The 72,089-nt window shown below is 37.9% G+C and overlaps 1 protein-coding gene across 3 annotated transcripts; it reads right to left on the reverse strand.

Annotated features, from left to right (window-relative positions):
* Positions 1 to 12,477: 12,477 nt before the first annotated feature.
* On the reverse strand, positions 12,478 to 39,970 carry HDAC2 (histone deacetylase 2). Of its 3 annotated transcripts, XM_086876853.1 has the most exons (15): positions 29,937 to 29,996; positions 29,779 to 29,833; positions 28,755 to 28,867; positions 28,315 to 28,432; positions 27,371 to 27,445; positions 26,939 to 27,077; positions 25,065 to 25,206; positions 20,734 to 20,826; positions 20,527 to 20,635; positions 18,982 to 19,122; positions 17,010 to 17,118; positions 14,839 to 14,969; positions 13,823 to 13,978; positions 13,069 to 13,126; positions 12,478 to 12,860 (listed from the first exon to the last, which is right to left on the reverse strand). In XM_086876853.1, the coding sequence occupies exons 3-15, from the start codon at positions 28,827 to 28,829 to the stop codon at positions 12,830 to 12,832; spliced, it is 1,377 nt and encodes a 458-aa protein (XP_086732979.1). In that variant the 5' UTR covers positions 28,830 to 28,867; positions 29,779 to 29,833; positions 29,937 to 29,996; the 3' UTR covers positions 12,478 to 12,829. The 3 variants fall into 3 exon arrangements, with proteins under 3 accessions (XP_086732979.1, XP_023779735.2, XP_086732978.1); XM_023923967.2 differs by lacking the exons at positions 29,779 to 29,833; positions 29,937 to 29,996 and adding an exon at positions 39,904 to 39,970; XM_086876852.1 differs by lacking the exons at positions 29,779 to 29,833; positions 29,937 to 29,996 and adding an exon at positions 36,147 to 36,766.
* Positions 39,971 to 72,089: the final 32,119 nt, after the last annotated feature.

Genomic DNA, 72,089 nt, shown 5'->3' on the forward strand with positions numbered 1-72,089 from the left:
AGAATGGTTTCAGTTGATACTAAGTGACATATTTTGGGAATAAGATCTGAAAAACTTAATCTTTTTCTAACTCTGAATGACCTATTTTACAGCTGGAACCAGGATAAAAAAAAAAAAAAAAAGTTAAAAATCTGGAAACAGTTGACAAGTTTAAGAGCTTAAGCAAGGACTATGAGAATGGATATGTTGAGCATGTCATGGTATCAGCAATGAGAAATGGGGAGCAGCTTTGCTGTGTGCAGAGGACTGAAATCTGTAACTTGTTGCATGTCTAAACCGTCCACTTGAAAAAGCAAGTGAAAGGTTGCTGAGATAGCAGAAAGCCTGAGAATAATTGGCTTCAAAGCAGGAAGAAACTGCAAAGCATTTTTAATTTTACAAAGAAAAATGAAAGAGAACAGAAAACTTTTCAAAACACAGAATTCTGGGCTCTGTTCTTTAACTGAGAATTACTGGAAAGCTGCATTTGCAACATGTGGCGTGTTCTGCAAATTATTATCAGGCAGAAATCACATAAAGAACACATGCATTCATAGGTTAAACAGTTTCACAGCAGTAATACTTTTCCCCTGGAGAACAAACACTGCAATGACAAAAAGATATAAAATTGTGAAGATCATCAGTTGGCCTAAAAAGTAAGGCTCACATTTTATGGCTCACATTTTATTTCAAAAAAGAAAACTTCCTCCTGCTAATACAGATTAATTAGTAGAGAACAGTGTAACTTCTCCACTAAGTCTCTTATTCCAAGCTCAATAAATGAGCTTGATCAAGGATGTACTACTGCTTCAGTAGTGCCACAGCGTGATTTTCAGAATTTGTGTGTGTAGATATACAGAACTATATGAAACTACAGAAAACTGGGTGTCTTCCAAAAATGTACAAATCCTCATTTCTCCTGCAAGGCTGTAGAAGGTAATATACACCATGTGCTAAATTGTCAGGCTATAAAAAAAGCATATTGTGGGCTTTTGGCACAGAACAGAGGGCCTCAGGTAGATTGGTAAAGCATTGAGTGCCAAAGGTTTAGAAAACCACAACCTCCAGCCAAAAGAGAAAAAAAATGAAGAAGGAAAGGGGTGTTTTTCAAGATTGTGCCAGGACCTTAGAATTTGCTAACGTAAATTGGTTTTGAAGAAGGAGAAGCACATTTTCCAAATAAAGGGAAAAGTTAGATGTAGGACTTTGGTATTTTCAAAGCTCTCAGTTATTTGCAAAGCCTGGAATGAGAAGGGAAGTCACCAATAATGGAAAGAATTATGTTGCCCATAGCTATGGTGAGTTCCACGTGAAACACCAGCATAAAATCATACATGGATTGTTCCTTCTTAAAGCAGAGAGTATGTGTATTCCCTAGGCTGAGGAGTACTTCTTCAGTATCTACCTAGATCAAGCTTGTGTGTAAAACAGACAAAAGATGGGCACGAGGTGTTCTTCACAACCAACATGCATTTGCACCCTTACAGCCTTGTTTCAGTACAACATGAAAATATTGTCTGTACATACAAGCTGTTGCAGGCACTGAGTGTTTCTTGGAAAAAAACAGTCCCACGAGAGCATCTCAAAATATGTTTGCATCCAAATGCACTCTTGTGTTAAGAAAAATCTTTCAAACTAGGAAAAAATGCAGGTTATTGCACATTCTGCTAAACAGGACCATTGATGATGGATTGATAATTAAAGCCTTTATCCAGGCCTTTAAAACCCTGACCTACTGTAGCCTACAAAGAAACAGTGAGCACAAAGATTCTCACTGAATCAAATATCAAGCAGTCTCAGACACCCACACAGTTTTCACATGGAAGAAAAAGTCTTTATAAAACAATCCTGAGCTAATACACAGAGACCAGAACCAACATCTAGAACGAAATGCAGCTGCTGACTGATGGACCTGAGTTAGTGCCAATGCCTGGGAGGAGGGAAGCAAAGACTCAACCCGTGTATGTAACAGGGTATTCTTTGCCCCTTGACAGTTCAGAACAGTGCAGCTTCACTGCCTCCTGTGGAAAACAACACACCCATGCTCTGCACCCAAAGACCTGTGTATTCGAGGGTAGTAAACAGCTACTTAGTGAACAAATGTATCAATATATCTGCTTGTTTACTGAACACTCTATAACAATAGCAAGGTTTCAACAGGCCTGATGTCAGTATGGCTGGGTTTATAGGCATCAGCTGAGAACTTTCCACAATGACTATTATTCAGTGCACTTTTAATACAACTTCCCAAATGAGGTATTTCCTCATCCTCTCTGTTTGACCTTTAAAAAGATGTTTCTCTGTCGTTACTGTATTACATAGACACTTAGTTTTGAATTATTTGTCCCTTTTTTATGGATAGTTACTTAGAAATAGTGTGATCAGTTAATGCAGAACATCCTGTACATTAAAATAATACATATGCCCTTAGGGTGAATTCATCCTGAGCACCAAATTTGTATGATCGGCAGATGATTTAATTAAATTGTATTTTAGCAGATGATTTAATTAAATTGTTCCTCTGTCTTAATCCTACATGAGGTTTATAATTCTATTTTTTTTTTTTTTTCCAAAAAGGTGTTTTCTTCAGCATGGCCATTCCTGGGATGGAAGGGGTATTATTGAGTTTATCAACAGAGCTTCTACAATGATTTTCAGAAAATTATTTTTAAAAGAGTCTGTTTAAGCTTGTTAAGACTTTCTGTTTTCAAAGATGAGCAGAAAGATGGTACCAGCTGTGCAATGGGGAGCCAACAGAGACATGCAGCTACAGCACTGCACAGGCACAGTGTTTTTTCTGCTAGATACAGGTCAGCCATGCCCACACAGTTCTGCATCAAACAAGTCCTGTCCTTCAGCAGAACTTAATTCATGGGAACATTATCCAATATGATTATGCTGCACCTAGCTCCAAAGACAGCTCAGGAATCACTCACTCTATCCTCACTCTAGATGAGATGCTGACATACCCTAAATTTTTATCTTGAACTTGACTCTTCAAGAATTCCAGGTTTCCAGTCCTATCCCTTTTCAACATCTATTTTTTTCATTGTTTTAAAATTCAAAACTTGAGTACGTACTTTCAGAAGGTCCAAAGTAAAGAAACTGAAGGGAAATAAAGCATCTCTTTGTTTCTCCCAAGGGGAGCTTGAGAGATATTTTAAAAACAAACATCAGCTTTTATTAATGCATCCTTTAAGAAGCTATGTGTTCAGTAGGCTTCCAGTGGAATTGACTCGCTTGTATCACAGAGAAGTTGGGAACAACACTTCAGAATCTGCATTCCTCTGGGCAATCAAAATTGAGGTACAGGCATGCTAAAATTCACAATACTTAGATCCACTTTAGCCCTGTAACTCTCAGCTACCTTATGCAGAGCACAGTTTCTTGGCTGCTGAGCAGAAAGGAAAAGTTACTTCATATTTCTTCTGAAAGAAATACACATAGTTAAAAAAGAAAAGTCTTAATTTTATTTTATTTTTGTAGATTTTCATAGGGAATTATTGCACTAGAGCATTCCAAAGGATGTATCCAAACCACACAAATAGATTGTCATTCCACTTTAGCTTATTTCGTCTGCTATTTCATTATAAGTTTTCCAGAAGACTTTGGGTCTCGGAGAGAAGGGTTCAGTTTGCCTGCACCAAGCCTTTTAAAATCTTGAAAATGCATTCCTTCTCATGTGTATAATGTGTGTTTCCATTTCAAGACAATGACAGTGGGAGAGTGGGCTAGGGCTAGAAGTGCTTGTTTGGTTGGTTGGTTGTTTTTTTGTTTTGTTTTTTTTTTTTGTTTGGTTGGGTTTTTTTGTTTGGTTGTTTTTTGGGTTTGTTTGTTTGGTTTTTGATGATGATGGGGTTAACAAGAATTGATTTATTTCTCAGTATGTTTTCTCAACTTTTGAGCATGCTGGTATTAAAGGAAAAGGTCAACATGAATGTATGTCTTGCTAGTATTTTTTACCCTGTGCTACACATGTTCTTTCAATGTCTATCATGTCATGTCTGCAGCTATTTTCACTGGATTTTTATCTATTTTCTGCTTCAGATCAGGAAAAGGACATTCAGTGGTGGTATGAAAACTTAAGAGCTATGATGGAAGGGAAAATAAAATAGTAAAAGGATGTCTTCAGTTTGCATCAGCTTAGTGCTTGTTAGCTGTTTACTCTGTTTTTATCAAGAAGAGGAAGCAATAGAGGTCAGCTCAGAGGGATTCATTCAGACATACACAAAGTGACAGCTCATCTCAAAAAGTTTTGTAAAGCAACAATTTAAGAAGGGACTTTACATTGGCAAGTAAATAATTTGACATAGTCTCCATGACTATTAAAATTGTATTTTATGATGAATCAGGAAAAACTGAGCAGTAAAAGTAGGGATAGAAAAAAAAAAAAGCCATAAAAGCAGCTGCAAGAAGCCTAAGATAACAAACATTTGAAGGATGTGTCCAAGTATCTTTGGCAATTACACACTGAACACCCCACCCCTTACAGAACTCACCAAGCTGAGAAACTCTGAAAGAATTTACAAACAAACCCTCCATCCACAACAAAACTTCAGGCAGAAGTGAAACGATAAATAGGACTACATATAGTACCAGGACCTCAACAGTTTGTGTTTGTTTTAGCTCTTCAATTTCTTCACAGGTAACATGCAGCAGCATTTCCCTGACTTACCACCTGGGGCTGGAGAACTGACAAAAAGAAAAAGAGCTGAAATAGTGAAAAGATCAAAAAAGACACATTATTTTGCAGTTAGACCTCTTGTTTTCTGATGAAGTAGGTAAGGTTTTATCCTGATAAAGAAGTCATGGTTTCATCACAGATTTGACAAGATGTCCTTGCTAGAGCAGCAGCCTAGGAACTCAATGGGAGTTAAACAATAAATGTTCAAGTCTGCTTTAAAATGGAAGCATTAAATTGGAAAGGAGAAATCCTTTTAAAAATCAGGTAGTATTTTCCAGCAGTATTATTGAGAAGGACTCATTTACTCCCTATTTGAACATTAATACTGAAATACTGGCCATCTTCAGTCACTTCCATAACACTGCTTTTAAACTGATGTAATTTGTTCCCTTGTACTTTTCTTTCAGTACTGGTACCACATTAGGCAACCTCTGCCTCTCCCCATTTACCATCCACACTACAGTGGTGGCAGCCTTTAAGAGAATGAGTGCACAGAACCTTTTTGCTGGGTCATTCCAAGTCTCAGAACAATTCTCCAAAGCTGATGATTATGTCTGTGATTGTATGATGATTATATCTTTGACTGTGTTACTGGCACAGAGGAAGTATAAGGGCAAGAAAAAGGACAGAAATAAAGAAAACAGTGGTTGAGCTGACACTACGGAGGCAAATGCTCATCCAGTGCTCTCAGTCCCTGGAACTGGAGTCCTATGCCAGCAGGGTGAGATGGGGATACTCTGAACCCCTTTTAGCCTTGAGAAACACACTTCAAATTCCTTAAACAGGGCAACAGTGATTTTAATAACCATTCAGGGGTTCAGAAAAAGGGCTGCAGGATTTCACCACATGTTTTCTGAGCTTCTTTTCAAAGAAATCATAAGCATGTTAGTTAAGTGCTTGGTAATGAGGCTTTCGGCTCTGTTTTGCTGAACAGTTTCTCTAGGGCCTTGCACATCTTTTGTATTAGCTGTGTTTAGATTAACAAAGAACTATCACATGGAAGCAGCCCTTGTTTACGGCATTTCATTGCAAAGGAGCAGAGCTGACTGAGGTCATACCTCCTCTGTTTGTCCTGGAGGGCAGTGTCCCCACCAGGGTGAGAGCCTCCCATAAAACTTCCTGCACAGGGAGGAGGGAAGAGGTGGAGCCCCTGATTCCTCTTTTGCTGGCTCCCACACACTCAGAGGCTCATAAGGTTTATGCTTCTCACAAATGACTCCAGGTTGTGGTCGGGCACAAAACCCGCTTATGTCCACAAGCTCGATCAGCACAAGAACCAGCACAGAACTAAGCTGCTCTCTGCCCCATAAAGAGAAGTGATCTGCCAAAAGAAAGGGAGAGGAGTGCACCCTCCCAGATCTCCAACATCTGAAACTCTGTAAATATCTTTACCCAAAGGCCCTTCTTGAAGGGTTCCATACTCCTGGTAGCCAGGAAATCCCATGCTTGGGCCTGCACAGGCAGGACCTGCTTGTTTTTAAGCAAGAGATGAGATTGCTGCAGGGGAGAAGGAGGCAACCCTGGTGAAGCGAGGTCTCCACAACTAAAAGTGAAAGTCCCGTCGTTGAGCGCTCTGATAAGACCAGCAGCAGCAAGATTTCCTATTTCCTTTCTATCATGTATAACTCAGCCTTAACTGAATTAACTCTTTCAGTCTTAATATTGGAGTTCAATGCCCTGCTGTGGAATGCGTTCTGCCAGCATTGTTTCACTTATACACAAGCCCATCCTACCTGATTTTAAATTAAACCTGAGCTGCACTCTGTCCTGGCAAGACTCTCTGAAAGCCGAGCGAGGTCGTTTCGAGCCAGCGTGTTAGAAGAGACGCGCCTTTATTTGCGGTCTGCCTCAGCGCTTGTCCCTGCAGGAGCTACACCAACCATTCATCAAGGTTTGTATCACTCTGGGCTTCAAAGAGCCAAGCCAGCCATGCTATCATGCCCTGCTGCTCCTTTGTAGCGTGCCCAGGCATGCTCAGCACACTCTGACAATGAGCCCAGTGGGGACATGCCAAGGCCTGCGTTGCAATTCTCCTCGCCTGCCTTCAGGAGACAGCTTGGCAGTCTGAGGGAAAAAAAAACAGACAACAAACTCACACCGAAGTGGATTTGTAACAGTACTGGAAATACTTTCAATATTAGAAATGGAAATTCGTGGAGGGATTTTTCATGTCATCGTGCAGAGGAACCTTGATAGGCATGTATGTACTAAGTAATCATTGCTGCTGTCACATAAAGGCTTAACTCATGCTCCAAAATTTCAGTTCATCAATTTAGAAACTGCAAGATGTCAGGCTCTCCATAGTAACTTTCATTTAGAGGTATTGATTTGCAGAAATCCTGTTCATTTGCCTCTCAACATCAAATCCCAAACAGCTCTTTCCCTTTAGGAACTCAAAATAACTCATAATTTGAATTTACCTCATGTTTTAAGCCTTGAGGCATCATCCATCTGAGAACAGGAAATACTTGTAAGGTAAACAGAACAGAAAACACTTTTGTCAGACTTAGCAGATACCAGGGGTTGGATTTTTTCCTTTCTGCAAGCCTATTTCCCTCTAATACAACAAACATAGCTTCAGGCAGAGGCATGTAGAATGCTTTCCAAACTAAATAAGTTTCAGAGGTTATGTGAGCCTTAGAAATGTCTGTCGAATGCAGTCCAGGCTAAGCAACACCTGCCTCTGAAAAGTAAACAAGAGAAAGTCTAAATTAGGCTGGACAGAGACCTGGATTACCCCCCTTGGACTGTTGCTGAGAGCTGAGCAAGTGCTTTTAAAGGTACCACACACACTTCCCTTGGGGCTGCAGAGCAGCACGGCCTTGCTGGAGTGCTCTTCTTCAACCCAAAAGTCAAGCACAAGCCCTTACTTCTGCAGAACACCCAGCTCTGACTGCTTTGTTTTTCCTTTGTGTTTGCACGGTGTCACGGACTCCTGCCGCTCGTGGATAGAGAGATTGAGCATTTATGTATTATACCCATGTTGCTGATGGTTTAGACCAACACCTGGTTTGAGGAAAATGTACCATCTTTACTGGTTTTAATGTTTCTCTCTAGGTGGAAGAAGCATTTTAAATCCTGCAAGGCAATTCTAGAAACAGTCTGCTTTATCCTCTAGGAAAAAAAAAAAAAAAAGAAAAAAAAGGAGAGTGTCTAGCTTCTTGATGTTCAGGTACATAGCATGATTTTTTGGACTGGTAACATGTATCTGCAGTTACAGGATAGCCAGTTACTGGCTATTCATGGATTCCTTTCGTGTTATCACTCACTGAACAGCGATTGAAAAAACACTGCCAAAAATAGCAGGGGAAGGGGACGGAAAGGGAAACAACATAAAAACCCTGCACAGTAAGTAGGGAGGCATGGCCCTTTCTCTCTCATAATGAAAAGGTTAACACGAAGACTGTTAGCACAGAAAGGTTCCATTTAAAAATCCATGGTGTTTAAGTGTTGTTCTTCCAATCTGATCTGTCAGAAATCTCCCTCATAATTTCATTCTCCACAGAAAGGTACTAAGTAGAAACTTTAGAAGTATGTTGCTATTGTGTTTGAAAACCTTCCTGACCAAATGAGGTCTCAGTCAGCCACATAACAGCATGGCTTTCTGACTCATAACCCTTCTCTGATCATAACTAACTCTGATCTTCCCTCCACTTCAAGCCCAAATGCCATTTTGTCTTTCCTCAATTGCTCACTAGCCTGAAAAAGACTTCTTTTAAAATACTGAGTCAATTTTGTTCTAGGCTTAATACAGCAGCATGATCCAATCTGCAATGATATAGATTTTTTTCCTTCACCAGCTAAGTCTCTGAGGCATTTTATGGAATCAAATATTGCTAAAAGAGCATCACATAAAGAAAGTTTTAAAATTAGATTTAAAATGCAAAGAGCAATTCAGCATATGCATTACCCATGTGGAGCTGATTTGGCAAATGCAACATGGAATTACTTAAAGCTTGCCTACAGCTTTTTTCTTTTCTTTCCTTTCTTGGTGTGGTTTTTTTTTTTTTTTTTCTTCTTTTTTGGTGGGGTTTTATTTTGTTTTTTGGGTTCTTTTGTTTTTTTGGATGGTTGACTGGTTAGGTTTTTTGGTTATTTCTACTTACGGCAACATGACCATAGAAAACATTAGACCTAGGCTGTTATTAATACAAGTTTGTAATCTAGGAAGTTATTCTTTATTTCTGCCTGCTGGTGTCTAGCTTAAATAGCTTGTTTTGTCAGGTCATCTGTCTAAAATGAATGCCATTTCAAAGATATGGCAATTTCTAGGGTAAGATGAAAAAAATTGAATGCTTCACTAAATTTACTGTTGAGTGTGGTATATAACCTTTTCTTAAAATAAACTCATATTAATTCCTTGTCGTGTGTACTCTCACAAAGATGATATGACTAAACAAAATGACACAAGTGAGGCAGAAAAAGAGATAAAGATTTTTAAGGGTTCTTTCTTCTAGGAAAAAAGTAGCAAACCTATCACTTAGAAGACAACATTTTCTAATGGCTGCATCCATTCATATTTTTAGTTAGATAAAGAAACATTTTCAAAAGTTCAATATTATCTCACTTAAAAAATTATTAACAGGGAACTGGTTAAATCAAGACACAGCCATAAAGAGGGAAAAGATTGCAGCTACCCTCTTGCCATGGGATGGAGAACAAAGAACATATTTGAGGGTGCTGAGGAAACAAGGGTAATGGCTGCAGTTCACCAAATTCCCCTCCTCTGCAAATACATCATTCATGCCAGTGCTTCAACCATACCCAAGAACAGATGTTTACATTTGCATTTACAGTTCTACTTGTTGAAGTCAACTTTCGAACATTTGGAGTGAATTATAATGTGACCAAATATGGTCACACATTAGTCTCCATGTTCTATGCCTTCACCTCACAAATAGATAATTATTACAAATTACTCTTAAAAAAAAACAAGCAAGAAAAAAACCAAAAAGCAAAACCAAAACAAAAATACCCAAAACAAACAAACAAAAACAAAAAAACCCCAAAAAACTTCCCATAGTTGGTAACTATATTGATAATAGGTACTATTTCTGCTGCTATGTTTTAGATATTATCTTACAGGCTGCATGTTTGCAACATCTATTAACCATAAATAATAATCCTTTCTAATACAGTTCTATTTACAGATTTCTAAATCACACTGAAAACCTGGCCAAGTGCAGCCTTATCAGCCATCTTCAACCACTACCATATATATCTCAGAAGTAAGCAAATCTATGCTCTGAGCAAAAGAAATTCTGAGTTCCCTTCCAGATTTTTTTCCTCCCCACACACAAACTCATGGTCCCAAAATGCTACTCATTGAAAGAATGGGAAGCTGCAAATGTTCAAAAATATTAAGTAAAACACCTTTCTTCTTGGAGTAGGTTGGATTTTTTTGGTTGGTTGCATTTTGAGGGGGAGCAGCATGTTTGGTTTTGTTTGGTTTGTGTGTATGTTTTGGGTTTTTTGGTCTGCTTCTTTGGGTTCTTTTTTGGAAAAAGTGAGCTGAGGAGTAACATAAGCCAAGAGGAAGGCAAACAGATCATTTGGTCAGAGCATGGTCCTACAGCATTTGTACCTTACCTATCTCCATTCAAGTGGAAGAAAGAAGCAATACTTCATCTCATGAGTATCACTGAAGAGGTTCTCAGTCTAGCAGAAACATGTCATACTCCACTGCCAGCAGCAGTCCGATTTATTTAATTAATGTATTTAATAAAATTCATATAAAACCCCCCACTATTTTTATCTCTTAAATACTGTATTTCAGTCCACTAATTCTACCCTCAGTCTTAATTTCCAACATAACCAGCAATTAATCCACAAATTATTTAAAACTAACAGCATCTTAAATGACAGAGAATTGCCATCCTTTCTAAATTTCAGACAAAAAGGTAACAAACACTTAAAGCAGGCAATTAAGAGTTCATACTATTTTTGTAGAACTGAATTCTTCTCTGTACTCTCTATTCTCTGTAGTCCTATATAGGAACAAACTAGCATAATACTTAAATCACTGGGAAAATGTACTTTTAAAATATCATGCAAATAGCAGGGAATCACCTGTCAGCTACACCAAACTGCAGTAAAAATTTAAATGTGATTTTCCAATGCAGAGTCAGACAAACCCTAATGGCAATTTGATAGGTACTTCCCTGAAAGAAAGAACATAGCACAAGTATATGGGTGTTGAAAAAAACTTTTATATCTCTCTACGTTTAAGAATCTAACCCTTATTAAGTTCACCCAAGCATTCAAATTAAATGTTCATAAAGATTAAAGCCTAAAAAAAACAACAGAAACCAAAGCATATACTAAAAAGGCATTAAGAAAATAAAACTTTTCTCCTCACATAATATTGAAAAACATCTGAAAGACAACTCATAGCCAACTCACATTGGTCACAGTCAGTATGGCTTCATGGCAGGAAAGTGTTTGCTTATCAAACCTGATTCCTTTTCATAACAAGGTAACCCATCTGCCTGACCAAGGGAATCCAGTTGGTGTAATCCTTCTGGATTTCAGTAAAGCTTTTGATATTCTCTCACAGTATCCTTCTGGACAAAAGGTCGGGCACACAGCTGGATAAACACATCATGCCATGGATGAACCACTCAGGCACAAAGGGTTATAGGGAATGGTGACATCGGACTGGTGACCTGTCACCAGTGGAGTTCCACAGGGCTCAATCTTCAGCCCTGTGCTCTTCAACATCTTCATAAATTACTTGGGTGCAGGACTGGGATACTGAGCAAAGTCACAGATAATACAGAACTGGGAGGAGCTGTTGACACCCTCTAGGGCAGGGAGGCCCAGCAGAGACCTTGACAAATCAGAGGACTGAGCAGTCACCAACCATATGAAGTTCAATGAGGGAAAGTGCTGGATTCTGCATCTGGGATGGGGCAACCCTGGATGCACGGACAGACTGAGGAATGAGAGGCTAGAAAGCAGTGCTGTGGAAAGAGACCTGGTTGATGGCAAGTGGAACATGAGTCAGCAGTGCTCTGGCAGCCAGGAAGGTGAGCTGTGTCCTGGGGTGCATCAGGCAAAATATTGACATATACCACAACCACAGAGAGAAAACAGGTTAAAAAGGTAGCAAGAAAAATTTGTATTTGAAAGAAAAGAAAGAAGACTGAGCAGCAGTGGAGTTCTGGTAACTTCTGTGTTCACTGCTCTTAAATCTTGATTTCAAAGCTTATATATTTTATTATCAACCTGTAAGACAATTGTAGGTTGAGAAAAAACAGAAAGGGGAATGGGGGCACTGAGGTCTCTCCAATTCAGGCACCAGAACTAACTCATGAATCAATGGATGCAGGCAGTAAAATCTGTCCTCTGTAAGGGTGAGAAAGTTTCATGTTGCTCATAGTTGTAAAAAAAACCAAACTGGAATGGGTTTTAAGTTAAATCCAAAAATTCACTTGCTCTCTTGCAAGTTTATCATATACTGATTTAATGAACAGCAAATAAATAACTTTTTAGGTAGATTCTGATGGTGGGAAAGGTTCTTGGACTGTACAAGGCACGCAACTGCAGTTTTAAATATCCACATTAAAATGTGAGTTCATACAAAGCCATTATTCCAGCATCTCTTCATCTGTTTATTCAGCCTGTTCAAATCTCACTTGTATACACATACATGTATTTGAACCTCAGGTAGGAACCTCTGGAAAGTGTGGAGTCAATGAAAACAGCACAGTTCAACTTGCCTGTTGCCAACTGTCTATTTCAACTCACTAGGTCTGCCTAATTTATATACTTTTTCCTTTGTAGTTCAATGATAGACAAAAGACAACCACGTGTGCAATTTTTTTTTTTTTTTTAATAAAGATAAAATTACAAAAAAGGTAAAATCAGCTCAGGAAAGGCAAATTACTTTAATAGATCAGTTTAGACATTTAACATAATAACTCACATCCATTTTTAAATACTATTACATAAAGCATGGTGAAGAAAGGAATTTCTGCCTCATAATTAGAAAACTCACAATACAACTTGCCAAAAAACAGAACAAAGCCGTTTGAAAATAAATACAGTCCATGCCAAATAGTACAAAATGAAATCAGCAGTCTCTCTCCATACGAAAACTTTTCTCCTTTTAGGTATTCTCAGACTAGTATTATGTTCTGCAACTGATGAGAGGCTATCTTTTGTTCAAGGGTTGCTGAGCTGTTCTGATTTTGCTCTGTACAAAAGCAAAAAAAAGGTGTTAAGTTGCTTAATTTTTTTATTAACTGATTTAGAAATGCAATTCTGAATTACTAGTCATGATTCTAAAATATTCAGTATTATGAGGAACTGAAAGTGATCTACACAGAACTGAAAAATATTATACAGTACTGACTTAACAAACACACTCCAAAAAATTGCATTATTAATTAATTAGTGTTTACCCTTTGGCGTCTGTCTTTTCACCACTGCTGTCCTTGGCTTTATCCTCCTCCTTAACATCTGAAAAATGACAAGATTTTAAATATACCAAAAGATGCAAGAAAGCCTTAAAATACTTTAGAAGTAAAGAGCATGACCAAAAGTTTATATTTTTGTATATAATTCTAGCCAGAGGAAGCTGGATTTTAAAAGAAGTCACTAGTTACATATTAAAGTACACTGTTAAATGCATCCATCCAAAGGAGAGGTCTGGGCACAATGCCAAGTGATTCAGAATGTCTCAAGGCAAGGTCCCTCTTGACTGGCCATAATGATGACATGCAGTAATGAGACCTGGAGTTCTCCCCTGAGCTCAAGATGTATCCAGTTCTTAGAAAAATCAAGAGTCCTTGGAATTACACTGTCCCCAGAACCCTATCTGGTTTCTATTTCAGAGAAAACTAGTTGGCTTACCCCAGAAAAGCAAACAGGAACAAATGTTTTGCCCAACGTATATTTTTTCATCTCTATTTTCATTAAGTCATACAAATCCCTGGCTCTAAGACTTCAAGCTTGTGGGGAAGAAACAATAACCCTTGCCTCAAAATATTGTACTAGTCTGAATAGCTGTATCTTGAAACTGATTAATTTAAAAGAGATGATTTTAAAATGATCATCTCAACAGTTAATTAACTGTTAACAGATAAAATACCTGTCTCCTGCCAGACCGACATTTGCAGTTCTAAAACACAGGATGAAATCACAATGCAGTCCTACCTGCTTTTTTGTCCTCAGTCTCTTTTTTGTCTTCTTCTATTCTGGCTTTCTTTGCTCCTTTCTTATGATCTGCAACATTTCGTCGTCCACCTTCCCCTTCATCTTCAGAATCTGAAAATTCTTCATCACAGGCTATGCGCTTATCAGAGGCTCGAACTAGGGTTCAGATTTATGATATTAATTAATCAAAAAGTCCAACTACAACAGGCCCAATAAAAAAGAACTATCAAATTAAGAATGAGTAGTAATATCCTACAATCATTTAATGCTGATAAACTTAATTACAGTCAAAATCACTTATTTTTTTAAGATATTTTGGGACTTGCACAATAGCTTCCAAAAAATAGCTTTGCAGAAACAACCATGTATCAAATAAAACTTCAAATACTGAAAACTAAATCACAGGAGGAAAAAAAAAATATTTCAACAGTTCAGAAAATGTACAGTGCACTAATAAGACATTACAGAATTATTCTAATCACCATCAAATAAGACTAAAGGTAGCAGGAAACTCTTGCCTATAGCTCAAGAACAACTCAAAGCTCATGGACAGGTTGTGGTAATAAAGTCAAGGATAGTGTCGCAAATATGGAAAATCTCTGTCTCACAACAAAGCAAATAAAAGGCATTTTTTTCCCCTTAAACACTGTAGCTCACATTACCTCAAAGGGAAACATAGCTTCTGTTCTTTGTCAGACATAAAAAAGTAAAGTACTGTTTCTTTAGTTAAAATTCACTGAGTCTTCTGAAGTATCTATTATAGATTAGAAACAGCCAGGCTGTTCCATAGATGCGAAAACACAGGGCTTTTCCAGCACTTCATTAGATCCTTTAAGAGGTTCAAATAGCATGGATGCCACCTTAAAAACATTGAAAGGGGCAGGCCAGAGGCAAAATCTTTTATTCAGGAAACAAAAGTGCCAGTCTTCCAATACTGCACACTACTACAACTTAGGTTCTGAGAAATTAAATCCAAAACAACTGGATATGTTCTATCATGAAAAGATATTTCTTACTAGAAATGCGTTTGTCTGGATCTTCTCCATCCTCATCTCCACTGTCTTCATGAACAGCATCTTCAGGAATGGCCTGCATCTGTACACCAGGTGCGTGAGGTAACATGCGCAAGTTCTCAAATAAGCGTTGCCTGCAAGTAACGGACAAGAAAATTTTTACTACACAGAAGTAGCATTTCCTTGGATTTCTATGAAATTCTGAACTCTGCATTCAAAGTTTATCTGGCTTTGCTTTAGAGTCAGTTTCATTTTTCAATTAAAAAATTAGCATGCCAAGTTCAGGAAGTTTTCCATCCTTATGAGATTATTAGTATCCACAGTGTACTTGAAAATCATTTTCTTTGCACTTTACAAATACTTATTTCAATCAACTTTAATTGTTAATTCCCCACAGGGTCAGCACAAGTACTGATGTCAGTACTACTCTGTTTATAATAAGCTAGAGAAGTTGGATAGTACACTATTCTCTAGCTTCTTAGAAAGAAAGTCAGACACTTAAAAGCATGAAGAGTTCCCAACTGTGATCAGCAATGACAAAATCAATTCATCTGGATATGTTTCCTTATTGGCTGCTTCAAGAAGAACAGAGACAAGTCCTGTCCTGTCTAAGCAATCTGATGTGATAGATGATATACTCTAAAGCACCATATCCAGGAAAAGGATACAGGGCTTTCTTTTGGGACTCAAAACTATCCTTCCAAAGTGCAAGTAGAAAGGAAGGCTTGCAGAGCATCAAATATCAGCATTTGCAACAATTATCTTAGCATCCTTCTGCACAATTTGAAGGGCTACAGAGCAACTGGTGCTTTTTTTGGAATCTTTAGAGTTTAAATCACATGACCTGGAGCAAAGTAGTTTTGCCATGCATGGGAGCTCCCTAAAGCCAGGTGTCTGTGAAAGCACACAATGAAACTGAGGGAGGAATCTCCAAAATGATGTGTCATTGATCTTGTGGGAGCTAATACAAGCATGTGAGATTGCATGTTTTCTATTGACAGAGAGCAATCTCTGCATGGGGTTGCAGCAGTAAGTTTTGCAGCTTATAAACTTTGTAACACATACAGCAAGCAGCCTGGCAGATCATCAGCTGGAGAACTATATTACTGCTGAGAATTTTTGTACAATTAGATTAACAAAAAGTAAGTGGGCTTTTTCTCCCATCACACATTATAAGCACCTTTCACTTGACTGTGATTGATATAGTTGTGCTATGAACTCCCATCACAGTTTATATACCAATCACTTAAAAATTAGTATTTTAACAGCTTTGGTGAACTTTGCAATTGGACAGTTTTAAAAGTTATAGCAGTATTGGTAAACTTATACATGCAATTTCACACCTTTATTCAGCTATTTTTAGTAACCAAAATAATTTGTACCATTAGCAGCCTGTTAGAACTCAGGGCAGGGGTGGTAATTTATTCTTTTAAACCCAGAACAAGGACAAACCAAGAGTACTTCAGGCTAACCAATTGCCTCCTTCCAGTTCAGCACAGAAATGATTGTACCTATGCATTACTTCACCCCTGAAGTAAAATACTTGTTTCCAATGAAAATGTCAAGATGTGAGGAGGAATAAACTAAGTATCAAAAGTGGCACAGCCTAAAACCACACAACCACCATAGCTGGTCAATGATCTCTGCTCAAACGTTGTGGATTTGTCAAATCACAGCCACTCAATTGCCTGCACACATATCACTGTCTTTCCAGAGTTTTGGATGTTCGAACTCACATATGACTTTTCATTTTTGCAGCCAACAACTACGAAGAATAATAATCTCAGTCCATGTTTAGACATGGAGTTGAGAATTAAAAATCCTAGTCATCATGGCACACCAGCTTCTCTCCTGGCAGGATAAACTTTCTACAAAATTAGAATGGGAATCCAAGTAAAACAGTTATCTTTTCAGATGCTGGAAAAAGGAAAAAATCCAAGCTGGGTCATAAAACTTCGTTTTTATGGTTCATAAGATTTCATAAGCAGGCATTCTGTTGGAGGAAGAGACTTCCAAAAAACCCCTGACAGAAATGAAGAACATCAAATCTATTCTAGTACTTATTTTTAGAGAACAGAGAAAGGCATACAGTTTTCAAAATTGCCTCACAGTTAAAGCTCTGGAGAAACATGATCCACATGACCTATTTGATAGATAAGGTAATCACTACTTACTTGATCTTCTCCATATATTCTGGTGTATTCTGATTAGTCATATTTGAAGGACTAATGTGAAGCTTGAAGTCTGGTCCAAAATACTCAAAGTAGTCATTGTATGGCAACTCTATAAACCAAACACCATGACAACTTTGTTACCCAAAAAATATTTTAAACATTTTAAATACAACAGTAGATTTGACGGTATTTTACCGAGAGAACCATCAAACTCTAAGCATTCTAACAAGCAATACTTATCTGGATTCCTCAGTGATTTTCCTCTAAATTATTCAATAAATGAACTTAAATTCACTGACAAAATACAAAGAGAAAGATCTACTGAAATTACACACTGCAGAACTCAATAACAAATTTGAACAATTTGTACTTCTGCAGGAAAGAGAATATCAACTGTCAGTTTCTTGTAGGAGTTTTCAAAGTTAGTCCAGTTTGAAAGGTTTAAGTGAGCCATTCAAAATATTCCTTCAGGACAAGTTTTAATATTTTTTACTAGGCTGAAGATCACAGCTAGTTCAAGATCCTTGCTCAGTGCTGGACATTAGTTCAGTCTGCCTGTTGTTTCCCTCCTTACCCCTCTTTTTGCGTTTTCACAGGAAATGGTCCTCTGACTTGAACACTGAACCACCAAAATGAAGTTGATAAAGAACACGTAGCCAGGACAACAGCTATTTTACATTGTTGTATTTTGCAGATTTTATATTAAATACGACTGTATCTTTCTAAAAAGACAAATATTAAAAAAAAAAAATCCATAGAACATTTAAGAAATAAGACACTTAAATCCATTTTTAACTGTGCCCTTTGTTCTTCATTCATGATTATTTCAGGATGAGTGACCTTTGTTAGGTGGATAGAAAGCAGACAGGAAGATTAAGTTGCTACTAAGTTGTATTGCAGCATTTAGAAATGCACTGTAATTTCTCAGAACAGGTTAAAGATGACAGGGACCCAAAAAGTAGAGAGGAATGTTAAAAAAATCCAAAAAATTAAATATATATATATATATACACACACACATGTATATATATAATCCATTGAAAGGGGGATGCTAGTAGATAAAAAAATTCCCAAGATAAGGAACTGCTACTGTGTCTTCAAAAGCTTTGGCTGACAAAAAATATATTTTGACATAAAAATGGGAAATACATATCTTCAAAGGCTCATTCCAAATAGTCTTTTCTCACTTACAGCAGCATTCTGCTGAAGTCAGATGGAAACACTGAATCCACAAAGAGATACATGAATAGCAAAAGCTTATCAGCAAAAGCTGCAGTTCAACATGTAAACTCTGCCAGTGTCTCGTTTGCAACAAATCAATTCAAACAGCAATTTTATATAAATGGCATACCAAAAGCCTGTCCAGGAGCACATTTGGCCAGAAGTAAAAGGAGTCCAGGATCTTTAGGGATCTTCCTCAGAGAAATTACTTCAGTATTCAACTATTCTAAAGCAGTCTACTATTGTTTTCTGCGGTTTTAAACTTTAAGATAGCTTGTATACCCAAAATTGGTTGAAATGGAAGAGTGGAAGTCAATATACTTTCACAGCTACTTTTGTCAGATAAAATGAAGAAACAGTATTTTTGCTATGTAAAGTGGATACATGTCTGTGTTGTACAACTTACAGGTTGACACCAGTACAATCAGAATGCAGTATATATTCTTCCATAATGGTGATATCCATTTTTTACATGTTGAATTTTCAACATTTTCAATTGAAGTTTCAAAAAGTAATTCAGTCATTTAAAGCTTTTGCTAAGGTATAAAAAAAAAAAAAAAAAGCCCTAAAAACTTAGGTTTATTTAGTGCATAAGATACTGAAAAATTATTGGCTAAATCCTACCAATAATTTTCTACCTAGTTTATTCTGAGCTCATGCATTACAGCTAGCTATACAAATATCTGCTATTTACCTAAAATCTCCTATGATTATTTTTTAACAAAATATTAATTTGAATATTAATACTTACCATTAGGAATTTCACAATCTAAGGCAACAGCAGTTTCATATGTCCAGCACCGAGCCACATTACGAATTGTGTAGCCTCCTCCTCCTAACATCAGCAATGGCAAGTTAAAAGTCTTTACAACTTCCACACATTTAGCATGACCTGTAAAACAAAAAAGAGAGTTGACAATATATGCAAAATACCTATTAAGCAGAAAAGTGTATAGCAAACTATTTAATCAGACCTATGCAGTCACATTCAACAAGAACTGAATTGATTCAAACAGAACTGTCTCCCCCTAGAGCTAAGCACAATGTCTCAAGAAGTCAAGACCTACAGATTAGAAATGTACAAAACACAATGAACACCATCCACCCCAGTCTTCAGAGACTTCGCATGATGGTCTATGGCTGTTGTTCTGAATTGATCTTACAATAAGTGTTTTGCCTTTTCATAACTGACATCATACACAGTGACAAATTTAGGGACAATTTTTCAGCCAAATGCAATGGGGGAAGAACGGAAAACAAAATCAGTACTCGGTCCTTTCTACTTCTAAATTTGAACCTGTATTAGAGGTTGCTAATTCTTGCTTACAGAGTGAACTGGTGCCAAGACAGTACACACTCCAGGGAGATACAGCATACTGAAAGGCATCTGTAGGAGGCAGCAGCTCTCTTGGTTTCCAAGATATGTAAGATGGAAAAAAATCTGAGCTGTATGGGCAACTGAAGTAGCTTTGCCACCTGGTGCAAATCAAGAAAAGAACCCTGAAACACTGCAGACCCAACAGATACTATACTGCATTTTTTTGCCTACAAAACTCTAATTGTCGCATTAAAAAATAACCCACAAAACCAAGAAAACCCATGATTTAAACAGGCTGGACTGAAGCCTTAGGAAAAGTCTGCTATACATTTAATGTAATTTAAATAAAAAATAATAAAATAAAAACAGTAATAGTTATGCTACTTGATAAATTAACATCCCAATTTAGAGAATCACAATTGCAGGTAGCGACTTAAGTAATACTAAAATAAATTAATTCTATGATAATTAATTAAAATGTTTGTTAACATATGGCTCAGTATAACAAACACCACTATAAATTTAGCAATGCAGTGAGTATTCTCATTTCAGTAATACCCATTTTACACTCAACAAGGTGCTTGATGTTTAGCATCTGTAGTCCTACTAAGCTGACTACTAACTAGGCTTATTTGCCCATTAGAGTAGGTGCTGCAGACACCTGTTGTCCTGTCATTTCAGGACAGCTTTAAAGCTACAGAAAGCCTATGCATAGAAGAAAGGGAATCACTTGAGTGGCTAGGAAGCACATGGAAAACCAATCTTAACTTTTTTAGATGGACAGAAAGAAAGAGGCAACTTCTGGGTTTCTTTTGGCCATCCCTGTATAGCAAAGAGGTGATTGATTAATCATAGTAATGAACAAAATCTTTGTGACTCCAGTCCTCATCATGCAAGTGTCTTGAAAACCAGTATGAAGGACAGAGGTTTCTAATAAGTAAAAAACTACAGACAACAAACAGATACTTTTCTGTTTACCTTTAACAGTAAGATTAAAGCATCCCAGTCTGTCCCCAGACAGCGAATCTGCTCCACACTGCAATACCACAGCACTGGGCTGGTACATCTCCATTACTTTAGATATAATCTGTAATCAATATAAAACAGTGAGTCATTAATCGACATAATGAAAATGCAAGTGTAGTAGTTTTCAGAGAGCTTAAAAACAAAAAACAAAGCACTCACTGGTTTGAATATCTGTCCATATGATTCATCATCTATACCATCCCTCATTGGAAAGTTGACAGCATAGTATTTGCCTTTTCCAGCACCAATGTCCTACAAGCCAAGGTGACAAATGTTTTAATACAAACACAAAAGCACATAGAATGGTATAATGAAAAAGAAAAAAAATCTACACAAGTTTGCTGAGCTATTCTGTACCATTATAAATATCTGTGAGGGATAAGAGGCAGATTTTACTTGACTCCTGTTCTCCCATAAAATAATTTTAGAGTGTAGGAGTTAGACATCAAGATTAAAATAGCAATCAGTACATTCAATTTTTTAATTCAAAGATTTAAGACAAAAGGACAAACCAGAACCAATCAATTTAGTCTGGCAATAATAGCTAAGCAAACAAACATATGAAAACCAAGAAGAGCAAGGTGATATGCATGTTTTCAGTGTTTCAGAGAAGATTTAGACTTGAAGAGGTTTTTAAAACCACATTATTGCCCTAAACATAGGATGAGGAAGTAGCAAAAGGGAGAAAAGTCCAGCAGGGGCCACTTATAGGTGCTCTTGAAGAAACTGAAACTTCTTAAATGAACAACAACAACAAAAAAAGAACAAACTTGCAAATTATTCTCAGTTCCATGTAGTTGTCTGTCTTACCAGCTCTCCTTGACAACCTATCTATTAAGAGAAAAGGTTTGTTGCCAAAAAAAATAAGGTGAATACGCCCTGAATCCAACCATTCCTATTTTGAAGATCACCTTAAAAGCTAAAAATCTCTGCTTGACACACATTCCTATTTCTTCCATTTATTTCATCACCAACACAGATAGAAAGCAATGCAGAGCAGTTAAGTGGAGCAGACAGTGAGAATTAGCCTGTTCAGTCTGGCTGTAAACTATTACCAAACAGCAGCTCTGCAGAAATATCACAGAAAAAACACAAGTCATGTGTAGCATAACCCAGCAATACAAATACTGAACTTCTCAATGCTACCTATTCAAAGTCATTGACTTTTCCCTATTCCTGAACAAAGCCTCCTTAGCAGGGAACGCACACTAGGGGTGTGAGGGGAATGGACGGAGATGAGGAGGGGGTAAGTGGCCCAGTGAAGCACAGACACAATGTTAACAGTTGACTTTTTTTGCCCACAACACATTACTAACATTATTCATATTCATATATATTCATATTATTGCAAGATGAGTGATACTGAAGACCCCTGCTGAACTCAACTCTGGCTGATTTGAAGTACAAGTTATCCAGAATTTCCCAGAGTGAATCATCTAGACTTTCACATGCTGAATTTTCTGAGGTGATCAGAAAATCATGGAATGGTCAGTACTGGAAAAAGGAATCTCTGGAGATCATCCAGTCCAACACCCTGATAAAGCAGATTGCACAGGATCACATTCAGATGGGCACTCAGTATATGAAGAGGAGACTTGACAACCTTGCTGGACTACTCGAGTGCTCTTGTCACCCTCAAAGTAGTTTTTCCTCACATTCAGATGGAACTTCTTGTGTTTCAGTTTGTGTCCATTGCCCCTTCAGATTCATCAGATCCCATTCCTTTGACACCCACCCCTGAGATATTTGTAAGTATTAATGGGGTCCATTCTCAATGTATTTTCTTCAGAATAAACCGGGCCAACTTCTTTAACCTTTCCTCTTAAGAGAGATGCTCTAGTTCCCTCATCATATCCACGGGACTCACTCCAGGAGCTCCATGTCTCTCTTGTATGGAGAAGCCCAGAACTGGACACAGCACACCAGATTTGGCTTTACCAGGGCTGAGCAGAGGGGCATGATCACTTCCCTAAACCTGCTGGCAACAATGCTATTCCTAATGCACCCCAATACTATTGGCCTTCTTGGCCACAAAGACACAGATGGCTCATGGTTGTCTACCAGGAGCCCTATGTCCTTCTCACAAAGCTCCTTTCTATCAGGTCAACACCTAATCTATATTGCTTCATGAGGTCATGTCTCTCCTTGTCTTGCTTTACAGATAAAAAAAATAAAAAATAAAAATTAAATTGATTATATCCTAAAACACAGTAAAGTCAAATGTTCACACAATTTCCACTTAAACAGAGTAATTGTTTGAGCTGCTCAATGGACCTTTGCTGTAACTGATGCTTGCATTAGTTTAAAAACCTAAAGAAACAATATAGCATTCTGGTAGTCTCCTATTCTCCAGCAGAACACACTGCCTCACAGAACCCGGGCCACTATGGAGAACTATGGTCTCAAATGATCTACTTTTGTGTATAAATGGCAAAATTTGTGCTATCATCTAAGATATGCAGAAGGTCAAATAACTTACTGAGTACACTGGAAGTTTAGATTGAATAATACATTTGGTAGAAAATGGCAGAAGGCTGCTGAACTAGAAAAACCTCAGATTCATCCACACTGATGGAGCTGCAACCACAGTATCATCATTTGACACGTGATTTGTTCCTGCATCAAATAAATGTAACCTGATCAGTAAACTAGATCAACTAACTAAAGAATTACAGAAACAAGTTGTAATACAGCCCATCAGAAAAACCAAAGAGATCTGTCTGGTAAAGTTGACAAAAATAACCAGGAATGGCAGATCAAGTTAGGTAGAAGGAAGCAACACAATAGGCCTCCAGAAGGAACACTGACTTTTCAGAGAATTAGTTCTGCCTTCAGTTCAATTAGCTTTGCAATCTCTGGAGATAGGAGAAGTCCCTAAGGGGATGCAATAATTGCAATAAAACCTGCTACAGCCTGCAGGCAGACAATGCTCATTCCAAAATTCTAACTAGCAGCTCAGAAAAAAAGTTGCCATGCCTGAGATACTGTTTTTCACTGACACTGCTAAAAAAATAAATCCCAAAACACATAAAATGTTCTTCTATTTATTTCAACTATGCTATCTTTTAATTCTTTGTTCTGGGTGTGGTGAAGAGTCCACAAACTTCTCTGTCAACGGGAAGTGCTGCTTCTAAAAAGCCAAGATATCTAACCCTTAAAAAAAAAAAAAAATAATTCTAGCCAAACTCAGCAGCAACAGCTTGTCATGATAAACAAACTGGTCTGAGCTCAATGTTTGAAGCACCACTACCACCTTGTGGCCAGTCAAGTTAAACAACACAGCTAAAAGTGTTAAACAACACAGCTAAAAGTAATCTAATTTCTTCCTAAATCAACTTAGAACACAGATTAACAGAATCTAACAACCACAATAATATTCAGCTCCAACAACCACACTGAACTGAATGCTTTGCATCCCACTACTCAACTTTCATTTACTCCTGTGCCTTCTGGGTATCATCAACAGGCTGGGAAACACATTTTCAGGAGTATTAGCTGAAACACAAATATTTGTATCTCATTAATCAGTTTAAATATATTGGGAAAACGGTGATTTCTTTCCTAGCACAGCATTTTTGTATGCCAAGATGTTAGAAGTGTTTACAATTTTTTAAGAAATTTCTAACTGTATGCACAAACTGATGTGCAAAATTGTTAGCACCAGAGGAATCCCAGAAGTATCTCTGATAAGAGAGGTTTAATTTATGAGTTTGAAGCTAGGACTATATTAATCCTAATACTTGTAATACTCTTTCAAGCTGTGAAGTGGAACAAGTTCCTCTCCTAACAACAAGAGTCTGGCACGAACAACGACTAACTTAAAATTCATATGAAGGGCCAGGAAAATGAGTTTTCATTCTCATCTTTCTCGAGATTCTACAACAGCTTTGATGATAATTCTTCAAGGGCAAATGATCCCTTCCTCAGGCTAGCTATAATGCTCAGTACATAATTCCAAACGAGGCATGCTAAAGTTCTTAGTGAGCATCATGAGAACTCAAAACACACTTCATGACATAAGGAATATTCCAAAAATGAGTCAACCGTATCACTAGGCAGATAGAACATAGTAAATTCAAACTAAGCTTTGTGACTGTTAATCATAAATATACCATACTGTCTTCTTAGAGACATCTCCAAAATATGTATGAATTAAACTAATTATATTTGAAAAAAGATTTCAGGTTATTTATCCAGAAGTGAAGTGATGCAAGCCATGGCAGTGAAGGTGTTAATTTCATTAGTAATAAAAGTTTATTTTAGAGTAGTAGAAGAATATTTTAAGTAGTAGAAGAATATTTTATTTCCCTACTATCCTGTATTATTTTTCCTAAAATTCCTCAGCTAATCTATCACTCTAAACTAATATTTTTTTTAAAAACTTACTGTTGTATATGGTTATTGGACATAGTTATTGTAGCCAAGTGCAAAAATGTGTCTACAAGGAAGAGGGAATTTATCACCTAATAAAATTTGATGTTCAACCTTACCCTAAGGTCCCCTGTGCCTGGAAAATATTCACCATACTTATGGAATGATACTGTCATGACACGATCTGTGGTATAAAATGCTTCTTCAACACCGTCACCATGATGGATATCGATATCAATATACAACACTCTTTGGTGATATCTAGAAAGAACATGTAAGAAATCATCATTATCTGTTATATCATAATATACTGACAGCAAACAAGAAAAACACTAACAAAAAAACCCCAACCAGACACTAAAATCCAAGATTATGATCACTGTGATGATTTTGGTTGATGTGACAATGTTGTTTTAGAATTCTCAGTACAGCTTGAATAACATTAAGTTTGTCTTCATCAAAATAAGGAATTTATTTAGAATTTAGCCCAAACTGTCTCTGTAGAAGCTATACCTCAGGCTTCTGCTGACATCACTTTGTTGTTCACATCTGCTGAATCCAGCCCTTTCACTAACCCCAAGGCCTTACTTTCTGCTTTCTCAATAATTACCAACAGTCTGTATTCCATAAGCTCACAAAAAATACTTATTTTCCATTGACTTTTCTTCTTCACCTCTCCAGCTTGTAAAGGCACATTCTTACTTTCAAGTGTATTGTACTTTATATTTGCATAAATTTATTAGACTTCATTACTATTTTCTTAATTTCTGCAAATTTTAGGACAGTTTGAGATGGCTAAAGAAATCAGTGATTTGAAGCCTTAGAGCACTAGAAACAGTAAGTATCCCTTAAATTTTTTGTTTTCCAGTAATGAGCAAAGTCTGTCATCAGAAGATATGTTTTCATCATGCATTGCACAGTACTGAGAATGTGAGCACCCATAATTTCAGGGACAGCTTCCCATGGTTACACAATCCATAATTATTAACATGATTACTTCCTTCACATACACATTAAGCTAAGAAATTCAAGACTGGACCACAGATAATCCTATCTCATAGACAGTAGAGACAGCTCTTGAATATATGCTGCATATTAAAATGAATGTCTTAATGTGTTAATATTAACTATTCTTAGTGTCTTTAGAAACATTTTCCATCTCTGGATTTCCAGATAACCACTACTTCCATCATTCCTCACCAGCAAAATCAGCTGTCCCACTCACAAGAGTCAAATATCTAAAATATTTTTTCTAATAAATGGGATTTATGTATTATTAGTAGGGATACAGTCCTCTGAAGCAGTAAAAGCAACACTCAGAACTTGAAAATTTAGTGAAGCATTACTGTTTGAAGTCAAGGATATGATCACTTTTCATTACTCATTTCTTATTTTGCAGTCACAGCAGCATAGCTGTTATTTCTTTATTTACTAAAACCAGCCATATTCACATACTAATCCAAGGAAGCTCAGTGCATGATCTTCCCTGAATATTCCTGTTTGATTCAGTAACAAATCAAATGACAGGAAACAAGAAGACATACTGTGAAACCAAATGGGTGTAAGATTGAGTACAATGACTGCCCTAAGGGGTCAGTGCAGTGATGCATCTAGCCCACTATGCCGTCCCCACGTGTAGCAAAGGGAGACTTTACAGAACTATTTACAGAAAGCAAGTAAGCTTGTCCACTTTCTGAACTGCTACTCTAGTCCTTCCCCACCATCTGCAATTACAACATATGGTGTTTTACAGGGTCCATTGTTGCTTGGATTTATCTCCTGGTTAGTTATCTTTTCAGTTTATCTGTATTCTGTTTTGAATATCTTGCTGAAGCCAAACCAGGCAGAGCTTGGAGCTTTCTTAACTGAAATTCTTTAAGTTCAACATGGTCTATGAAAATGCATATAATAACTACAATCCATATCTTCAAACATTTAAATAGCTGAATTTAACACTTTCTATAATTTTAACTTGTGCACATCATAAACTTACTTCAGTAACTCAAGGATGGCAAGCACAATATCATTGACATAACAGAAACCAGATGCCTCCGATTTCTTGGCATGGTGAAGTCCCCCAGCCCAATTGACAGCCATGTCTGTTTGTTGTCTGTTCAATTTTACTGCCCCAGCTGTAAAAAGACACAAAGAATGAAAGCGAATGGAGTTAGAAATTTTGAATTGCCTTTAAATTTGCTACATTAAATCATATTTTATTTTTAAAATAAGTTGATTTGGAACAGATTTTTTATCAATACTGAGTGAGATACTTGACACACCTCATATTTTACAGTCTGTAACTGATATGATTATTTTTTAAATATATAAAAATCCCCTTATATTTACTTCATTTTCAAATGCACAGTCAAAATTTTAAGCTGCTGACATCAACTTAGTAAATAGTTGGCAAACAACCTATACTTACCAACAGAGCCTCCAGTTGACAGCTGACAAAACTCAAACAGGCCATCGAATACAGGACAATCTTCTCCAACATTAACTGTAGAAGAAATGCAGTATTTTTTAAAAATATCATTCCAACAGCATCAATATACACATAGATAACACAGATGCACAGTTCATTCACCATTTTAATTACTTATCCCCCATCTCATTTGTCAGGCTAATTTAAACACTGAAAACAATGCAGAGTCCTAATAGTATAACTCTAAACTAATAATTTTTTCTTTTTTAATTCTTTTTAATTTCTATTGGAAGATTTGACACCTCGTTTGAAGAAGTTTGATCAAACTTAGAAATTTTAGATTTTTGAAGAAATGAGGATTAATATAGATCATGTAAATTTGCTGACAATAAGGCATCATAAAGTGGTTACAATACTACCTTTAAAATTGATATAACAGCTGTCAAACTGCATTCCTTACAGTAATTTAAGCTTATTCTTATAATTAAAGGAATAAATTAATAATAGAAAGGGTGAACAGTGAATGATGTACCATTATTACTATCTACCTCCAAGAGGAATGAGCAAGACTTAAACACATTTTCACACATTGATTTTTACTTCTATATTATTTTAAAAGCCATTTTTTTAAGCAACATTCCAAGCCTCTTTCACAAACAGCTCACAATCTGCGCATTAAGCCTTGGTATTAGCAGTAGTATTTCACATCTAGAATACACCCTGTGAAAGGAGAGGCAAAAATCCTTACATATGCTTAAAGAACATTTTTGTCAAGATGACTGCTTTTCACAGAAAAAAGGCAGTAAAAAAAAAAAAAAAGTAGCAAGCACATGCTACTCTTGTTACAGTGTTTCTCTAACCTCTGTACTGGTGAATACTGAGCTTCAAACAATGCTAACCATAAAAGCATGTACACATAGACTTAGCCTGATGTTGGCACTTACATCTCTGCATTTGCTTGCTGTACTCAGACATATTGTCAGGCCTTATTGATCGGAGAAATTTGATGTATTCATCACTATGGTACTTGGTCATTTCCTCGGCAGTTGCTTTGTGGGGTCGCTGATAACAAGAACAGTTAAAGAAATAAATCAGAGTGCTCTGCAAAATCACCTGACAGTGTGCTAAAACAGACAGCCTGAAAGAAAGTCCACCAACTTTGAAGGGAAAATAGTGAAAGGAAAATGATAGTAGTGATGTTTTACATAAAGCAAGGGCTACTCTGCTGTGATATATAACTGCTTAACTTCTAAGTAGAAGAGTTCTGAATACACTATTTAAGTATTCTCTATTTTCACTTCCACCTCTATTTGTGTGACGGTACTTGAAGCCCTTTAAAAATAACTTAAAATGCTTCAGTGGACAGCATATTGCCTATACTTACATAAATTTCCATTTTTCTGTATAAGCCATAGTTTAGCAGCAAGTTGTGAGTCATTCGGATCCTGTGAGGTTTCATTGGATGTCCTTGTCCATAGTAATAGTTTCCAATATCACCTGCAAATAATACACAAAAGAATAGCTATTCATATTACAAAACAAGTTTCATTGCCACTTAATTATACTCAGAAGATAAGTAAACTGGTATGATTCCAGCAAACAAACAAACCCTACAATGGGAATACTGTCTACTTCAAAAAGAACACAAGCGAAACGAACTGTTGTATGTCAGAAACAGAGGGGGAAGAAAAAAAAAAAGAAGCCAAATCTAGCACTTTGACTACAAGCAGACAGTAGTGGAAGAGCAAAGATAAGACATGGTTTCAAATCAAGAGTAAAGTTCTGGCCCAACAGTGGGCCAGAACCAAACAATAAAATGGGAAACAGAACTGTGTTCTGAAATGTGAAGTAGAAGAGGAGACACGACTGATGACATTGCCACATAGTATCACAACAGAGGCTATAGTAAAACCTACTATTTTGCATAAACTGATTTTATGATACCATCCTCAGCCTATCCTTAACTACTAACCCTGTTACATCCAGAAGTTAGGTCCAGATCCACTGTGGCAACCACACTGCACAAACATTCCCCAGACACCTGCTGCTGGAGATCCACAGTTTAACAAGAACCATATAATCCAGATTAGCCTCTGTTACATTGGAGACCAACTAGGCACACAATTAAGATAACAAAATTGACACTCATTTCCAAGTAAGGAATAGCTGCTATCATGGGCTAGTAGTTTTCTTCTGAGCTCAGGTATTGTTAGAACAAACCTGCTTTGAGCACTGATATTCTCAACACATGAATCACTTTAAACAGAATTGTGTCTGGAAACATAAACAGGCCTAGAAGTTATGTCCAGTCGTCAATGGCTTTCAGCTGGAGATTTCTAAAACACCTCTTCACAACAGCACCTCTTTTCTTTTTGACCCAGTTTCCCAACAGGATTACTGAACTTTACCTTCTTGAACTTTTTACTTTTCTTTCACATCCTTCAACATGCTCTGCCTTGTCCACTGGGAACAAAAGAAACACTATTTTCACAATGTCATACTATTTTGTAAATTTTATCAGTCAGAGGTAAAATGCAGCACCACTACAAAACAGCTTTAGTTTCACCTCTTCAACATGAGCTTCATGGAGGAAGGGTAAATCAGCTTGCAGTAGCATCACCAACCACTAAGAAAAACAAGTATTACAGTAAGATTGAAAGTTTCAAAGCATTCTAAAATCCTTCAAGCTTTCAGTTTTCAAAGAGACAAGGAGAGTAAGGACACTTAAGAAAACTGATACAATCTAATGTAACAGAAGAAGATGTTAAGAAAAACTACCCTTTGATACCTAGCTCTTAGCCACCATAACAACAGAAATACCAAATTTTAACGTTAAGAAATTTGAAGAGTTTGGACCTTCTAACTTGGATACTTAAAGTGGAAGAATAGCGCTTTTTGTCAGTTACTTAGTGAAAGCCTACAGGTTTGGTCACATGCAGGTCAAGAGCAGAAGTATTAAGAGTATAAATAAACTCCTACCTTCCAGCAAAAACATTTTCAGGCACTTTTCAAAAGAATACCCTGTATATTTGATGTTTAGGAGAAATCTATCACAGCTCTTTGAAACTAATGCCTAGAAGATGAAAATCAACCATTTACTACCTCTATTTTATGTTTTGAAGTTACTGTTAAGTCACAGATACTAAAAAACATCTTCAAGCTAGTAGGAGCTTTAAATTTTGAGATTTTTAAGAAAATAATGATTATAAAAAATGTAATATTATTGAGGAAACTTCCTTACCAAATGCATTTGTGGCTTAAAAAATGGGGGTTTTTAAGAGGTCATTTCAATTCTAAGCACTTCAGCTTCTATAGTCATTGTTGACATTTTATTCAGAATGCTTATGGATGGGGAAGCACATAATTAAGAATCATTTTATATCTTATGTGTGATGTAAGATCTATTATTTTTCCCATATGAAATAGAGAAAAAATTAAATTAATAAATTTCCTAAATATGCTTGCAACACATTCTTCAATATACCACAACTAATCAACTAAGCAAATTTTAACTTAGGCATATTTTATATACCATACACTGCAACATACAGTTATATAAATAAATAAAGCACACTTTTTAGCTTTTATTTTTTTTTTACCAGAAAAAAGAATTTTAAAAGAATTGGCACATTGGTAGATTTAAAGGGACTTTATTTGTCAACTAGAAGATCTGTAGGTGAGTATCTGGCAGAAGAATATTGATCCTTCTTTATTAGAGGCCAGTAGTAGTAACTAACAATAAATATCAATATAATACACTTTAGCACCAGGCAATACAATACTATTTATACTTTTCAGATCTTAGTATCACAACAAAAAAAAGCATGAGGCATTAACCTCATAAAAAAAATTCTTGAAGCATATGGACAAAAAAGCCTGGCAAGTTTCAAGAGATTTGTGATGCCTATGTAGGCAGGTGAAGAAAGAGGAAAGATCCTTTTTCTTCATTAGCACTTTGATTTTCAATCAACATCATGAAGGGGACCCATCACAGAGACATCATACTGTGATAAACGTAAAGTTGTCAAGTCTCTCCTCCTTTACCTAGTGAAGAGGCTGGTGTACCTCCTGGTACAAACGCTTCATGCACTGATCCTGAAATGTATCTATCTCTTTTTCATAGGTCACAGCCTTACTAAAGCACTTTGGGAAGAAAAGCAAGGTGTACCAAGAGCAAGTGTGTGTGAGGATGGGACACCTCACTCACTGATGGTGCTAAAAAACTCTGCACAAACCTCTGCCAGACTAACTCTGACTAAAACGCACATATATATGAGGAATGGGTACAGTGAGGCCAAACTCACAAGATTATTATTGCAGATAGTATGAGTGCTTAGCTTTATGCTTACTAATACAAAGGTAAATTCTTACTAATATATAATATAGCAGTAAAAATCATACAGAAGAGTTATGAGTACAGTATATCACTTACCAGTGTGGGAACACATGGAAAGCACAAAAAGAAAGAATGTAACTGAATGAGGAAGAGGAGGGAAAAAATGCAAAGTAGTATGTGTAAAAAGTTTGCAAATCTAGTAATCTTTCACAGCAAGGCTTCAAAAACTGAAATTCACTGTTTTATACCAGTAAAAATGCCAGCTAAATGGCTCCCATTGAGAAGTAGCAATGTATAATCTCTGAAAAGCTGAGTCCTTAATTAAAAAGAGACAAACCAAGTATCCATTTGACACTATAAGAATTCACTGCCCCACACTGTCCACTGTGTGATAAAGATGTGATACAGAAGACCTACCTGACAAATGTTACATACACGGTAATGTTCTGGGCTCAAATACATATATATATAAATTTTCTTCTAAATTCATGCAAGTTACATGCCAAAATGATGAGAACTATCAAATAAAAATAAACCCATGATTCCTTTGATAAGCATGAGTTTTAGACACCCACTTCTCTATCTGAGACTTTAGCAAGGCCTACAGAAAATATTCTGACACACAGAAAAATACAAGAGGCTACATGCCCTAAAGGAATTTTAATTCTGTCCAAAACCACACAACTAACAAAAGCTATATCTCCAAAAATTTATTAGTTTCTCCAGTTACTATGACATATAGAAAAATAAAACCATTAAATTTACTCACTACAAAGCAGTCTTAAGCAACTGAGCAGAGACAGACATGACATCTACACTTGATTTTTAATACTTTGTAACTTGTATGTTACATTACTTTATAACTTTTAATAGACAAACTGATAACTGGTATCTGTTTAACAGATAAACTGCTATGCTTATTTTAGGTATAGATAGATGAAATTATGAGGTATTTCAGAAGTGCACTATTCAAAGAAACCTAGTTGCTACAATGGAAACCACATAGAAAAAAACGTATCTTAAGAGCAGCAGTTACATTGAATTCACTTCAGCAATACCAAGGGGTGAACTCATGTAAAGCTGAATGTAAAAGAAAAGATCATCAGTGCCTGAGATGAGTCCAATAAACAGCTACTCAAACAGGCCTAAAATTACTGCACTGGTTTCTGAAGGATTGGGCATTTTGTTCTGGTTTTAAAATTAAGCAGATAGCAGAAGAGTAGCAAAGATCTGACTTTTGAGCCCTGAGCAGAGGCTGGACACCATCGCCATGTTTGGAAGGCACTGCACAAAGTACTGATGAATTTCCAGAAAACACTTCAGATTAAGTTCATTTTATCTGCAGATGTAAGCTTTAACTAGACATACTACTCAAACAATGCCTAGCTGTATTAACACACTGCCCTACTAAAACAGGTTTAGTCTCGCCTTTATGGGTGGAACCAACCACACTGATGCAGATCTCTCAAATTTTTCATGAAGGTAGAGCCTTTTGAACACCCACACTACATTATGCACAAGAACCAACCTAAACGATACTACTAGTGCACTGGCATGGAATAAACACACAAACTCACTGTAACCACACTGGTTGCTGCACGATTCTCTAGAACTGTGCTTGTCTGCGCAGGAGCATAGAGCTGGAAAGACCATCTGGGGCCTGTTCTCACTGCTGTGAGCAACTGTACAACACCTTGGAAGAGCTAAACTACCTCAGCCAGATTGTTGCAAAGCCATGACAACAACCTGAAGATATATGGTAAGAGAATAAAACAAAAACTATGATAGCCTTCGACATCCAGCATGGTTCTAAGCAGTGTGAGAAGCACAGTTTGCTAAGCTAAGGCCACACATGTATCAAGGCTAGAAGCATTTATAAAAAAATATTTTAAGTAAGACCATCAAAGTAATTTAATTCATATTCTAGTTATTTTTCCCCACGGTATATTGGTTTAAATTTAAGCAAAATTCCTGACCTGAGCATGATCACAAGCAGTGAAGATTCTGCAAACTCGATGTGATTGACTTTCTGTTACAAGCAAACTCAAGGTAATGAAATCAAGCTTTTTCTACTCAAAGTTTGTTGGTTCCAAGTACAGTAGTGAAGGCTATTAAAATTATTGATTTAAAAAAACCAAAAAACAACAAACCAAACCTTAAGAGCAATACATTCTGAGAAAGTGACTTTCTAATTTAAAATAACAGCCTTAAATGACAATCACACCAAGTTTCACAAAAAACATGGGGAGGTTTATTGCATGAGAAGTTTATTGCATATCAGAAGGTAAGTGTATATGTTTCTAGAACTTTTCAAGACTTTTTAGCCTGTAACTTTCAAGAAACAGAGTGAGAGTATGTGTGGAGAGCTAATTATGACCCAAAAAAGAGGTGATTTACTTTAGACATGACATTCCTTTAAGAGATATACCACTACCTCAGTATTTTTTTGTTTGGGGTTATCTAAGGCTTCAAACACTTCCTTCACTGAGACTCAATGGTTTTGCTGGTACAACAGTATTCAGAATATTCATAATTGCCAGATGAACCACACAGTAGCATCAGGATATTTATTTCAGGTATTAACTCTAAAATTTCTAATAACTGTATTTCCAAAAGAAACGTAAAATAACTGTTGGATTTGGCAATACAAATAAATGAGACATCAAAAATATTCCAAAACTGCTTCTGTCACATATAAAACATTTATTTTAAGGCACAACAGATACTATTTTCTCTACATTATTAACTACATTTATCCTAGTCTACATACGAGCTACAACTGCTGTAAGTCGCCATTATCCTGCCACCTCCAAACTTGTTCCTCTTCCAGTTTCTCCCCTCTCTTCACAAGTATAGCTTTTTTGGCTGTTAAAGAAATCTAATGCTACTATCAAGTACCAAAATCCAGTAATCACAGAAAAACAATATATCAACATCTAGTAAACTGCAGCTACCTGACTTTATCAAAGGGAAAAACAGCAAAACAAAAAAACCAAACTGATTTAAAAAAAAAAAAAGGCAAATATTTTCAGAGAAAGCTTCTAAACTATCACTGCTGCCTTTCTTTCAACAAGGCAAAAAGTGATTCCTCTTCCCTAGGAAAAGTAAGATCCTAGCCTCACCAAAAGTATCCCTAACAGGGGCCTCCTTTCCCCTTTAGGCTGAACAAAGAACCAGTGCTAGCAACAAAGAGAAGGGGGCGGCAACCATCACTCTGTCTCTTTTAGTGTGGTTAAAAAGAAAAGCCAAGACAGGCCCCACAAGATCTGCCATTTCCAAAGAATGGCAGGTTTGTTACAACAACACACCGTTTGATATCTTGAGTGGGCTCAGCCACTCCACTTCCAAATTGGTGAAAACACCAAAGCACTACGGCTGAACATCCTCAACCTCTGTTTCCTGGCTACTACCAAAACCAACCTCAGATGCAACTGTACAAGATTGTTACAGTAGGAGGCAATTTAATAAAATCTCTTAATCTGTCCATCGAGCTCACCTCCCAGTACAAAAAGGGCTAAATAAGCTCAAGAAGAAAACTAAAAGTTCTTGCTGGGAAAACCAGAGGAAACTGCAAACAAGTTGCTGAAAATATCTCAAATCCAAGTACTTTTTCTCCATGACTGACAACGCAGATCTCAAGCCCCTGTGTCCCCACTACACAAGTGTGCAAACTCAGAGGGCCTACATGCAACTCAAATTTCACTATTATTAAACACCTACGCACACAACTTTCCGCGTTTTGCAGGAAGGGAGGCTCGTGGGAGCCAGATCTCTGCTCTGATCCGTGCTCGGTTTGGGGAACGGGAGAGGAGGAGTCCCCCCGTCCCACCGTAGCCCAGACCTCGGTACGAAAGCCCGAGGTAGGGAAAGGCCTCAGCTCAACAATCACCAGGTGCCGGAGCTACACATGGCCTGGACTTTCTTTGCAGGGGAGGAGCCAAACACGGCAGCGACTCCAACGCCTCCCCGCTCAGCGGATGGAGGGGAGTGTCTCAACTTTTCTTCTTTTTTTTTTTTTTTTTCCCCTCTTTTTTTTTTTTTTTTTTTTTTTTTTTTTTGGTGGGGGTGGTGGTGGTGGGTTCGGGTGGTGAGTATTTAGGGGAGAAACAATAGACACAGTACGTACCACCGGGCCCGGCAGACCAGGCAGCTCCTCGACCCGCACCTCGCCCGACTCCACCACCCCCCGCCCCCCGGCCCCGCCGCCCCAAGCCCGCCGGCCCGCGGGGCTCAGCGGAGCCGACGGCGGGAGGGGGGCGCGGCGCCGCAGGTGGAGGCAGCGGGGACCCCCGCCCGCCATAGGGCCGGGCCGGGGGGGCTCGTCCCGTGGGGCAGGGGCGGCCGTGCCGGCGGGGGCCGGGGACACAGCCCGCCGCGGGCGGCCATTAGAGGGGCGCCCCCCCGCTCTTGCACGCGCGCTCCCGCGCCGGCCCTGCTCACCGTCGTAATAGTAGCAGACTTTCTTCTTGCCGCCGCCCTGACTGTACGCCATAGGGCTGCTGCGCCGGGGCCGTGGGCAGGGAGCGGGAGGCCAAGGAGAGCGCGGAGCCGGCTCGGAGGTTGGGAAGGAGGGGGCGGGAGAGCGGGAACTCGCGACGCCGGGACCGCCAGCAGCGGGAGCGGGCCGGACCCTCGGCAGCGGGAGGGGCAGCTAACGGGACGCGCCCACTTCGCCGCCGACGGAGGGAGGAGAGGGAAAGAAGGAAAAGGAGAGGACGCCCGCGAGCGGACATGGGCTCCCGCTTGCTTCTCCGTGCTATCTTTCCTCGGTTACACACACAAGCCACGGAAACAGCCAGCAGGGATTCTCCATAAGCGAGTTCTTGGAGAAGGCTCTTTTCTGTTCCACCCCCATGGCGCGCACTGGTAGGATCCGCCGCGGGCATCTGGGCTGTATCCCCGCCCCTCAGTGGAGCCGTTTAGCGCATGCGCGGAGTGGCTGCCCCGTCTCCCACAGCGGCTGCGGCGGGAGTGGGAATGAGGATCCCCGCGCTCGGGGCCGCAGCGGGGCCGGGCCCTGCTCGGCGCCAGGACCGCGGCGAAGCCCCTCAGCCGCCCCCAGCACCGGCTGGGGCCGCGCGGTGCCTCGTCCCTAACCGCGCTGGGGCCCGAAGGTCTTTCCTCTACGGGGCGGCTGCGGATGCTCGGCCGGCTGGGGCGTCGCGTCTTGTCCCCTCCCCAAGTGAAAGAGTCTACTCTTTTCCACAACAAAACCGCTTTCTGTGTTGTTTTGAGTACTCCTGTCTGTTACTACTCTGCCCTAGTGGCAAGTGTTGCACCTCAGTATCCGTGTTCTAGAGGAAGTTCAAAGTATGCTTCACAGTAACACATAGCAGTTCTCCCCTAAGAAACAAGGCATGCTCGGCAAGAAGGATTTAACATCTGAATAATTTCTCTTCGAGATCTATTAGCCGTTTTCTCTCCTTGCCTTAGCCCAGGTACAAACTTAATAAGGAGAAACATGATTGCATTCATACTTAGCCAGCTTCCTTGTATTTGCATTTATACAGAGGTTCACACTTGTGAGGCCTGATAAGCTGAGTGTGGGGGTACTCATCAGTTACACTAAAGGTTACTGTTTCTTCAGCTGACACCAAAGGACTATATTTATAGGCTATATTTATAGGCTTCCACTCACCCAAGTCTTGACCAAGCTTTGTTGATTTGCTGGAGTCTCTAAAAGTACCTAAAACCCTCGGTTATTGCCACATGTACTTCTCTATTTGATAACAAGGCATTTGTATAACCTATGTCACACAACAAAACCAATACATGCCTGAACACAGGTTTGATCTTTGTTCCCAGGATTAGGTTGCTTTCACTCCTAGAGGCACCTCACAGGCATCTGGGTCCTTGTAGCTGATAAAAATGTAATTTTATAGAGACAGACAACTGTAAAATAAGTTTGTTAAGCACATGTATGCACAAGATACCCTAAAGATAACTAGGGCATCCTGGATTCCCCCCTTCACCTTTTAACAGAAGGATACTGTATTATGATGTAGTCAGGTGGTATAACATTTTTAAACAGCTTTTTTTCATATTCCATTTGGAAATTTGTCTCTTATAAATAACATGCAGAATTGATTTCTACACATTATAATACAGCTGATGTTTTTTTCTTGGTGCAAAGTGCAGCAAAATATCTGCATAACACTATAAGAGGCATGATGTAATCCACTTACCAATAACTTCCTTTTTATCTCAGCCTGCCTAGTACTGTCACAACTTGAACAGACTTAGATTGGACTCTAGAAGCTCCAGACACTATTTTGTATTAGCTAATCACTGTATTATATGCTTCTCTCACCGCTGGAATTCAATGTGCTTATGAAGTTACTCAACATTTTGTAGTTGCTTGATAAATATCTCTATCAAAAAAGAGTACAACAACACATCAGCTGGCTCAATATCAGGAATAGGTTTTTTTGCACCATATAGGGTGCAAATAAAAGCAGAGATATATTGTAGAAGTTCTTATCAGGGACTTCATGTGAAGAAAAGTTGTTCATAATTTCAGTTAGTTTCAGATGGGTACTCAACCTCATATAGGAATAGCTTATTTTTGTTTAAATGGGCCAAATCAAGAGAAGCTATGTTGTTTTCAGGGCAAAAATGACTATTCATGTTCTTCTAACATCTGAATTCAGGCAAGTGCAGCTCTTTTTTATAGAAGCTACTTGAATACTAACTCAGATCTGAATTAGTCAAGTGTCAATAAGCATACAAAGTTATCTTTACTCAAAGGGATAAGAATTCATACACTGAATTCACAGTAACTCAGTATGACAGTAAGGACACTATTACATTTAAAGGTCAGTAAAGCTTAAATATCAAGTTTCATGGGTTGTGTATACAAGGATGATTTCCTAGACCAGTCCTGCTTCTAGAAACGCGGTTCTGCAGATATCATCAAAGCTGCTTGTTAAGGGAACAGCACAGCAACCACGCTGCACAAAAGCTAATGATATGGAAGAAACTCTGGAGCATCACTTCCCAGGGTAAACAAGCATGAACACCGGCTGTTGATGCACAGGCCCATTGGAAAACAGAATAGACTATATAACAAAGTATCACTGGGACAGGCTGCCACTCCTTTTACTATGTTGCAACATGCAGACACTTTATCATGTAATGATGATATTTTTTCATACCTTCCTTGTGCTTGTTTCTGTTACTGGGTAAATGCTAACTTTATTTCACCCTTTCCCTACATCATTATATTAACATTAGCTTGTTCTTTCACGCAGAATTTACGTTTTGCCTTAGACAGTGGTGTTTTTGTTTGTTTTGGTGTTTTTATTTTGGGAAAGGGACATTAAAAGAAACCAAAAAAACAGCAATAAAGATTTAAGGATCTCGTAAACAGAAGAGTAACTTCCATCTTCAACATATACAGCCAGCATTACAATAGAAGGTATTACTCTCTTACATGTTTATCCTAAATCACATCTACCGTGAAATCTCGCTAAAAGACTATGCAAATAATGAACAAGAAGTTCTCTATAGGTAAAAGTTTATCCCTTTATTTTTCCTATCAAAGAGAAATCTATAATTCTCAAATCCAGAAGATACTCCCTTTCACTCTCCCCACCCCCACTCCCCCAAAGATATTTTTAAAACAGAGCTTAAATGGAGGATCTAGAGCACCTATTTTTTTCTCTTAAATGCTGCTATAGAAAAGTGACATTATCTTGCACACCACAGAAATGACAAACAATTCACTTTCCTTCTGTCTCCTTGAATAATCTAAAAGGAGAGAGATACAGCTAGAAAGCTTGCCATCACCTAACTCATTGTTTATCCGAACTGTTCAAGCCCATACACATATACAGGCATAGCTGCCTCAATTCTCTTTAACAGAACTCAATAACCAATGAAATTAACAGAAAAAAAATTAAAAATAAAATTGCCCCAAAACAGAAAAATGAAATTCATAAACAAGAAGCCTTTAAGAAGCAACATAACTTCTCTTTAAAAAGCAAAGAAAATTTTTCACTTAAGAATTGATAAAACTGCAAGAGCAAAGGCCAGAAGGGGTCTTTAAAACTACTTTGTTCCAGACCATACACTCAAAAAGAAAAAACAAAACCAGAGCTAACTTAACTTAGAGAAACATACAAAAATACATTCATGAATTCAATTCCTCATATAAGAGTTATCTCTTATATCATTAAGCAAAACACAACCCACCTACCTCCCTTGCCTCTAACCATACTCCTTTCTCCTCCCATCCTCTTTTCATCTGTGAAAGTGAGCATTTTCAAGTGATACCTATTAGCAGCATTCACAGCTGTAAGGTTGTAATCACACATATAAATGTAAGGAGAAAAATCTCAGACAATGCTATTGACTTGTGTTCATGCTCTGTTAGATTTTACATAAGTTCTGGAAAACATAAGAGTAAATAAGGTTTTGGAGCTACTTTCCTGAGAAGAAAACATAGCTTTCATCATGCAGATACTTTACTAATGAAATCACTTAATGCAGAATGTCAAAATCATTAAAGAAAACATAGATAAAGAGAACTTAATAGAAAATTAATTATGAGGTTCATATTTGCTCAGATTCAGATTGCTTATTTGTGCAATAAGCACTGACAGTATTGCTATCTACTAACTGCTTTTGAATTTCAAGAGGGTAGTCTGCTGAATATTCTTCCTTAATTGCTACTAGAAAGTTCTAAGACTAATAGTGGCTTTTTTTAAGTGTTATACAGTAGTCTGGGGGGTGGGGGAACTTGCCCTGCTCCTGAATGCTCATGCTGATAGTAACACATGGCAATGATTTCATTTTAAGTAGTAGTAGGCCTGTATATTCTTTTACATGCCTGTCATTTTTCTGTGCAGTGTCTTCAGGTCTATGTTATGTGTGTAAATATAGCTCTTCTGTATCATGTTGTGCCTGGGGCAGATGCACCCACCCACTGAATGTCTCGTGCAATTGCCTCAAACTGGTTGCCTCTGAAGTTGCATTCCTGGCAGTTTGATAGCCTGGAAAACTCTTGTCTTCAGTGCACAGCACAGAAATGCAAATTCAGGTTTTATTGAAAGTGGCATAATTCAATAGTTCTAATGCTTGTCTTTAAGTAAATGGCTAGAAGCATCAATATTCAAATATTTTCTTTTAGAATCTTACTTTTTAAAGAGTTGTTAGGAGTAGGAAGGTGGATTAGAAAACTGCAATAGTAGGTATAGTATAATGAGAGCAAAGTAATTAACTTTTCCTATTTGTATTGAAGGTTTTAACAGACCTAAAGAAAATGGTACACATTCACCTTTAGAAGAACTTAGATGTCTCACATTATCTTTTTTAGTTTAAATAACATTTATTGGTGACTGCTAGAGTGCCTGGTATATAGAGTTTTTCAGTGCTCATTGTTTGCAAAGACAGATCAGTTTAAATTATGTTTGCTTTCAGTGAGACAACTGAATGATATTCTCTGTACCTGGTAATGTCTGAAGAAAGACTTTTTTTTTAGGAAATCTGACAGATATTTATGACATTCAAATGACATTCAAAAAAGATAGGTTATAAAAATAGCCGTCCATCACAATATATTTCCTAGAGACACAGGCCTCCATATCAAGCACAGTACTTGTAACATACTCATGTCTGCTTTACTTTGTTTTATCCTATCTACTTCTAAGCTAAATACCAAAGCTGAGTGGAAGGCAAACTTGTAAAAAGTATCAGCTGGCCTTCTCAACATATCAATTGTGCTTTAATAGCTCTATGTTAGTGTGCTTGCAAATTGCTAGGGCTAAATGTTTTCATTCTTAACCACAGTATAATTTACAAAAATGGGTATGGACATAGACAGGTAAGGGTTTATTTTCAATATGTGGTGAGAAACTTGTGCCATGCTAGTGGAAAGCAGTCTGCAAAAGTAAGTCCCCAAACGAGGAGCAGGAAGCAGTCTGCTGGTAGGAAGTCCCCAGATGGGGAGCATTGCAGGACATGGATGAGCATGGTGAAGATTATAATAGTTCTCCTGTAATAGCAAATCCTGAAGAGTGAGTCTTGAACTGCTATAACCTATAAATCACTTGCTTGTTTCTTCCGTGTCTCAGTAGCTTAGCAGGTGACAGCTGATAGGACATTCTAGTTCCTGCATGATTCATTCTTCCTCCTGGTTCCTTCATTAACCCTTGATCTCTCAAGCAAGCAAAAACCAGTGAGCACTGGTCATCTACACAAACGTCTCATCAGTGCTAGTTTTTGTGTATTGGTGTACCATGTGTAGTGTTATTAAATAAAGGTATGTCTGCAAAAGAAAAATGTTCCAATTTAAATACAATTTAAATCTAATTTGTACTGTTATGAGGCACTGTATAAACACTATTTTAATTTGACAATGGTAGGTTCACTATAAACTTCAGTATAAACTGACCCTAATCTTTGGAGACTAATTGATATAAAGCAACATCCCAATAATTATTTGTATCAATTAGAAAACAAAGTTAAATGGGAAAATTTCTCTTAGAATTGAATTGGTACTTACCAGTTTGAATATCCTATATAACTGACTTTTGGCAATTAAAAAAAATGTCAATGAATAAAATCAGATAAAATAAAAGGAGTTATGGAGTCTATAGATAGTTCACTGCCCAGAGGACAAGACCACTTGCCACTACTTTAGCCATAACAATAAAGGTTTTAATAACAGAAAGAGTGATCTGAAGATGGATGCATCTGAAGAGATGTGCAGTTATCAGTATGGAGATGAAGTCCTTGGCAGTTCTATTTGACTTTCTTTCCTCTGTACAGAAATTGCCAGCAGGTTGTGGATCAGCAATCTCATTATTGCAAAGTCATGAATGTTCCTTGTCTCCTCATCTGTTGTTAGGGTGGATATATTACAGGTGCAATGTACCACAACATTTCTTTGCAGCACAACAAACCTGGGTGTCAAAGAACAGAAACAAAGATGAGCAAAGATTTCCTGGTACTTCTCTTAAATTTAGTCAAAAAAGGTCATAATTTAGAACTTTTTATGCATCAGTGATTTTTTTTTTTTCCAGGAATACCACTCAGAAAAAAGAAAAAAGTCATTATCTCTTCCAAATACCAAAATATCCATTCTAAAGCACTGACTCAATACTGCAATCTAGAAACCACATAAATTTACAATTTTATGGCCTGTGGTTTATTGGTAGTTTGTAAGAATTTGTCATATTTTTTCCAGATGAAAATACTGCATTTATATATACTGTACATATTTTGTTCTTTTACATGCAACACTGCCTTTGGTAAAATAAGATTCTTCTCCACACCTTTCTGCCATCATTTTTCTTGGAGCCATCAGTGTTAATGTGCTGGCTGAACACACATCTCTTAATATTCCTGTTTCCTTACCTCATCCCACTCAGTAAACAGATTTCTTTAGGAATATCGTATTCATGCAGGTGGTGTCTGGTAGAGCAAAGCATTTGAAGAGCAGGATGAAACATGTTTCTTGTCACTGGAGTGATCTAGGAGGAAGCTAAAAAAAATAAAGGAGAAATTCACTGCCACATATTTATTCCCCATTAAATAGCCCATGGCATTTCATTTGCTTTGTAATGAGTTTTAGACCATAATATATTCAATATCAGGGTTAAATAACAGGCATCTTGGAAGGCTGTCTGACAGCTGGCATGGCCGCAATCTATCTTACTTGACCTTACAACCCTTTTCTATCTCCAGGTTTGACTGTACACCCTAAAAGCAAGACACCTGGATCAAGAAAAGGGTCTACTTAATGCACAGTCCTCATCTCTGCAGTCCCTTCCTGGGTTTCTGTGCAGGTCCATCTGTCCTTTGATACACCCACCAGAAGGCCATTGTGGACAAAGGTCAGACAGACAGATGTGTGGGAAGTGCCTCAGTGCTTTACCAGCGAGAAGACTGTTGGGACCTGTGCTCTCCAAAGAGAGGAGCTATGTGGTGAGTCGGATCTGCTGAGTACTCATAGTATATTACAGTAATAGTCAGTGTCTATTAGACTACAGTTAAAAAAAAGAGAAAAAGTAAATGTAGTGGTGCAAGACTAATCAAAGTGTTGCTCTCTAAAATGATCAGGAGTGACAAGGAATGGGTGTGCTTTAGCAAGATCACATCTGAGATGTTGTGACTAGCTGTGCTTTACATGTAGCCAGACTCTAAATCTCACCTGATTCTTTCATATCTCTGACCTCAAGTGTGGTCTCTCACTCTTTCCAGAGTCACAAATTCCAAAGTCTCCTGGTAAGCAGCCATGTCTGTATTTTATTTTCCATGATACTTCCTGCCTGAGGAGAAAAGGCAAGACAAAAATTACATTGAGCCCATGAGAGAGGCAGAGGAAGAAAGTTGGTTCAGGGCCCAAGTATGACTTCTTTAATTCTAGGATTCAGGTGGCTTCTATCAAGCATCTTTTTTCTTCTTTTCTTCAAATGGTGGTTAACTTAAGTCTAGCTGTCTGCACAAACAACTGGTTTAGCACCTCAGCTAATTATATCAGCTGAAGATCTGGGCAAATTACATTCAAAATGATTCCCAAACAACTTAGTTTCACTGCAGTTTACTTAAATAGTCAAACCTATTTTGAGTGAGCTGAGTAGTTATTTCTGCTACTGTATTTATGTCAAAAGTTTTAGCAGTTCCAAATATATCTTGAGTTTCCCAAGAGACCTAGACTTTAATAGCAAAATATAGCAGAAACCAAAGACTTTAGTTCCAACAAGAAGAGCAAATAACAGAACTAAATCTCATATATTTTTTCAACTCAAGCATTTAATGGTCTGTCATGGACAAGATGAAAACTTAAGGTTACTCTGTCATACATTACCTGATAGCCTAGTTCTCCACTGCTTTATTCTTCATGGAGTCCTGAATTAAAGCAGGATTTAAGTCTGGTTATGAAGTGTCCCTTGATTCAGATTTTTAGGTGGTAATGATTAAACATACCAAGACGTTAGTATTCAGCATTCACAATGTTGTGAACTGCATTTATGAACCATAAGATGGACACATAAAGCTGCATCTGACTACTTTCTGTTCCAGGTGTGGGAAAGAAGTAGCTACAGATTTCTTTAACAAAAAGCTAAGGAGGCAAATTGTGGATACCAAATGCAAAAAGCAAGCAGAGAACAGAGCCTGTATGAAACTAAGTCACACAGGTTTCTCACTCTGGCCTGGGAAAGCATAAGAAGGAATCCAAACAATCCTTGGTAAAGGACAGTGATCTGCAGGTGTTGTTTAGTCAAGGGGTGTTGTTCCACTTAGTCAGTGATGGTGATGTGTACTTTAATGACCAATGAGAGTTTTACCTCTTGGACCCTCTCGAACATGTGTATAAAAGTAGATTAAGAATAATAAACTTTGCTCTCTTGGACAATGCAGCAAAGAGAGTCATGTCGTACTGCTTCACTGTTCCCAATATAGTGCGACAACAAATGTTTCCAGATTTGGGGCTTGAAGAGATAATAAATTTGCCATGTAGGAGAATCCACCCAATGAACTTCCTGCACTTTGGACAGCTGACAGATTCTCTACACTGTCTTAAGTTCAAGGAGTTTCCAAAGACTGATAAAGACTTGTGGAAAAATCCGACATTTTTCAAGAGAAGACAAACACATTGAGTTACATTTCTTGGTGCTTTTTTAGAAGAAAAATATTGAGTTCCATTGCCTCTGAAGACAAAACAAATACAATTTTAAGGTGTGGTGTGTTCTTAATATTTTTGGAATCTGTTTCAATGTTCAGTATGGACACAGGAAAAACTGACTGTACATCTGTCCTTGATGACTCTTGAAGCAGTACAGACAACAAGCTGACAACAATCTTCCAAAAGAGAAGAACATTGGAATGTGTTTCCCAGGGAGGTGTTAGAGTCACCATCTCTAGAAGTGTTTAAGAAATGACTGGACATGACATTTAGTGCCATGGTTTATGTGACATGGTGGTGTTAGGTCAAAGATTGGGCTTAATGATCTTGGATGTCTTTTCCAACTTTAATGATTATATGATTTCATGATTTCCAGGGATGATTATTCTACCACTTCCCTGGGAAGCCCTTTCCAATGTCTCACCATCTTTTCAGTAAACACATTTTTTCTAATATCCAATCCAAACATCCCCTAATACAACTTAAACCAATTTCCTGTAGTTATGCCACTTGTTACCTGTGAGAAGAGATGACCCTGCCTTGCTACAACTTCCTTTCAGGGGGATGATCACTGCCCTGGTTTCCTTCTACTTAATACCATAGCACCATGACAGATAAAATGCTGACACATTTGAACTACTTTGCTAGATTGCTCCTGGGATGTGTTCAAATGCGAGGATTACAGGCCATAAAAACTTGTTTGTATCCATGATATAGCACCAAGGGATGATACTAAACACTTCATTTAGAAGTAGGGAACAACCTATGGTGCATCCTGAGAGAGGAATTCTATCAGTGTGGCTGCAAACACTTTCCTCAGCCCTATTTTCTTTTATCATGCATTCTCAGTGGCCACCCCATCATGCAGCATTTCATCCCCCAATCTCAATGCATCCATCACTATCTTCTAACATGTGCACACTGATATTATTTGGTATATGATGTCCCCACATTTTTTGACAATGTTAGGAATTTTGTCTGGAAGCCATCTTAAGAGAACCTCTACAGAGCTGTATTCATCACAACTCTCCTATCTAACACAGTTCCATGATTTACATAATGGCCTTGGAATAGGAAGGAAAAGCTGTGAAAGAAGCTGTTGCAAGAGAGTGTTTGAAGTGTACTTCTAGCAGTACTTTTCCTGTTAAGAGATATGTAGAATAAAAACAAAGGACTTTTATTTGTGTTTCATAATAATGGGGTTGCAAATTGATTGGATTCCTAGCTCTTTTGAGAGAGAGAAAGAGAGAGAGAAAGAAGCAGGAATAAAGGAAGGTAAGTAGAAAATAGCCCCAAAATGAAGAAAAAAACCCAACCAGCCAACCAAAACAAAAAACCAGCAGCTTTGGTATTTTTTCTTCCATCTATAACAATAGTTGAAAAATATTTGCTTCCACAGATCTGCTTGAGGGAATTTGTCCTTATGTGAGAATTAACTATGTCAGTAATTAAGAGCATTTGCTATTTATAATATAAAAAACTTCTTTCATAAAAAAAAATATTTCTCCACACCTCATGCTTACATATGATCAGATGAATATTCATGATCTCATGAATATGTACCCCACCCTCCAAAATAATGTTTAAGGTCCTGAGCCCAGTCCTCATTCTGACCTTCATGTGTTATTGGCTCAACTTCAGCTTGCAAAAGCAGAATATCATTGGTAAGTATTTTAAAGCTTTTTCCAGCCTGGGGTTTGGAGAAATTTGATGGTATATTGCAGTCATTCCTCTTCTGTCTCTAATAAGCAGTGAAAGAAAGATGTTGACATTTGAAACATTATCAATGGGTAGTTAAGTTGATGCTCACTGTGAAGGATGAGAAAAATTGTTCCTCAGAACATTTTTAGTTAAGGTTCCAAAAGTGCAAGCAGATGCCACTACATCTGTTACATCCTCTTCCCATTTTGAGAGCATGTCTCCCACCATGTTAGCTGGAAATTTCATTCTGAGGCAAATAGAAACAAACATAGATATTTCCCCTCACCTCCCAAGTCTTTATGATCTCAACAAAGTAATAACATTTAAAAGATACCAATATATTTTGCAGCTTACTTGCCAAATCTAAACTGTTCATGTATTTACTATTAATATTTATGTATATGATGCAGAAGAAACTTATTTTTATAAATTTGGGGTAAATAGCTATAAATGTGTGTGCTAAAAACAATGCAAGACTAGAATCTAATGAAGTATGTTTCTCCAGTGTGAGAAACATATAGGACAAAATGCATTCTGTGGTCATGTGGTCATTTTCACAAAGAGAATAGCAAAGGAAACAAACTGTAAGTGACTAAGTAGGAAGCAGCATATTTTCATGATACTTCTTGCAATTATGACTTATAGGTCATTCATAACAATGAAATGTCATGTGTGCTTTGTTACTCCTTTTGTAAAAGTAATTCAATCATTTGCATATATGTATTTTTTTAGCATGCTGAATTCGTTTTCCTGGCTTGGAAATATTTCTATATATCTATTAATAGCATTCTTCTCAACATCACATGCTTAGGACATATCAAATTGGGGCCTAAGGGCTGTAATTTAAAATAATATTTAAGTCCTGTTGCTGATTTTGGTTTATCAAGGGAATAATTTTCAATGGCTGCACAAGTTACCTTTTTTTACTTTTGTAGCATTTATAATACAGCAAATCTCAAAGGAATTAACTCTGTGTTGAAGCCAATAGAATAAAATAAGCACAATGTTTACAGTTATTTAAGGGTCAAATATCAGGGAATCTGTTGTGAAAGTCCCAAGAAGCTCTGTTAGGAGTCAGTAGGATAACCACATGTTAAGGGAGAGCCTGAGGAAAGGAACATTTAGTTCACAGTTGCACACTGAAAAATTTACCTATTAAACTACCATACAGATGGAGAAAGGCGGCTCCAGACATACCTTGAAGGAGAGATTCAGGAGAAACTACAGTTAATACCAGCTTTCAGGAGCAGGCTACAGGTTCCAGCCAGGCAGAGCACCTATCTTAGAGGTCCTTCAGAGCTTTTTTATTAGCTGTATGTGGCTTTCCATCAAACTGGGTACCTGCAGACAGCCCTCATTTATCATGCAACCTGATATTATACCAAAAAGTCACTGAAGAGGGTGGCTGTCTCAAATCCTGAGACATAAAAGTTTTCCTTAGAAAGACAATTATAGAGGTCCCAAAAATTCAAGCAGATCCATGGGTCAGATTTGAGTATGATTATGGATCTTTTCCAATAGGCAATTTGGATGTGGCCATCCGGTTTGGAAGGCTAAGGTAATTTTATGTTATGAACATGTGCTGTACTCTTCCCATTGATTTCAATGCCACAGAACAGTCCTGAACTTGATTAAATTACTAGCAGAGACATAGAAAAAGAATATATTGTATTTAGGGTGTTTACTTTTTACTTACTGTGTTAATGCACAATGTTTAGTATTAGTTTTTAGTTAAGGCAGAATCAAGCCTAAATAAAGGTCCCTTGTGCACAAAGCCTCTCTTTGCAGGTTTTGCTTCAGAAAAGTCATACTATGAGTTTATTATGTTGCTTCCCCATCCATTGCAGGGGACATTTTTAACTGACTTGACAACACAATTAAGCAAAAAATTTCATGCCAGTGGGGCACACAGTGATGTATTTTGTTTGGCTGGGATATTTTTTAAAGCAATTCCAAGCAGCAAATTACAAAAATTCTCCTTTCTTTTTCATTTGGAGGAAGGAACATTTTTTTTTCTCTTTGTTGTCATTAGTGACAATTCTGACCTTGAAGTCAATGTCTTCCATAAGATTCTGCTAGTGATTTCTTTTCCCTAGACCATGCAACCACTTCTTTAGACTGTACTTTTTTTTTTTCGATTGACTTGCTAAGCTTTTCTCCAAAAGCTTTTTTTTTTCCTTTTCTTCTCCATTGCTTTTGAAATTTAGAGAAGGCAATTTTGACTTATTTCAGTCTGTTATAGATTTTGGAAATATTCCAGAGACAAAGATAGGACTAAAGCAAAATCAATTATTTTAAAGTTTTAGCTTTTAGTTTAGACAATTTTGACAATAATGCTGAAAGGACGCTGCAAAATGTCACAGTCTGGTCAGGAAACTGCAGTATAATGTGTGGTGAATAAATAACACACCAAGTGACACTGATAAACGAATTCTGGGTAAAATAACACCCTCAAAATATTTTCAAATTATTATACCCCAATTTCTGGTCCCACTTACATCAAACTAAGTCTGCAGCAATTTCACTGACAACATCAAGACTGGATTCTTTATTCTGATAAACAATTTTTTTCATGAAAGGTGAGTCTCATTGGAGTTATTTCAGCAAGAAATAGAGCTAGCTCAAGCTTTTAGTGAAGGAAAGAAGCACAGGGATCATTATGTCTGTATTTCACCTAAACAGTGGGTGCATGACACAGACTGCTGGCCCATTTTCCCTTGCAGCAATCAGCAGCATTCCCTCCCTGGTCTGAATGTCTGGGTTTCTTCCCTGTGAGAGCCACAAAAAAAAGAATGGGGCTGAGGAAGTGGACTGAGACATTTTGACTTCCTCTGATACTGATATATATATATATTAGTACATATATTTACTAGTGCTTTAAAATATGTAAATGCAATTCATCAGCTCAGACAACACTTTTCATATATCATGCATGAAAAGGACTAGTGGATGAGAAGCTCAACACAACCTGGCAATGTGCACTTGCAGCCCAGAAAGTCAACTGTGTCCTGGGCTGCACCAAAAGAAATGTGGCCAGCAGTGTGAGGGAGGTGATTCTCCCACTCTAATCTGCTCTCCTGGAGTAATGTATCAGCTCTGGACCCCTCAGCAAAAGGGTATGGAACTTCTGGAGCAGATGCAAAAGGCCACAAAGATGATCAGAGGCCTGGAGTACCTCTTCTATGAAGGCAGACTGGGAGAGGTGGGCTTGTTCAGCCTGGAGAAGAGAAAACTCCAGGGAGACCTTATAACATCATTCCAGTACCTAAAGGAAGCATAACAGAGAGCTAGAGAGGGACTTTTTACCAGGGCATGTAGTGATAAAACAAGGGCGAAAGACTTCAAGCTGAAAGACATTATGCTTAGATTAGACATTGCAAAGAAACTCTTTACTACAAGGGTGGTGAGCTGCTGTAACAGATTTCCCAGAGAAGTGGTGGATGCCCCATCCATGGAAGTGTTCACAGCAAGGTTGGATGATGGGGATTTTAGCAGCCTGGTCTAGTTGAAGGTGTTACTGCCCATGCAGGGAGCTTGGAACTAGATGATTTTTAATATCCTTTCCAACCCCAAATTTTCTGTGATTCTATGACTGTGATTCAATCCTTAATTCTGAGGATGTAGCACTGATCACTACATTTTCTGCAACTTACATTACTGCAGTTCTCTGCCAGTGTAATACCATTCAACTTCATGACCTGATGTTTTGCAGCTGTAAGGTAGGTGCAAGGTTCTCCATCATCCAGCTGTTCACTGACACAACAGGTGTGTACAGATAGTCCCATGTCTATCCTTCTAGAAGGGAGACAAACTTCCCTTCAAGGATGATGTTCAAAGACCCTCCCATTAGGTAGTATTTGGGATAATTACATAAAATGATGTTTTAACAAACTTTCTATGATGGAAGCTAGGGTAGCATTCCAGTTTACTTGCATGTTTCCCAAAGATATTTTTCTCCTTACCTGTGACTTTTCTATACATTTCTTCAAGTACCACTTTCCAATGAAAAATACCTAGGCCTCTTAAGAATTCTCTGTTCCTTAAAGCATGAACATGCTCAAATATATGCCTGGACATTTGTAAAGCCAGGAAAATAGAAATAAACTGGTTTGTGTTAATCCCAGGTTGAATGTTGTTTGTCATGAGAACTGAGTTTTGTCAAAGGTAAACCTTGAACCCACAGGATAAATTACTGAATATCCTTAACCAGTCAATTCCATACCAAAACTATGTCATTACTTTGTAATTAACCTAATGTGATCTTACTTTAATCCCTTGTACATAAAGTACTCAGTCTGAGCTGGTGAGTTGCTTACTTTTGTTTTACAATAATAATAATAAATGCAGCTTCTTTTTTTTTGTGTTTGCCTCCTAAAAGGTTCCCTATCACTACACACTACACATTTTCCCTTATTCTCAGAAGATTAACCAAGTTTTTTATTTACAATAGCTGAGGAAGCAATCCTGAGCCTAACACTTTTTGACATATAGGATAAACCTGCCCTTATATTACTGAGGAACAAAAAACTCCAATAACATAAAGTGCAGATGGCAAAAAATGGTAAAGACAATTTCTGGCTTTGAGGAAGGCAGCAAATGCTGTTTTCTTGCCTTGTCTCCTCATTGTTCACAATCTCTGAGTTTGTTGTCTGTCATCTTTCACAGGGCATGAGCTTGGCAGAGTCCAAATGCCACACATCACTACTTTTGCCAACAGGAAAACTCTTGGGTCTCTGGGTGGATCTCTAGAAAAATTGCCTTTTATTATATTTTGATTCATCTGGCTCTGTGATGGAGTTCTGCTGCAAATGTTTGAACGGTTTTCAGTGAAGATGGCATAAGGAATAAATATTCACTGATTCTTTTGGGAATGGAAAGAATGCATCTGCCTGTTAAATGTCTCAGAGTTCAATTCAAGAGTCAAATGATCTGCCCAAGAGTATGCACCTTATCCTCAGAATTTAAAACACATAGTCCCTTAGGCTGTTCAGGTTATGTATTTACTTTTGCTTTTTGTTCACTCTTGACTCACCATTATCCAAATGAACTCCTGAAGTAGGTGCAATATTTCTCATTATTGCTCATTTTCTCTTCCTTGTAAGTGGTTTGGACAGCCTACACATAGATTAGCCTTCCAACACCATTGGGATTCTGCTTGAGGTGACTGAGCTCAGCTACACTGGGCTAAGGGAGCCTATTGGATCATTTCAGGTGACTTCAGCCTTCACATGGCCATTTGATTAGCTTAAGCAGCACCAGTACTTTCCTGTTTGATTTGTGGCTTGGCATTTTAATAGAAAATGAGGCAAATCCTTGACTCATCCTTAACTGGCACAGCCCCTTTGATTTTAGTGAAAGAATTGTAAAGTGAAAAATTTTACAACACTTAATCTACCTTGAAACTGCCTGTGTAGCTCTAAATTGTGTTTCTCATCCTAACAATGTTCCAGTCAAATGGATTTTAAAAAAATAAAGACTATTCTAGTGTTAAGCATGGAACTAATTTTTCAAGATGTTGTTTTGGTTTTGGTTGTTTTTGGTTGTTTTTTTAGGTTTTTTTATTTTTAATAATGAATGACTATTTGGTTGTTAAGTGTTACAACTACATCTCTTCAACTTCTTTCTGGAACACACACAATTAATAGACTTGCCAGACATTTAGACATAGAAAAAAATACCATTCTGTATTCAAAATAAAACACTGTTACCAGTGGCAACCTCATTGGCTGTTTTAGCAGACAGACCAAGTGCTGAAAGAGCACTGGGACAAATCCATTCTCCTCAACATAGGAGAGGACTCTTTGTCAGGACAATGAAGGAAGGATGCTCAAGCTGTACTTGCTTTGTGTAGAATTTCAGAGCCACAGCTTCTAACATGGGTTATTCTATAGTAAATTGCTTTTAGAGCAAGCCAGAAATAATCAGAACAAAGCAGGATAATAGCTGCTGTCATCTGCTTTCATGCCTCCAATGGGAGCTAACTTAACTAAAATGAACTGTAAGAAATAGTGGGGATGGCTTTGTTCCTTTACACCTGAGTCTGAATATCTGGCTTCATCCTTCAGCTGGGTTCAGGAAAATTAGCTCACTGAGGGCAATAGCCATCTTGTCTTCAGACTACTGAGAAAAAAATTTGATCTTTTTGTTTAGTGAAAATTGCAGAGGCCATTCACTGCCAAAACAATTTTGTGGAGACCAAAGGGCCGGGAAATAGCTAAGAATTAGTAAAAGATAGGCATTGTCCGGTAGAGATCTTTTTATCCCCAAAATGGCATAAATTCAGAAGAAGAAAATGCAGGATATCCTGAGTACAGCCCTCTGGATTCACTCAGATGTTAGCACAGGGGACAAAACACACTGGATGGAGATGCCTGTGTTCATCCCACATACATTAGTGCAAGCAATGGAAACATAGAAGACAGCCAGACTGTGAGCTGAGAGCCAGAATGAGACATCCAAAGGGATGGGACAGCAAGACTAGGCTGGGGGTCCACAGCACCATCAGTACTCTTTGAACCGGCCAGTAGCCAAACACTTTAGCAGGTGTCAGGTTCTGAGCATCACATGTAGCCTAGGAGAAGCCAGGCACTTCAGCTACAGCAGAGATCATAGGGGCAGAACCTGGAACACCAGAGCAATGAGTGCTGGGAATTCAGAGAGTCACCATAGTCATCACACATCTACCCAGCCTTGTCTGTCATGGACTTGGACTTTGCTGCCAGCACAGACTGAGGTAGGAAATTGTGCTTGGGCTCAAGAGACCAATGGCTTCTGGACACCTGAAAGTGCTGGAGCTGCTTCTCCCTCAATACCCACCACAGGCACAGTAATCCCAAGTAGCCCCTAGTACACACAGGACTTCAGCACCTGCTTGTGCTGCATGCATCCCAGCAGAATTTCTTGATGATTACTGCCATTATGCTCCTTCCATCTTGGCTTGACATGTGAGCCAAAATCTAGGCACACTTCCTGCAGCACATCACTTCATGTATATTTTTTTCCTTTGTTCTTTGCCACTGGAAAGAATGGCAACACAGAATTTTGCATTATTGTTGCACTGTACTTAAAATTGTCTGTGTTTATTGTTTGTGTTTAATCTTTCCTCTGCTGTGTCTTAGAAACACATGCCTGAGAGGTCATCATTTACTCAAGACAATGACAAATATTTTATTATGTTTTATTTTAGAATTATACTGTGGAAATGGTGCCTCAGTCCACAGAGTTTAGAAGCTCATAAACCAAGGATTATTTAGAGCAGCAGTTGACGTGGCAAATTATTTACCTCTGAAGACATCAGAATGGATGAGGAATTGTTCTTATCAGTTTATAGTAGGATGGCATCAATCAATGGGAAAACCCCACTTCATTGACAAACAATTATGTAGCATGTCTTTTACTAAAAGACAGCACTTACAGGGTGAGTGAGAAAAAATAATAGGAAATTTCTTCTCAAGGAGGAGCTTATTCAAATTGTAAACATTTCAAGCAAAATAAAGCATGGATAGGATGCTGATGTAGACTCACCTGTTATGGGAATAGCTACCCTTGTCCAAGACAGCTGACCATCAAATACTGAACCATATAATAACCAGATTTAAAGTCTTTTTTAAGTGTTCTGTACTTTCTCCAAACACAAGTTGTTCAGGATTTGTTCAAAAGAAGGACATTCACACAAAGGGTTTTAGTGTTACACATTCCTGTACTTGATTTTTGAATTAATTATTTTAAAGAAATCAGTTGCATCCAATCAGGAATAAATCACTTGTTACATATTTAATTTTCCTGTCATAGTTCATCTTGGATTATAGATAATCCAAAAATTGAGATAGAGTCAAATTTCCACCTCAACAGAAGCAAAGACCACTTCACTGCATTTAACACAAGGGAGAAAAATCCTCTTGCTTTTGTGAAAATTTCACTTACAATGCAAAAATAGACTCATGGCACTCCTTTCCCTATGCCTCTACTACAGAAGAAAATTTCTGAATCCAGGAGGAGATAATTTTAAAACAAATAAAAGAAGAAGTTTTTACACAGTGTATAGAAAAAAAATATATATATACATATAAGAGAAAGATTGACAAAATAAAATGAAGAAAGAGAAGCAAGAGAAATTCCAGTTGGGAAAATATTTTTTGGCAAAGAGCATGGTTAAATACAGGAACATGTTGCTCAGAGATGTAGAATCTCCATCTTTGGAGAGTTCCAAAGCTGAAGTGGACAAGGGCCTGAGAAAACTGGTCTAACATTGAAGTTAACCATAAAATGCACAGGAAGTTGGACTAAGTGAACCCTAGAAATCGAACCCACCTGCAATAACTGATAATAGTACTGGATGTTGTTGCTGAAAGGGGTTGAGGAATACAGACCATATCAGGAAATTCAAACAGGGATTAGACAAATCCATTCACAATATGTCCATAAACAGATAGCAAAGAAAGAGGATGTGCCCTCAAATATCCCCAGTGACCATGGATGCTAGGGATGAACAAAACAAGCAGTGGATAAGGCTATGCTCATGACGTCTCTCTCTAAGCAGCATCTCCTGTTGATATAGCAATGTGAAAAACACTTGGCAAATGAATAGCTGGTCCGATCCACAGGATATATATAATAATTTTATATATATAATATAATTTTATCATTAATTCTTCTTACTTATTAGTCGGATACAGCACAACTGCTTCTGTGTCTCTGTCACTTTTCCTGGATCCAGGATTTGAATTACAAATGATGTTCAGTGTAGAAGATGCGAGCATGGACATACAGACCTTGGCACTCTGGAATTTACTGGGGACAACTGAGCTCTGAATTTTGGGATTAAGCTAGTTTCGAATTTGCTAAGAGAATATTTTTTGATCACACTTCAGAAAAAATCTGGGCTATACCTCAGAAAACAGGATCAAACCCAGTGTATGTTTTAAACTTTAATAAAGATTTTTTGTTCTAAGATAGGTTGAGGAAAAAAATCAAATTAAAATCTTAGTTAGCAAAGAGATACATAAAAACATGTCTCAGCATATATTTACTAAGAGAAGCCTGTAATCAAATGCTTGTATTTAAACTGGTAGTAGTAGTCAAGCTGACTGAACTATTCAGCAGGCCTGAAACACTCTCCCTAAGAGACATTCTTATTTGTTGGGATCTTTAGCCTTCATTCTATGAAAGAGTTTAGTCATGCCTAGGTTTCTCCTGCCCTACTGGAGACATTGTGGTTATCCAAGTTATGAATGCCTTCTGAAACTTCTGCTAGGCTAGCCTGCAATCTCAGCCTCTCTGGAGTAGTCCCATCTATCTATAGCATAATTCACACATAACTCCTCAGTAAAGGGTAGAGAAAGTCAACAGTCTGGGAATCTGCAATCCCCTTTGGTCATCCACTGTGTCAGTGGACATGACATACAACAGCTTTCAGTACTGTGCTCTAGTTTTAATGGATTATCCTTTTTATTGCTGGATGCAGTAGTAGCAGTTCACAGAAATAAACCAAAATTATTCATTATATTAAAAATTTCTCTAATCTTCATTAATGTTGATCTCTTTAGTGTTATTTATTGAATGATAAAATTACCAGTAGCAGATGGCAACTGAAGTATATAAAATGCAAATGCCTACAATATCAAGCAAGTATATTTTACCGACAAAATTTAATATAAGTGCACATCATGATTGGTCTTTTTTTGTGCAGAGAATGGAAGATAATGGGGATGCCTCTCCTAGATTAATTAATCTATTTATTCAACAAAACAAACTGATGCCACTAGTTAGGTTAACAATATGGAGAGTTACGTGGTATTGAAGCATATGGATCACTGTTAAAATGAACTTTGCTGCTCTATTAATAGAACTTTTTCCTTGTGTTTCTAAATTTTAATGGTGTAACACCCAAAGCATAAGGTATATTAGAGAATATGGTTGTAAATTGTTTCTCAGCCTTACTCAGAAACCTCAATAATTCAATAATCAGAGCACTGTGATACAGACTCTAAATATCTGAATAATATAGAAAACGTTCTTTTTCTGGTCATCTGGATCTTCCACATTCCCTATGCAGTTTGTTTGAACTTGTACACCAAATTCCCATCGATTTCAGTTGGACTTACACAAGTATCAAATATTCAGAGCTGTAGCCTTTGCAAACTATAATATAAAGTTAATGGGAATCATACGGAGTATCCCCATTGTCTCATTTCCTGATTCAGCAGGATTAGTTCTTCCTTTATGCATCTAATTCAGCAGAAACCATCTGAAAAATCCTGAAAACATCAGGGTAACTGCACAGTGGGGACCCCCCTATGCACACATTCTTTCTTAATGTACCTGTGAGTGGAAAGGCTCTCTCATTACAGAGAAAAATGAAAAGTGCCTTCTTTGGTGGGAGTAGCAGTAGCAAAACCAATTGCATTTGCTGCATTCTTCGTTTCTTTTCTAATCAGCCCATGATACTACAGCCTTTGCAAACCTCATAGCCAGCTGACACAGGGCACAGAATTGTTCCTTCTTGCATGAATAGAAATTTCTGATGCAGCCTGGATGTTACAAGCTTGCATTTGCTTAGCTGCACGTTGTTTGTGACAAATGAGAGAGACCAGCAGTAATGAGGAGATGGGGTATAAATGTAATGATAGAATAAGTGAACTCTTTGCAACGTCTACATATTGCATATCCATGGAAATGAAGGTGTAAGTGAGGAAGAGAAGGGTTTAGTCAGCTAACAGGACAGAAAGAAGAATCAAAAGAAATGTTCTCTAATATAGAGTGTTGCTGTGTATGGGGGTTTTCTACAGTTTTAATGTCAGAGTGTTTTACGATCAGCCATGGATGCCTTTACTTGAGGGATTTCATTTACATTTAAAATGAAAAAAAAAAAAAAATCCTACTGCAATTGAACTGCTTTCAAAGTATAAGCTATAGGTTCATGTGGCTGTGAGTAGAGACATGCCTAGCTTCTGACCATTTCCCTCCAGCTCTCCTTGTGTGGACTGAAACATTTGGAGCTCCAGGTCATAGCCCAGAGGCCACAGCATATAGCAAAGACAAGCAACATTGATTTTTTTTATTTCCTCAGTAAATGTGTATGGCAGGAAAGCACTATCAACTGTGGAGCAGTATAGTTTCTGCTTTCCCCTCAAAGTCATAAATCCATGACTTGAGCTTCTAGAGAGCCAGGGAAGAGGTTTTTGTGCTAGTTGATTGTAGAAAAAAGGTGCCATTACAGCTGAAAACTAGACTGAGGCTTGGCTGTGATGGAGATTCATGTTAACATTAAAGTAATTCTTGAGAGAGTAAGGAATTATAAGTATTTATTTACAGTTCTACAGATTTTGTTGCATTGCATAGAAGAGTAGCTTTGTTTGCACCAGTTGAAGAATAATTAACTAAATTTGACATAATTAAGTCAATTAAATCCCTTCTGTCCATTTAGCTGCAACTTATTTCATTTCTAATAGTTGCTACTCATGTTATTTTTTTTAAATCATGCAAAACCCACTCTTCTCTCATCAGATTCTATAGCTGTACCATACTAACAGGTAGGTAGGTACAGTAGGATACAGGAAACTCTCTGGTTTCACTGGTTTCACTGGTTTCACTGGCTGTGTCTGTCTTGCAGTTGCTGTTGAATAAATATGCATAATTTACAAAGATTTGCTATTAGGTCTCTGCCAGCCAGGCTCCTGAATAACTGAGCATTCACTTCAGCTGCTTAGGAGGAATAAAAGGTAGTACCCGACTCCAAAGTTTCAGGATTGAGCAACCAGTGCAGGGCAAGGCTGTATCTGCACAGTCTGCTGGGTCTACAAAATATAAAATCTAAATACTGTTCCAAGAGAAATAGCATAAAACTAGTTTTTAAGGGCTTTGGTGAAGTGACATTACTGGGGCCAATAATGTGTCATTTTGCTCTTTATCTACTGTACAACATTAAAAAGAAAACCAAGTGATAGATACTGTGTCAGGTACTTTGTGAGTTCATTCACTTCCTGAAAGAAGTGAAATTAAAACCAGATTCTAACAGCTATTTATACCATACTGAACTGTACCATGGAGCCCTAAGAGTGGGACTGGGTCCCTGAAGAACCTTAAAAATGGTATTTCTGAAGTTGCTGTCATAGGTCTAGGGTACTATAATAATTCACAGGTCAGACATAAGCTTTATTAACTATGATCATATCAAGCAAATATTCAGCCATCATCTCCCCCTCTGTTCCCCTCTTCTCTGCAAAGTGATTGCAGAGACTCAGCCTATGTACAGATTAAGAAAATACCCAACAAAACTATAAATTAACAAAAAGGAAAAAGTCAAGGAAAAACAATAATTTTAATATTAAAAGAACTAGGTACTCATTCCCAGGAGGGTTGGACTCATTAAGTATCTTACTAACTGCCACAAATCAGAGAAGAAATCAAAGAATAAATAATGTGCAAATATGTCAGGTGCAACCTATAGGAATGGCATAGCCACTATTGTCTTTACTCAATGTGAGGAGGTGGAAATAGTCACAAACTGCTAGTATTTAGTCAACAGAAATGTTCTTTTATTTAGGATAAACTTTTTAGCCAGATCAAATATTTATTTAATAATAATACCATAATAATTATTCAGTGTGACTGAACGTGGACAGGCAGAGAAAGCTCTAATGCCACTGAAAGTATTGCAGAGAGCATCTTGGTCAAATCCTAATAGTCACAGACATCTTTTTCTGTTTAGGATAATTTTATAGCTGTTTAACTTGTCCTAAGTCAAGGTGAAGGGACACTGGACATACTAGAGGAACTGAGAAGGGAGCAAAGTCAAGTCCCATTCCTGATGATGATGTCCTCACTCATGCTCACCTACTTAGTGACAGTTGTTTGGTACTGTCTATTCACTCCTTTCCCTTGTCCCTCCCTGTCTGGGTATCATCATACTATTAATGATGCTGCAAAATTAATTCAGCCAGGTGCATGACATTTGTCATATATGTTATTCTTCTGCACCCCAAAATGGTGATGTGCTGTGTTTTGTGTGATATATACTGCTATTTTGATTGGATTTGGACTTCTTTATTTATTCTGAAAAATGTCCATATCAGAGAAGTAAGTTTGAAGAAATGCAAAATTTAAGGCTTAGTGTCATCATTATTGATGATCCTTTTATCATTTTTGATGCCATGACCTAGACCTCCATGCCAGAGTGTGGGCAACTTATCCTTCTGTGTCCCTTTGTTTTGACACTGGGTATTTTCTGTCCCATCATATTTTCTGAATGTGGTACTTGGCTGACAGTGGGCAGTGGGGCTGCTGCAGAGGCGCTCTGCCAAGAGCTCTCTGCAATTACCCATCTAGCATTTCTCATTTAAGATGTGATGAAGGGTGAGGAACAGGGCTGATCCAAAACACAGGCTTTTTTTACTGCTGCAGAGTGTGGGTATCAGATATTTTACGGTACAAGAATTGGAGGCTGAATAAAATCATACTTAAATCCCCAAAGTCACTCAAATCAATTTTCTAGCCTTTTCTGGCCTATGTTTCTTTATATAAGGACAGTCTAACTTCTACATGAAATTGCTTTGCAAACTATGTATCAGCAGTAAGTGAAGGAATATTCTGAATAAAATCTCTAAGATTTTGCAGGCTGGGATATAATGACTCTTTTAGTCAAAATGAGAAATCTGTATCTTGTGTTGCAAAACTAGTTTCCCATTTTATTCCTTGAGGGGGAGCTCCAGTTAATGAAAACGACACAATGTGAAATTCACTGAAAAAACCCCAACCCTACTAAGCAAAGGAATATTTTCTAAACATGCTAGTAAGCCAATCGAAGGAATGAATCTCTCACTCATTTTTAACAGGTTTAATTTTCTAGCTGATACACTGCTTTTATAACTGTCCCCCTTCAATCAGTACACAGTAAAGATTTGTGACCAAGATTTCTATGTCATCTTCAGAGGAACACAAAATTCTCCTGTACTCGTAGCTCATGCTTGTTGTGTGCACAGAATTCTCAGCCTTTCCCAGCCCAGAGTGCATGTACTGCTTTTCAGTGAGTTCCCCGTTACTCTCTGGGGAATAAAAGTTTCAATAAGTTAAATGTTAAAAAAAGAAAAAAAAGAAAAAAAAGTTTTAGGACACATAAAGAGAAAGAATAAAATCTGTTATATTTTAGGATGAGTTCTTCATCCTAACCTTTGAGAAAAAGGCAAAAAAGTGCTACAAATTCTGTATAGAGTACTAACCCCAGTAATTTTGAATGTAGAATGAGAAATGAATGCATTTTAAACCACAGGTTTAGAGGTTCTCATAGTAAAGTAGAATCTTCCAGCTGTAATTTTTCTTCCTGGAACGTGTTTCTCTTTTATTGAAACAGATTGTCCCCTTCCTCCTCTGCACCACCCCCTCCCCCACTCCCCTTGGGTTTGTTTTGTTTTTCTATTTAGAGATTCGTTTTAACATGGAATTATAATTTCACTCTATGAGTGAACAGCTACATGATTAAAACCTTATTGCCTTTGAAATGCAAATAGTTTGCCCTTGCAAGTGTGCCTGGGCATCAATTTTGCCTATTATGCTTAGGAACAGGCTGAGTTCCTTAAGGATCCCCGTTCTTGTTAACCTGTACTTCAAAATACCAAAAATTCCTAGTATTTGGATAAGAAAGACATGAACCAACATACCTCTATAGATTTCCCTCTACTGCAATACAACAAAACCAGCAACTACTTAAATAATTTTATGGCCTTTCTTAGTCATGTGGTTTCTGTAATGTTGTGTTAGGCAGGCCTTAGGCATGAATGTCCTTCAGTACAGCTGGAAAGAAAGGAATCTTTTTTTGTAAGATATACCTATTATTACATTTTGTAAGATATACCTATTATTACATGAATAAAGCAAGAAGATCAACTTACTTCATTATAATCTCAATTATGCTGTATTTTATCCATTTTCATTTACTTTCCATATACAAACATAAGGGAGTTGTGCAGTGATAAGGGAGCCATCAGTCTGAAGATGAACTTTACCACCATTCTTCTGTTGTGCAGCACGTAGATAGCACAGGCCCAGTTCCCCGTGATTGAGGGAATCTTTCTCTCTACGGGCAGAGAGAGGTTGTAGGGCTGGAATGAGCCAGGCTTACAGGATGACTTGGTATTGTAAATCTTGCCTCTTAGGCAACTGTGCACAAAATGAGGAGCAAAAGAAAAGGAAGATGCACATTGGCCCATTCACTGATCAAAAGTTACCACTGGTAGTTTCTCTTACTGGATTAATGGAGTTCACGGCCAAGCAAGCTTGAAATTCCAGCAAGAATTTCGTCTCTGGGCGCTGCTGCAGTTCACAGCTCACAGGGCATCACCACCTGCCAACCACTGCTCAGCAGGAACAGAAGCTACTGCCTGAGGAACTGTCACCTACTGCAGAGGTGGCAGTGGTCAATGTTGAGGTCCTGCAAGTGCTTTGAATACAGCCATTTCCTTTCAGAAAGTGACTCCTGGTGACAGTCAGTGTTGTCAGCTGTACCTCTGCAGTTAAGGCTCAGCATACACTCTGAGTTTGGTGGATATTGGCAGTGTTAACAAGAAGAGGGGAAGCACAACTTTAATTGAAATTAAGACCTTGGAGACAGATTTCTGTAGATTTTATAGGTCCATCCTGTTCTGTAACTGTCTCAGTTTGGTATTTTGTGTTGAGTAATAAACAGAAGAATGCTTCTAGGCCTTTTTACTGACTCAGTAAAGTGTTTATGGTCACGATCTGGTGCAAGTGTGAATATGACTTGTGCTGAATGAAGGTAGCCTTTTTGCTGCTTATCCCAGTTTTTCAGCTCAGAATGGCTCCCCCAAGGGATTCTTGGTTTTTCATCTCCAAAGCATCTCCTTTCATTAGCTCTGCCATCTGTTTTATATTAAGCTACTCTTAATTATGATGATGCCTCTGGTGCTACCTGTGATCATGGCCAACAGACACTCTCATTCTTGGAATGTGGGAGAAGACTGAGACCTTCTTACTTTATCTCTTAGGGAACATAAATTGGCCAAGTTACAGCTAGCAATAGTGAAGGAGGAATATATTCAGCATAGACCTGAAAAAAAAGGTGGAGTGTGTTTATTTGTATATGTAACATACATCTTATTTTAACCATATTATAGCTTTTCTGTATGTTTCATACCCTGGTTATATACATATATATATACATATGTATACCACTATATACCAATAAAAGTGTCTGGGGACTACTTGTTGCCACGACTTTTTTGCCACAAATCACCTCCTTGCCATAAGGAGCTCTAGCAGTATGGACCATGGTGAGGCAGTGCTCTAGACTAAGACCTGCCCCTGATTAGATTACTAATAGAGTGATATAATTAGATAGAGTAGCCATGGTGCTAAACAGGTTTCTCTCCTTGTAACAAATTCTTGATATGCCTATTATTTTTATCCATACCCTTATTTAAATAAAGCATTGTAGAAACCCAGTATTGCTCTTTAGACTTCTAAAATAGAAATAAAATTCAGTATAAATATATAATGGTTTATTATTTCCTTAAACTGCATTTAAAAGGTACTTAGTCTTTACTGGCTGCTTTTCTTCCTGATATGACTTTTTCTGTTTTCTGCCCTTTATGTCCCACAAGGATGGTATGTTGCTTGTAAAGAATATATTCTGCTAAAGCTGCTGCTCTTCTACATTCATCAGTACTTCCTGGCATCCGTTGCTTCCCTGAAAAACAACTCAGAAATGATGAATTGCATGGCCAGCTTCCTTTGCAACTAATGTCTTAAGTAAATGCATGATGCATCTCTTGAAAACTTCATTATCAGTAACCTAAACTTTTTTGCATTCCTTATCCATGAACCAATGACACTCTTCATTTGATTACTGGGCTGTAAAAAACACCAAGTTAGTCTTCTCTAGGCTCAAAATCCTGAGTGTGTTTTGTGCAGATTATTGGAAAATTAACATGATCTCCATTGGAATTATTCAGCTTTAATGAAAGATCTTGACAACCATGACCTTGGGAGCAGATATACTGGGCCTGCTTAGGACATTTCTTTCTAAAACTGTATCAGAGTGAAAAAGTTTCCTGACAACTCTCCCTAAGTAAAAGCATTAAATGATTCTGTGATGACAGCATTACATACAGGTTTTGCAAAGCAAAGCTGGATCTAGTCTGGTCCTGGTGGTCTGCAGTGAAGGCTGGCATATAGAATAGCATGTTAATGCTAAGTGCTCACACTGGTAGGGCTGGTTGCAGAATTCAGAAATCTGTGAGCTTTTGTCCTACAGTACATATGTAGCATGGACAAGACCTTGACTTCATGTAGAAGTGAAGAACATACAGACTTGATTCCATATAATTATAACCCCACCAGTGAGACCTTTGAGTCACAGAGTGTTAGATGTACCTAGGATCTGGCCCTGCCTCCTTGCATTTCACTAACTTGATGCAAAATGTCCCTGTGAACAGTTCCCACTTCACAGTAAGTAAAAATCTCTGGACTGTGAATTCCTGTGTGTTTGTATAATACAATCATAGTAAAAATTGATAAACAATAAACTTAGGAACTAGGAATCTAGAATCATTTGCAAACAAACCCAAATTAAATAGAAAAAAATGGCAGCAAACACAGCTGAATTTTTCTTATCTCTGTAGATGTATAGTTCATTAGGCATACTGTCCAAATAAATTTTAAATGTGCAAATACGAAAAACGTAAATATAAATTTATATTGCTTCTGTGGATTTGTAGTTTTTTCTTGAAAATATGCACTGGTCACATTACAAAAGAATTCTAAAAAATATTTGAGCTCTTTTTCCTTGTCTTGCTGCCAATCTTCAGATTCAGCTATTAGCATGATGCTCTAAGATCAGAGAATCACATAACCACTTAGGCTGGAAAACACCTCTGATATAATCAAGTCCAATTTATGACCTAACACCACCATGTTAAATAGACCATGGCACCAAGGGCCACATCCAGTGTTTCCTTAAACACCTCCAGGGACAGTGACTCCACCTCCCTGGCAGCCCATTCTGATGTCTACTCACCTTTCCATGAAGAAAGTCTTCCTAATGTCCAGCCTAAACCTTTCCTGGTGCAGCTTGAGGCAATGTCCTCTTGTCCTGTCACTTGCTACCTGGGAGAAAATACCCACCTCTAACTGGCTACAACCTCATTTCAGACAGTTTTAGGGAGTAATAAGTTGATCCCTAAGCCTCCTGTTCCCCAGGTTAAACAACCCCAGCTCCCCCAGCTGCTCCTCATCGGACTTGTGCTCCAGGCCCTTCACCAGCTTCAGTGCCCTTCTCTGGACTTTCTTCAGCACCTGGATGTCCTTCTTGTGGTGAGGGACCCAGAGCTGAACACAAGATTCAAGCGGTGGCCTCACCAGTGTCCAGTAGAGGGGAAAAATCACTGCTGATGACATTATTCTCTACTCAGGCCTGGATGCTATCTGCTTTCTTGGCCATCTGGGCACACTAATGGGTCATGTTCAGCCAGCTGTTGACCAACATTTCCAGGTCCTTTTCCACAGGGCAGCTTTCCAGCCACTCTTCCGTCAGCCTGTAGAGCTGCCTGGGGTTGTGTAGGACCCAGAAATTTGTCTTGTTGAACCTCATACCGTTGGTCTCAACCCATCAATCCAGCCTGTCCACACCTCTCTGCACAACCTTCCTACCATCCAGCATCCCTACCCAAGGTGGTGTCATCTGTAAATTTGCTAATGACAAACTCAATCCCCTCATCCACATCATCAATAAAGATACTGAAGAGGACTGGGCTGATCCCTGGGAGATACCACTGGGGAGGATGTGACTGGATGCCAACCAGATGCAGAACCATTCATCATCCACATCAGTGATGGATCATTATCTCTTTCCTAGCCTTTTTGTCAAGTATAAATTCTCCTGTGTATTTATTTTTATGGTGACATTTTCTGACCTAATGTAACATTTTGGCATTCCAACCATAAGGTCTGTTTGACCTTATGGACTTTGCAGTTCCTATTTCACCAGCTGGCTCAAATTAATTTACACAAACGAGCTTTCTGTTACTGCTTTATCAACCAGTTTCTTGAAGAAAAAAATTATCTATAGATTCACACAGGAATGAATGCACACACTCTTGTAGACACACACAGACACACAGACACACAGACACACAGACACACAGACACACAGACACACAGACACACACACACACAATTTAATCGAGGAGACAAGGCATACTTCACTGTGAATTCATTCAACACACTCTCACTGCTTCTATAACTAGCTTAAGATTTTGATAGAGGCAACAGTTTGAATTTCAGGGACTGCACATCTAAGTTGTTTTGCACATAATTACCTAATGCAGCAAGGGTGCAGAACAGGTGCCTTCTCTCATTTGGCATCTGCTGCCTTATCAGACTGAAGCTTAGCTACTGAAGCTGGAAGACATTTTGGATTTTGGTAAAAGTCCAGCAACTCTAAATGTCAATGGAAAAAATACAAAACATATTTATGAAATTGTTTTTCTGTAACACTAACACAGAGTTTTGCAGCCACCAACTCCTCTGATTACATGTCTAACTTATTTGCTCCTTACTGCTGTACATTGTCAGGCTCAGATGTTAATGAATTTACCTGGTATAACCTCTACACAGCTCAGAAACTTGATTCCCACTTTATTGAGGAGAAACTGAGACATAAGTGACCTGCCAAAGGTCATACAGGGAGAGTGAGGCAGAGCCAGAAATTCAACCCATAGTGCCTGAATTTTCAGAGAGAGCTTTAATAGTAAGATGAGCTTTTCCCTTTTTCAGATCGTGTATGTTTTTTTAAAAGTCAGTAATCTCTAGCTGGAATGCCTAAGGTTTGAAACATAAATCTGTATTTGTGAGTTCTTCCATAAATATTTGCTTTTCAGTTACTTCTTCATCTGCTGACTTGCTGCTTCTTTTGAGATTTTTGTTGATATTTTCTCTACATTGTAAAATACATTCTTGAAAGTGGCAATACCACTTGTAAAAATAATCTTCCTATGTTTTACTTTGCAATTTATAAACTGGCATGAATATCAGTTTCTTGGAACAGTTAGTTTTAACCTTAAATAGGCAAACACATATGGATATTCATGAAGTATTATTGTCAAAATCTTATAGTATATAAATACCAGAAACATTTTTTCCATTTTTTTTACAACCCGTTACTCTTTACAATCATTGTGAAACTTTGCTATGGCAGTCACTGAAGTTTTATTATGCTATTTATTATCCTTTTGATATACTGAAGATTAATGGAAGTCAACTGCCTTATTACCTTTCTAAGTGAGACATGATTATGCTTCATTCAGGAAGGTTGACTACCTTTAAATCAAGACATTTTCCTTTTTTTTAAAGTGTTCCCATCTGATCTCTAAAAAATGGTATTGAATGTTTTACTGAGAAAGAAGTTAGTCTAATTGTTCTATAATCTCTCTAATACTCATAGGATTTTGTCTTAATTATGACATTAAACTGGTCCATTCTTAGTCTTCAGAAGTCTCTGTTGAACATTGATTCAGTGATCTCTTTTAAAAAAAAACTACCACTAAAATTTTCACTGGATAGTTGCTACTGTTACCTTTAGAAACCTTGGCTGAGACAGAACATGTCCTTATTCCTGGCTCATTTTACTGTAATAGAATGTGTGAGGTGCAAAAGTATTATTGTCTATGAACAGTAGACCCTGTCACATGAATCAGCTGAAAAGCAAAGGATTTGAAAGGGGTATGAAGACTAGATCAGCCTCTTTCCTCTTGTCCTGCTTTGTCCTGCAATTATTGTCGCTTACTGTAGCAAAATTCACTCTTGGCAATTTGGTGCTACTCATCACTGTCAAAAAAAACAGTTTGTGTGCTGGGGGATAAGTTCTGAGGCTTCTTCATGAAATAGGTGATCTTGTTCTCCTAGAGCACGTGCACTTTTTATTTTTCATAGAAATTTCAATCCAGTGTGAACAATTTTCACTCCTCCATGATATAAAGATCTTGGCCTTTGGGTTGGGTGTTCCAGATATTCAGCATCTCAAGTGAAGCTGTTGAGCCTAAGCCAGCTGAGCTGCCAGAAGTTTGGAAATCCTAGCCTTGTCAGCCTAACTGCTGTGCATAATGGAATAGCTCATATGCTGAAGACATTTGCAAAAGAACAGAAATATAGTAACCCCCAGACAGCTATGAAAACTACCCTGCATCCTTATAACTCATCCTGTAGATTATACCAAAGGGACTTACTCAGTATCAGATAACAAAGTTGGAAGGAAGGATGGTGAAACTGAAGGAGACATAATCTAAATGGTCTTGACACTGATGGAGCAATTCTGCATAGAAGCTGATTCTGATCTTTTTTTTGTGTCAAGTTCAATAAACCAGTGATGTATTTTCAGTCAAAATGACAATAAAATGCAATCATTAGGTAGCAGTAGCTGACTTTCTGATTATTTATTCTCTCACCAATTTTTATGTTATCTGGAAATGGCTGGGGAAAAAAAAACTTTTATGATCATCAGTGTTAATAAAATATTAAATATTTTTGCGCCATTGAACTTTCCGTGTTTAAAAATCAAATCAATTATTAAATAATTTTGTATTTAAGATATAATATTAAAAAGATGCACCACAGAAATTATGTTCAATTTGATGAGCTTTACAGCAGAAATGCCCTTGGTCAAAACTATGAGCTGCATTGCTACTCATAATATATATGTATACATTGTCATTTAATTATGACTCTGGCCTTTGGATAGAAAACTGACACCTCTGCTTCTGAGTGATGAGCAGAGAGGTCTCTCCACCAGCTCTGTTGGATGACCCAGCTCTTACATTCTCATTATTATCAAAACTATTACTGTTTTGTTGCTTTTATTCTTAGAATTAAAGATGCATTAATTCTTCAGAATTAGGACTGTAACAGCTTAAAGTGACCTACCTATGAACTCACCTTAGCAGTGCTTTCAAAGCAGAGAAGCAAGAGGCAAAGGCTATTCCAGAGAGACCCCTGTTCAGCTTAGCCACAATTACCTTTTCTATGAAACCCTGATTGTGAGGTCTGCAGGTGGACACCAAGCGTCCAGATTCCAAAAGCTGTGGAATTTCAAACCTAAGTGTCCAGCTGCTGTGGAAGGTGCTCTTTGGTCTCTCTGTTGGACGTAGGCTGAGGGCAGGATTGCTTGGAAATTGCTGGGAACAGGGTAGAAAGTCCAGCTCTTACATCAGCACTCAGATGATGTGGAGCAAATCCTTTGAAATGATCCTCTATGACTTATAGAGGGAAAATTGAAAAATTACTATCCAGTATTAAACCAAACAAGTCCACTTCAAGAAAGTCATTCTTATTTACTTGTCATGTGTTTTCTCTGTTGTTTCATTTCTCCCATATACCTGTAAAAAGACTTTTTGATTTCTCTTAAATACTTTGTCTGTCATTTATTAGTTTTGCTTATTTCCAGTTCATACATTGTACTCTTACATATGGAAATTGATTTCTTTTATTGTCTCTTCCTATATTAAATATATTTTTTCATATTTACAGCCAAAGGTTTTTATTCCTATTTCTTTCTAAATTGCATCTATGTTTGCTTCTATGTATTCTTTCCTCTCAAAAAAACTATTGCCTTTTTTCTATTATTTTTATTTTTCTCCAAGTTTCCTCTTTTTTTTTTAAAAAAAAAAAATTAAAGTGGCTTTTATTCTGAGAGACAGAAGCTGTTTTTTCTTCCAAGATACAAGCTACAGGATTATAGCAATGATTCATTTGGACAATTCAAGTTGGTAAGCTCCACACATAAAATTTCTCACCCACGACTTTTGCAACCTCCCTTGCCTCCTGCAGTCTGACAAGTTCCCTGTGTTGGAGAAATAACATAATCTTTGCCTGAAAGGCATGCATTAACTGTACCTGAATAAAATTAATGCAGGTCAGGAATCACAGCTTGGAAATCCCTGCTTTATAATAGCTCAAAATGTGTGGGGACATCTTCCTTCATTTGAAACCTTGAGCTGACAACTGGAACAAGCTCCTTTCTAAGTGGTTAATTTCTCCTATGCTTTGATTAGGAGGGTAATAAACTGTCAGTCATGCTCATAGTACCTCATAGTACCTTTGGCTTGACATACAGAGCTGCTTTTTCTGCCCCCCTGGAAATCTGGAAACTCATCCAGCAAGAAACTGAGCAAAAGGGCAAAATTTCTCTCATGTTAGAAGTTTTAGCAAGTCCATAATTACTGCTTTACCCAGCACACAAAAGTCATATTCTATACTGCAAAGCCACAACAATATATGTGAACAAACAAACTCTTATCAAAGCAAGAAAATTTTTAAATAGCCTTAAGGTGAGACAGAAAAGACCCATACCAGTGTCTGTCTCCCAGGTGTATATGAAAGACTTAGAATAAGTATTGCTCTGCATGTACATATACAGGAAGGTTATGGGTTATGAGAGCATTCCCCCCAGGAATCACAGTTCTTTACTGAACAGTGGGCCAAAGTGTATCAGCAAACAAGCTTACTTTGCCCTTGGTCCCACGGCACTGCAGATTTTGGCTCCTGCAGGAAAATCAATGCTCTCTGCTATATGGGGAGTGCAAACCAACCCACAGAGTTGCACTGAGGCTGCTTCTTGGCTCAGGAGCTTCTCAACTTTCATCTGCTTGGTACAAATCAGCACTATCTACAATCACTCACACAGAGACACTGGATTTATTCCACTTTATTCCACTTATTCAATTTATTCCAGACACTGCATTAGTCTGGATTTGTGTTTCCTTTTCATAGAGATTATGGAGAGCCTAATGGTGTGGGACCCAGAGCAGAGAGGTGATGGAATAGATTAGGAAGAGGAGGAGGAGAATGGTTGCACACATGCACCCACAGGTGCTATGTCGGTCCCTCAAGGAGGTTTCTGTTGGTTACTTGTCAATATTCAGGGCATGGCAGCTCAATAACAAAGGACTTTTCCCAATCTGTATGCAACCAGAACATTTGCTGGGATACCCTGGATATGGTAGGACTCAAATCAGTACAGGAAAATGTATATTCTCTAGACAATCTTGGCATGCCTTTCAGGATATGTTATTTTGAACAATGGTTCAAACTGCTGTCATGGTGCCCTCTTTTCCACAACTGAAACCTTCCCCAGGAAACAGGATCTCAATATTTGCTTTAACAGAGCTATTTCCTACTGATTTGGCTATACATGCGGCAGATGTGGTATCTTAAATTAAAGGCAGCAGCATTTCTTTTTTTGTGAGGTCTGTTTCTGTCCTGGGTTTGACTTTCATTTATGTGGGAGAAAATTAGCTCCTTCTAGGTTCTCAGACAGAATGCACTTACAAAAAGCTGAAGCAGAAAAATGAATTAATTGAATACCAAGTGCTACTAAATCTTCAGCTTGATTACACAGAGCTGTACAAGTTAAAAGGACATCAAAGCTGTTGAATTGTAAATATTAAAGTAACATAAAGGAAATGAAATGAGATCACCAGTGTTACTCAAATGAAATCTAATGCTGTTTTGATAATGCGTTATTAGGTTTGACAATTCCTTGGTGGCTAATAGAGTAATTCCAGAACCCAATCTCTTGACCAAACTAGTTAGAGTGCTTAGGTTTCCCTATGCTGAACACCTACAATAAAATTACACCCTGTAATTCACTATTCAGAGATGAAATGTCGCAGAGGACCTGATCTCATGTCTGTTCAGGAAACTTTGTTTCCCTGTGCAGGCTTAGGTGATTTTAAGTTGGCTGCTAACTTGCAGACCTAAAGCATGGTTTCACATGTGAGATTTGCAAGTTTAAGCGTGCCACTCCAAGGCATTTAGACTAAATGGGGATCATCTGTGCAACGTCTACATTTTTTAACCACCTCACCGATTTTGCAACACAGGAGTAGCTGCTAGGTTATTTCTATTAAGAGTAAGTATAGCACTTTGTAAGGATTCAGCAACAAATACAACCAGTCAGTCATGCCAGATACATGAATATAGCCTCTTACCTCTCCAAGACTTTGTGCCATCCATCCATTAGGCTTCCTGAGGAGGCCTTACAAGATCAG

This window comes from Cyanistes caeruleus, chromosome 2 (genome assembly GCF_971803275.1).
Source record: "Cyanistes caeruleus chromosome 2, bCyaCae1.hap1.1, whole genome shotgun sequence".
Lineage (NCBI taxonomy): Eukaryota > Metazoa > Chordata > Aves > Passeriformes > Paridae > Cyanistes > Cyanistes caeruleus.

Excerpts from the sequence above, each read along its gene's own strand:
- HDAC2 (XM_023923967.2), bottom strand. The coding sequence starts at position 39,967 with ATGCTCACTTTCACAGATGAAAAGAGGATGGGAGGAGAAAGGAGTATG. Across the intron at positions 27,446-28,314 it reads CAGCAAGCAAATGCAGAGAT|TTAATGTTGGAGAAGATTGT; the intron begins GTAAGTGCCAAC and ends TTTCTTCTACAG. Across the intron at positions 25,207-26,938 it reads GCCATCCTTGAGTTACTGAA|ATATCACCAAAGAGTGTTGT; the intron begins GTAAGTTTATGA and ends TGTTCTTTCTAG.